Genomic DNA, 54,490 nt, shown 5'->3' on the forward strand with positions numbered 1-54,490 from the left:
TCGGAAAAAGGGAACAAATGACAGGGGTATTGATATTATCTTTTGCCGAAAAGGTAACGTGTGCTGGGTGAGACCTAGTTGGTGGCTGACTTTTCCACAGTGTAACCCATTTCAAGACCATATCGATTAGTGTGAGCTTGTCAGAGATAAAATGTTAAAACTGAGGTCTCAACCAAACCAGTTTAAGGTTCTAGTGGCACATACCCAGAGTGGTTTGCCGGTCTTCTTTTTTTGTTTGGCAAAAAGCTAGAAAGAGGTAATACACAAGTTTTCAGCTATACACAACTCTTTTTTCTTGGAATAAATCGATACCCATAAGGATCATATTCATCCGATGGCATATTTATTTCATTTAGGGATCCAAGAAAAATTCAATAATGTTGAAATTTCCACCAAGAATAACAAGGTAAAAAAAGAGACAAAGTTATTTTACTCCAGGAATTTTATTAAGAAATTGCTTACATAGCATAAAAATTCATGGGTCTTCTTTCACTACAAGACGAAAAACCAACATAAAATGAAATAACGCGCTGGATATGAAAACTGTTCATTTCTTTTGATTCAGCTTTGCTAGAAAAAGTATCAATATGAATTCCTCTGTTCTCTCACAATCGTCTTTCAAACGCCTCATTCCCTGTGTTCAACTTACTTTTATTTGTTGCTTATTTTAACGGGCAATAATTTTTCGCATATTTATGAGACGTAGCAATCATTTCAAGTCATTTTGTTAACTTTTTATCCTCCAGTCAATTGCTTTCCCTAGTGAAGGAAAAAGATTGATAATGTTTGACTGTCGAGTTGGTTGACTTTCTTAATACGTTTAATCTTATAGCAGCCGATCGATATCAAAGCAAGGAAACAACATCTTAAAGTTCGAAAAATAACGAGGATCGAAAAGCACAGCGTGCCAAAACACACCAACGACGACAAACCAAGCTGCTATAAATAGTGATATGTAAACTTTCGACCTCGGCGCTTGACAAAGGCTATAGCTGTTCATTGTTTTGATCAATACACGATTGATTAGCCTGACTCTTACATCCTGATACAAACGATTAAACGTTTTTTTATCTATAAAACCACGATGAACAGCATTTTCCATACCGTTTCTGGAATAGTAGTATCCATTACATTCCCGACGATATAAGGTTGTAAGACTGCGAGCAACTGGGTGCTCATTGGAAAAGTTCAGCAACGATTTCTGGTGTTACCGATGAGAAAAAATTGTAACCGTGTCATTAGAAACAACTTAATAAACATACAATTCTGTTAGCTGAAATACAACATCAACATCCTGAACCCTCCTCAGACATTTCGCCAGCATGATGGTTTTAATACCACAAAATTTCCACATAATTTCACAATGCATCAATAGCCAATTCAGAAAATGCAAAACAAGTCTTCCTTTGGGCTACTCATTTCTTTCCGTTAAAAAAATTAATTAAAAACGAAATAACCTAACCAAGTCAAAAAGTAACCCATTCCCCCGCAACATGAGTTATGACAAATTTAAATTAGTGTCAGCCTGGGTTGGTGAGAGGCTACATGCCAGCTTTTATTCTGTGTGGGATGCCTTTAATTCTGTTACCAAACATTAGCATGAGATAATGCGACAGTGAAATTCAGGTAACGGAGAAAAATGTACTTATCTAATCATTCAATATCGCGTGAAACACACTGAAATAAACGAACTACTCGAACTTACTCGTAAGAACATTACCTCTTCAGCAATGTTGACGGACATTCAATAAATTGCGCCAGAGAATCAACCACTAATCTTGAAGCATTATTTTTCATTACGTGAAGGTGATTTATCGAAGCCAGTTTGTTTTAATAACCCTTAGAAATGTCGGCATAAGGTCAAAGTAACAATACTTTTAACATTATCTTTTGACGATAAGGTAATATATGTTTAATGTGACGAGTAAGACCAAATCCTACTCTTTTTGATCTGAACAGTTTCAGAGAAATAAAAAACCCGCCGAGTACCATGTCCAGTTATATAAGCACGCGGCATGTTTAAAGAACAAGTGTAAAGCACGAGTCTCAGGCAAATGGTTCTTGCACTTTTCGGGTGGAACAATTCTTCGTGCTCCTCGCTCTAAGGGCTAGTTAAGCTTGGGGCGCTAACATCAATTTTCTTTACTTTTTTTCTTCGCTGATATTTTTTGACTCGCGCGACATATTTCGCCGAAAAAAAGGGACTGCTCGAGGTCTATTGTCCATTTCCACTGTTCGCAAATTTTAGATTCTGATAAATGCGTTTTCATTTTCATGTACAGTGCAGTGATAATAGGGTGTCAACAAAGCCAGTGAAAAGAAAACTAAAGTACTTTTGAGCATACCTATTAAACTCCAATATTGAGTTACCACTCAATATCTGCAAGAAAAATGCTTTTTCTTACATAAGCAATAACAACATTAAGTTAAGTGCTTTCATAGTTTGTCGATTTCCAACCTTCTGCTTGTGATTGGTGCACAGAGAAGAAAACGTCATGAAACGTTATTCAATGTTTCTTCCAGCACTGTAAGTGCGATTTCTTCCAGTTTTCCTAACGATTTCGAAAGAAAATAGTATGTTGCGCCGTACGACAAAGGACTGGCTATAGCTATGCCAATAAACGGAATACAGCGAGAGAATTCCTCGACGACATTCTCGGTAGCGTAGGCTACAAGAAGCCCACCAATTTTCGTGGTACCGCCAAGGGCTGTACTCAATGCCATTATTTGAGTTTGGGTGTTGTTACTCAGCAATGAAAATCTCTGTGTCCCTTCTTGTGGCAGACCAAGCTGGACTTTGTAAAAGTCAATTTCTCTTTTTATCATCACGATATCGGCCGCCAAGGCCACCCCGGGAATCGGAACAGCTGCAGCCACAGCAGATGCGGTAGCAATATACTTGATGCGTTTTTTGAAAACTTCAACCTTCTCCTTCAGGGTATTTCTTGACAAAATGGAGGCATTGTCCATAGTGAGAATAAGACTCTCTCGTTGTCGTTGCGGCAATATGGATAAAATTGCTTGGAATGGGTCAGCTCACCGAATTGATACTTGGCGGGATAATGGTTGCTTATTAAAAAAATTTGTTGCTCATCATCGAGCAGGCCTCTTTCAATCAAATTTCGCGAAAGGTGCCCTCGTATCGTATCCAGTGTGGCATTTTCATCAAATAGATGCTTTCTGCTTCTTCTTGCACTGTCAACATCTTGATCAATTCTTGCGCGAATGAAAAAAAATCTCTTACCAGTTGATCGAATCCTCTCTGCAAGTCTCAAGTCGTTAACGGTGAATCGATCTTTGGAGAAGATCAGGTACGTATCGTACTTATCCAATGGTACATTTTTGCAGTACTTCTCCAGATCACCATCGAAACTTGGATGTGTTATCCCTGGTAAGTCCCAAAACTTAATTTTGGGGTTGCTGGGATGATCGTAGCATATCGGCTCATCAGTGCCTTCAGTAACATTGACCTCTGCTGCATCAAGATGAAAGTCTTCTATTCTATCATAAACAACGAAGGAAATCAAGTTGAAAGATTTTGTGAAACATTTCCCTGGCTTCCAAGGCCTACGGTGCTTGATCAGGCACTGTAGTTTACGCTTTATTCCAGGTAAAGTCCTGGTCTACAAGAACGCTTTTTTCTCACTTAGTTCAATATCGTGATAATCAAAACGTCGATGAAAAAGACATATTTATTTCGATAGCAAAATTACCATTAAATGTTATGAACGTATTAACCGACTGGGACGGCTAGACAGTCAAAATCCTTGCTTATTCAGGTTATTCATTAAGGAATGTAAAATAAAATGACTGAGGCGCCATAAAATGAACAGCTGTGGCAGCAATAGATAGGTCGAGGCACTCTTATTGTTGCATAAAAGTACTAAGGGGGACCTGAAAAAATATGTTTCAAATAGAACAAACTCTTTGAATTTGACAAAAGTGACTTATTCTTTACCGTCATGTGCTCACCAAGTCCTCAATCGTAGTGCATCTTTGTACTTACCCTCGTATGCAGTTAATAAAAGAAGACTTTCCAGCTCCTGAAACACCACATACTGCAAATTGTATTGTGATATTTCTCCAATTGTCAAGTCTGCTCGATACGAATTCGGCAATTCCAGAAACTCCATTTTCCCTCACGAAATCCTGAAGCTCTTCAGAGTTGATCATCTCCCAGCCGGTAAACTCAGCCATGTTTAAAACAAAGCGATATTATTTTGTGATCACAGCTGTCGACAGGAGGAACAAGTCTATGTGCCACTGATAACGTATTTGGTTGTTGTCCAAAGGTTCAAAGTCTGTTAAGGAGATCAAATTCATTTCATGTGGATTCCACACAATCGAGTTTCGTTTGGCTCGAGGACAACGAAAATGCTTAAAAATGTTTGTAATATGACTCATTTTCTTAGGGCCTGAAGAGATTTGATTACAGTAAAATACATTGAAAGATTGACATTCATATGAGAAAAGCGCTTTATATGTCTTTTCAAAACATAGCTTGTGAAGCAAGCGTAAATTCGGCGGCGAGTGCTCACATTTATCTCGGTGAAAATTATAGGTGCCACCTTCAACTTTTGTAGCAACGGAAAGGTGAGAAGAGAGACATATCTGTACCAAAAGGATTCAAAACGAGGGAATGGAGCAATGAATATCACAGCTTTAATAAACAGAAAGACAGCGACTAAAAGAAACGAGACCAAGTTCAACCTTAATGTTGTGGTTTCATCATCAACAAATCAGACGCCTTAGATACTAAAGATTGCGCAAGAGAATCAACCCCTAATCTTGAGCCATTGTTTTGCATTAAGTAAAGGTGATTTATCAAAGTCAGTTTGATTTAATAACCCTTAAAAATTTCGGCATAAGGTCAAAATAAAAATACTTTTAACATTATCCGTTGACGATAAGGTAATTTATTGTTTTTTCAGAGGGCACGGTAACGAATCTTGCAATCTGATTGGTTCTTTACCCGGTCAGTATTTTCCTATCTCTGCCCACGGGCCACGGTAACGCTTTCTTGAGTCGCCGAGTACATCACAACTTTCGTTGTCATTTTTCATAAATATACCTCGTTTTCCGGCTGGGCAGTATTTTTAAGCAAACACGTCGGTCACTACCTCAAGCCGATAAATAACTTATGAATCCTCTCTTTTCTCTCTATCAAATCACTTTGGTTGACAGAATAATATTGGTTTCAGAATGAATTTGTATAAACAATAGTGTCATTACGTTGGTTGACAAGCGGCTTAAAAACCGTCTGCAATTAATTTTAATCGTTCACAAAAAGTACCCAGAAAGTTGAAATGTGAGGTATTTGGTTACAGTTAAACTGAACACGATGGAACTTTCATTCATTTAATATCTGAATTTTCTCGAGCAATTTGTTCATAGTAAAAAAAAAGCGAGCGAAGTTTTAATTTAAGTTCTACAGCAAATATACGCTCCTGGTGAGTCTTTCCAATTCCGTTCAATTTGGACATTTGTACCTTAAATTGCACAACAGAAATTGAAGGAATTGAGAAAAGGCTGCATTAAATTCCCTTGTGTCTCGTTGGAGTGTGCCGTTCGAATTTAGTTTTTGTGAAGGAAAGATCAGAGTTAAACACGCCATTACAGCAAACAAACGAGCAAACTCCCACAACTTCAAAATAAAAAAATTGAATTTACTCACAATTACTTTCCTCGCCGTTTACTTAATGAACAGAGGTAAATCTTCGTACATGAATGAATGGTCGATGAGAGTAAATAATACTTTCCGTTAGATCATTAACTGATTTTTAAGAAAACATTGTCGTGACAGTCCTTGCCAAACTAGTTCTGTTGGTTTTCAAATGTTCCTACGATTTTTTTTTTCTTGTGCGCTCTCTAATTGACAGGTGTCAGATTGTGACAGATACTTGTAAAAATAATGTTTCAAAGTTTGTTTGGAAGCCTTTTAAATCACCTTTATCGTTACGGAAATGAAAATGTTTCGCTGAGGAATCTCTCTTAAATTTGCATCACCTCTATTTTAACTACCATTTACTCACTCAAAAATTGTTCAGTTTATGGAAGATCTTGCCGTATTTACGGCCATAAGTCATTCGGGTTCTATCGGAAAGAATTTCGTCAAGTTTAAAAACAATAAATATGTTATTTACCGGCTAAGGGTCGGTCCGTATGGTGAAAAACTGTGACCTCGGTCTTGAAAATGCTGCCCTCGGCCTACGGCCTCGGGCAGTATTTTCAAGACCTCGGTCACAGTTTTTCACCATACGGACCTCCCAGCCGGCAAATAACATATATATATGTTTAATGTGACGAGTAAGACAAAGTCGTACTCTTTTTGATCTGAACATAAGTGATTTTTTTAACTCGCGCGAGGGATTTCGTGGAAAAAAAGGGACTGCTCGTGGTCCATTGTCCATTTCCACTCCTCGAAATTTCAAATGCTGACAAATTCGTTTTCTATTCATGCACAGTACAGTGGCAAAAAGCGAGAAACAGGAATATGAACAAGGTGTCAGTGATAAAAACCTTTCTTTTTCTAGGAGCAAATCGATAGCTATATAGAATGAGTAAAAGATCAAATTCATTCAAGAGCAAATTTGTTTTCATTGAGAAGTCCAAGAAAATATGGTCACGTTAAAATTTTCACCGAGAATAACTAAGAAAATAAACAAACAAACAAATATTTGAAACATTTTCCCCGAAATATTGCTTGATTTCAATTTCTTTCACTCACAAAATTTCTTACATAACGTACTACTTCATAGGCTTCTATCACTGCTAGTAGCAAAACTAACATCATATGAAACCGATAAAGCACTTGTAACGAATAAATTCCTTTTAATTCTTCCTGAAAATTCTCAATGTGCACACTTACGTTGTCTTGTCATCTGGTTTTAACCGTCTCGTTCCTAACATTTATCGTAGTTTTTTCCTCTAATTTTGACGCGCATTAATTTTTTTAATTATTCGTGTGATGTACTAATCATTTCAAGCAACTTTTTGTTTAATCTTAATCCTTCAGTCAATTTATTTCCCAGTGAGAGGAAAGGAATGAAAATGATTGACTGCCACTTTCCTAAAACGTTTAAATTGTTTTTCAGAATAGAGGTATCCTTTATGATATTCCTACAGACGATTACAGATCCTATGACCGTGAGCCAATGTGAGAACTACTACAGTGACATAACCGTGTCATTTAATATAACCAAATGAACAAACTCTTCAATTTGTAAAAATACCACAATAAAACAGGCTATTTTCCGTTTTTTCCCGTTGAATCAATCCTTCTTAGACCAAGATATCTGAGGATACAAATGTTCGAAACATTATTTGCAAATTTCGTGTAAGCTCCAAAGAGCGTAAAATATTACAATGCTAAAATTTCAAACCATCCTTAGTCCCACTCTGTTTTCGAGCAATGACAGACCTCGTTGAACATTTAGGCGTAAAATTGTAGTTGCACCCTCTGAAACTATATATTTTGCGATGTAGCATTTCATTGTTGGATTTTATGAAACCCCAAAGTAGCCATTGAGAGTAGCTTTGTGGCCTGCTTCCGGGCCAGTTAAAAAAGAATGAAGTACTTCTAAGCATACCTATTTAACTCTCATATTGAGTTACTACTGAATATCTGTCAGAAAAATGTTTTTTCTCTTACATAAGAAAAAACAACAATAAGGTAAGTGCACTCAAAATTAGTCGATTTCCACTGAGCCTTCGGCTTGTGATTGCGGTGTATGGGCGGCCGTCACCACCAAATTACAAGGATGTCAAATAGATCAGCAAATACAAAGATGGTGTAAGGATCAGCTGCAGGATAGCATAGCTAATAAAGGAATGGCATAGCCAAATTATAGACAGTCTAGTTTTCCTTCGTGAAACAGAACACCCTAAACATGAATAGTTTAGCCAAACGAGAAACGGTCTAGTAGCCCATGTTGAGTTGGATCATGAGATTGTGAAATAGACTAGCTTAATTACGAATAGCTTAGCACTCATTTGCAATACAGTACTCAAACGGTGTAGCGTTGAGTTAAACGGCTCAGGGTGACGTCGAGTAGCACAGCGTACGCATAAACGGTGTAGCGTTGCGTCAAATGGCTCGGCTTAATGTAGAATGGTACAGCGTACACACATATGGTGTAGCGCTGCGGGAAATGGCTCAGCGTAATGTCGAATGGTACAGCGTACATAAAAACAGTGTAGCGTTGTGTGAAATGGCTCAGCGTAATGTCGAATGGTACAGCGTACATGCAAACAGTGTAGCGTTGTGTGAAATGGCTCAGCGTAATGTCGAATGGTACAGCGTACATACAAACAGTATTATCTCCCTGCTACTAAACTTAGCCTGTTTAAAACAAAGCGATATTATTTTGTGATCACAGCTGTCGACAGGAGGAACAAGTCTATGTGCCACTGATAACGTATTTGATTACTGTCCAAAGGTTCAAAGTCTGTGAAGGAGATCAAATTCATTTCATGTGACAATATGTAATATGACTCATTTCCTCAGGGCTTGAAGACATTTGATTACAGTGAAATACATTCAAAGATTAACATTCATATGTGAAAGACGCTTTATATGTCCATTCACAACATAGCCTGTGAAGCAGACGTAATTTCAGCGGCGAGCCACCGTCTGTTTTTATAGCAGTGGAAAGCAGGGTACAAGGAGAAATTTCTACCAAGGGGGTTCAAAGAGGAGGAGAGGAGAGGGGAAAGGGCAGTCAATGGAGAGATTTTCCCCACCCCCTCCCACACCGTCGAATCGATCTCCAAATTAAACATGGCCGGTTCAATCAAAGATCGCAAGCTTGTTGACGTAGACTCGTCCTAATGAGACGCCTAAACTGCAGGCTATTCCCAGCAAGACAACGACAAACGCAAAAAAGGAGCCAAGTTGTTGGATGTCGACCTTAACTTGATGATGTGGTTATGCCAGCAGCGAATTAGACGCCTTAGATAATAAAGATTTCCCCAAGAGAATTAACTTCTTAGCTCCAAGCATTGTTTTGCTTTACGCAAAGGTGATTTGTTAAAGCTAATTTGTTTAATCACCCTCGAAAATGTCGGCAAAAGGGAAAAGTGGCAGGGGTATTGATATTATCTTTTGCCGAAAAGGTAACGTGTGTTGGGTGAGACCTAGTTGGTGGCTGACTTTTTCGCAGTATAACCCATTTCAAGACCATATCGATTAGTGTGAGCTTGACAGAGATAAAATGTTGAAATTGAGGTCTCAACCAAACCAGGAAAACAAATTGAAGTTTAAGGTTCTAGTGGCACATACCCAGAGTGGTTTGCCGGTCTTCTCTTTTTATTTTGCAAAAAGCTAGAAAGAGGAAATATACAAGTTCTCAGCTATACACAACTCTTGTTTCTTGGAATAAATCGATACCCATAAGGATCATATTCATCCGATGGCATATTTATTTCATTCAGAGATCCAAGAAAATTCAATAATGTTGAAATTTCCACCAAGAATAACAAGGTAAAAAAAGAGACAAAGTTATTTTGCTCCAGGAATTTTATTAACAAATTTCTTACATAACATAAAAATTCATGGGTCTTCTTTCACTACAAGACGAAAAACCAACATTAAATGAAATAACGTGCTGGATATGAAAACTGTTCATTTCTTTTGATGCAGCTTTGCTAGAAAACAAATCAAGATGAACTCTTCTGTTCTCTCACAATCCTCTTACAAACGCCTCGTTCCCTGTGTTCAACTTACTTTTATTTGTTGCTTATTTTAACGGGCAATAATTTTTCGCATATTTATGAGACGTAGTAATCATTTCTGGTCATTTTGCTGACTTTTTATCCTCCAGTCAATTGCTTTCCCTGGTGAAGGAAAAAGATTGATAATGTTTGACTGTCGAGTCGGTTGACTTTCTTAATACGTTTAATCTTATAGCAGCCGATCGATATCAAAGCAAGGAAACAACATCTTATGATTCGAAAAATAACGAGGATCGAAATGCACAGCGTGCCAAAACACACCAACGTTAACGACAACAAACCAAGCTACTATAAATAGCGACACGTAAACTTTCGACCTCAGCGTTCGACCTCGGCGCTAGCAGTATAGCTGACTGACTCTTACATTGTGATACAAACGATTAAACGTTACTTTATCTATAAAACCACGATGAACAACATTTTGCCATACCGGTTCTGGAATAGTAGTATGCACCACATTCCCGACGATATAAGGCTGTAAGATTGCGAGCAACTGGGTGCTCATTGGAAAAGTTCAGCAACGATTTCTGGTGTTACCGATGGGAAACAATTGTAACCGTGTCATTAGCAACATCTTGATAAACATACAATTCTGTTAGCTGAAATACAACATCAACACCCTTAACCCTCCTCAGACATATCGCCAGCATGATGCTTTTAATACCACATAATTTTCAAATAATTTCACAATGCATCAATAGCCAATGGGTCTGCCTAATGTGCGAGCCAGCGAGTCATGCGAGTCACTGTGCGAGCCATGCGAGTCATGCGAGCCAGGTTGCGAGTCATGCGAGCCAGGGTGCGAGCCATGCGAGCCAGGGTGCGAGCCATGCGAGCCAGGGTGCGAGCCATGAAAAATGAAAAATAAAAATATATCAAAAAACAACAACAACAAAAACATCTCTGTCTCTAAAGACTACAAAGAATGCGTGACTTCGATAGTGTTATGTAATCTATACAGTACTGATGTTATCTGAACATTGATAAATCGTTTTACTACCAAGACGCTTCTTCGAAGGTATTTTTCTTCGACATTTTCTCTCCTTTCAAAACATAATATAACAGATCTTAAAATAAATACTTAAACAAATAAATAGCACGAGATAAATACAGTTACATCACGTTTTAGAATCATCTATGAAATTAAAACCGTCGCTACATGTCGCTAGTGTCACTCGCGTCATGTATCATTTAATATACAGCGTTATGTAATTTTTTCTTACGTTTAAATTGTGGCTCGCATGACTCGCATGGTTTTTCTTACGTAAAAACCGTGGCTCGCACCTCGGCTCGCATGGCTCGCATGTTTTTTCTTACGTTAAAACCGTGGCTCGCATGACTCGCATGGCTCGCATCGTGACTCGCATGACTCGCTGGCTCGCATATTAGTAAGACTCATAGCCAATTCAGAAATTGCAAAACAACAAGTCTTCCTTTGTGCTACTAAAATTAATTAAATAATGTTTGATTCATGTATGCTAGAAAATGTGCTTTTTTTCCACGTACAACCTAGACAGCTTACGATTTGCGTCATTTAGAACTCTCATGGAGAAAAAAGTCTTTGTTTATTGAATCACAATGATTAGAACGAAATACACCTAACCAAGTCAAAAAGTAACCCATTCCCTCAATGATTACAATTTATGTTATCTACTGGCCCGCAAAGTTAGGACACATTTAAATTAGAGTCAGACTGGGTTGGTGAGAGGCTACATGCCGGCTTTTATTCGGTCTGGGATGCCTTTAATTCTGTTACCAAACATTAGCATGAGATAATGCGACAGTGAAATTCAGGTAACGGAGAAAAATGTACTTATCTAATCATTCAATATCACGTGAAACACAAACATACCTCTTCAGCAATGTTGACGGACATTCAACAAATAGCGCCAGAAAATCAACCACTAATCTTGAAGCATTGTTTTTCATTACGCGAAGGTAATTGTTCAAAGCCAGTTTGTTTTAATAACCCTTAGAAATGTCGGCATAAGGTCAAAGTAACAATACTTTTAACATTATCTTTTGACGATAAGGTAATATATGTTTAATGTGACGAGTAAGATTAAATCCTACTCTATTTGATCTAAACAGTTTCAGAGAAATAAAAAACCCGCCGAGTACCATGTCCAGTTATATAAGCACGCGGCATGTTTAAAGAACAAGAGTAAAGCACGAGTCTCAGGCAAATGGTTCTTGCACTTTTCGGGTGGAACAATTCTTCGTGCTCCTCGCTCTAAGGGCTAGTTAAGCTTGGGGCGCTAACATCAATTTTCTTTACTTTTTTTCTTCGCTGATATTTTTTGACTCGCGCGACATATTTCGCCGAAAAAAAGGGACTGCTCGAGGTCTATTGTCCATTTCCACTGTTCGCAAATTTTAGATGCTGATAAATGCGTTTTCATTTTCATGTACAGTACAGTGGCAACAGAGGTGTCAACAAGGCCAGTGAAAAGAAAACTGAAGTACTTTTAAGCATACCTATTAAACTCCAATATTGAGTTACCACTCAATATCTGCGAGAAAAATGCTTTTTCTTACATAAGCAATAACAACATTAAGTTAAGTGCTCTCGTAGTTTGTCTATTTCCAGCCTTCTGCTTGTGATTGGTGCACAGAGAAGAAAACGTCATGCAACGTTATTCAATATTTCTTCTAGCGCTCTAAGTGCGATTTCTTCCAGATTTTCTAACGATTTCGAAAGAAAATAGTATGTTGCGCCGTACGACAAAGGACTGGCTATAGCTATGCCAATAAACGGAATACAGCGAGTGAATTCCTCGACGGCACTATCGGTAGCGCAGGCTGCAAGAAGCTAACAAATTTCCGCGTTACCGCCAAACGCTGGCAATAAATGCCATTATTTGAGTTTGGGTGTTGTTACTCAGCAATAAAAATCTCGGTGCCCCTGCTTGTGGCAGACCAAGCTGGATTATGTAAAAGTCAATTTCTTTTTTTATCATCACGATATCGGCCACCATGGCCACCCCGGGAATCGGAACGGCTGCAGCCACAGCAGATGCGGTAGCAACATACTTGATGCGGTTTTTGCAAGCTTCAACCTTCTCCCTCAGGGTATTTCTTGACAAAATGAAGGTATTGTCAATAGTGAGAATAAGACTCTCTCGTTGTCGTTGCGGAAATATGAATACAATTGCTTGGGTCAGCTCACCAAATTGATACTTGGCGGGATAATGGTTGCTTATTAAAAAAATTTGTTGCTCATCATCGAGCAGGCCTCTTTCAATCAAATTTTGCGAAAGGTACCTTCGTATTGCATCCAGTGTGGCATTTTCATCAAATAGATGCTTTCTGCTTCTTCTCGCACTGTCAACATCTTGATCAATTCTTGCGCGAATGAAAAAAAACCTCTTGCCAATTGATCGAATCCTCTCTGCAAGTCTCAAGTCGTTAACGGTGAATCGATCTTTGGAGAAGATCAGGTAGGTATGGTACTTATCCAATGGCACATTTTTGCAGTACTTCTCCAGATCACCATCGTAACTTGGATGTGTTATCCCTGGTAAGTCCCAAAACTTAATTTTGGGGTTGCCGGGATAATCGTAGCATATCGGCTCATCAGTGCCTTCAGTAACATCGACCTCTGCTGCATTACGATGAAAGTCCTCCATTCTATCATAAACAACGAAGGAAATCAAATTGAAAGATTTTATTAAATATTTCCCTGGTTTCCAAGGCCTTCGGTGCTTGATCAGGCACTGTAGTTTGTGTTTTATTCCAGGTAAAATCCTGGTCTACAAGAACGCTTTCTTCTCGCTTAGTTCAATATCGTGATAATCAAAACGTCGATGAAAAAGACATATTTATTTCGATAGCAAAATTATCATTAAATGTTATGAACGTATTAGCCGAGTGGGAGGCTAGACAGTCAAAATCCTTGCTTATTCAGGTTATTCATTAAGGAATGTAAAATAAAATGACTGAGGCGCCATAAAATGAACAGCTGTGGCAGCAATAGATAGGTCGAGGCACTCTTATTGTTGCATAAAAGTACTAAGAGGGACCTGTAAAAATATGTTTCAAATAGAACAAACTCTTTGAATTTGACAAAAGCGACTTATTCTTTACTGTTATGTGATCACCAGGTCCTCAATCGTAGTGCATCGTTGTACTTACCCTCGTATGCAGTTAATTAAAAGAAGACTTTCCAGCTCCTGAAACACCACATACTGCAAATTGTATTGTGATGTTTCTCCAATTGTCAAGTCTGCTCGATAGGTATTGGGCAAGTCCAGAAACTCCATTTTCCCTCACGTAATCCTGAAGCTCTTCTGAGTTGATCATCTCCAAGTTGTTAACGCCAGCCATCTTTAAAACAAAGCGATACTATTTTGCGATCACAGATGTCGACAGGAGGAACAAGTCTATGTGCCACTGATAACATATTTGGTTGCTGTTCAAAGGTTCAAAGTCTGTTAAGGAGATCAAATTCATTTCATGTGGATTCCACACGATCGAGTTTCGTTTGGCTCGAGGACAACAAATATGCTTTAAAATGTTTGTCATATCATATGACAAACATTTTAAAGCATATTTGTTGTCCTCGAGCCAAACGAAACTCGATTCATTTTCTTTTCTTAATTATTTCCTGAAGAGATTTGATTACAGTAAAATACATTGAAAGATTAACATTCGTATGAGAAAAGCGCTTTATATGTCTTATCAGAACATAGCTTGTGAAGCAGGCGTAATTTCGGCGGCGAGTGCTCACATTTATCTCGGTGAAAATTATAGCTGCCATCTTCAACTTTTATAGCAGCGGAAAGGTGAGGAGAGAGACATATCTGTACCAAGAGGATTCAAAAAGAGGGGATGGGGCAATGAATATCACAGCTTTAATAAACAGAAAGACAGCAACTAAAAGAAACGAGACCAAGTCCAACCTTGATGTTGTGGTTTCATCATCAACAAATCAGACGCCTTAGATACTAAAGATTGCGCAAGAGAATCAACCACTAATCTTGAAGCATTGTTTTGCCTTACGTGAAGGTGATTTATCGAGGGGTCAGTTTGTTTTAATAACCCTTAGAAATGTCGGCATAAGGTCAAAGTAACAATACTTTTAACATTATCTTTTGACGATAAGGTAATACATGTTTAATGTGACGAGTAAGACCAAATCCTACTCTTTTTGATCTAAACAGTTTTAGAGAAATAAAAAACCCGCCGAGTACCATGTCCATGCAGTTATATAAGCAAGCGGGATGTTAAAAGAACAAGAGTAAAGCACGAGTCTCAGGCAAATGGTTCTTGCACTTTTCGGGTGGAACAATTCTTCGTGCTCCTCGCTCCAAGGGCTATTTCCGCTAGATACGCTAACATCAATTTACCTTCTTTTTTTTTTTTTTTTTTCAGTGATTTTTTTTTACTCGCGCGAGGGATTTCGTCGAAAAGAAGGGACTGCTCGTGGTCCATCGTCCATTTCCACTCCTTGAAATTTCAAATGCTGACAAATTCGTATTCTATTCATGCACAGTACAGTGGCAAAAAGCGAGAAACAGGAATATCAACAAGGTGTCACTTTTAAAAAACCTTTCTTTTTCTAGGAACAAATCGATAGCTATATAGAATGAATGTTTTAAGAAGTCCAAGAAAATATGGTCACGTTGAAATTTTCACCGAGAATAACTAAGTAAATAAACAGACAAACAAATATTTGGAACATTTCCCCCGAAATATTACTTGATTTCAATTACTTACACTCGCAAAATTTCTTACATAATACTTCATAGGCTTCTATCACTGCTAAAAGCAAAACTAACATCATATAAAACCGATAACGCACTTGACATGAACAAATTCCTTTTAATTCTTCCTGAAAATTCTCAATATGCACACTACGTTGTCTTGTCATCTGGTTTTAACCGCTTCATTCCTTACATTTATCGTAGTTTTTTCCTCCAGAGAAATAAAAAAAACCCGCTGAGTACCATGTCGAGTTTTTTAAGCACGCAGGATGTTTAAAGAACAAGGGTAAAGCAAAAAAATTATTTTTCATTTTCATGTACAGTACAGTGGGAAAAGGCGAGGAACAGGAGTGTCAACAAGGTATCAGTTATAAAAAGCGTTCGTTTTCTATGAACAAGGAGAGAGCTAGGATAGCTCTATAGAATGAGTAAAGGATCAAACTCATTCAAAAGCAAATTTGGTTTATTCAGGAGTCCAAAAAAATATGGTCACGTTGAAATTTCCATCAAGAATAACTAAGTAAATAAACAGACAAACAAATATTTGGAACATTTCCCCCGAAATATTACTTGATTTCAATTTTTTACATTCACAAAATTTCTTACATAACATAATACTTCATAGGCTTCTATCACTGATAATAACAAAACTAAAATTACGTGAAACCGACAATGCACTATCCATGAACATATTCGTTTTAATTCTGCGTTGCTTGAAAATTTTCAATGTACACACTTACGTTGCCTTGTCATGCGGTTTTAACCGTCTTATACCTTTCAATTATCGCAGTTTTTTCCCCTAACTTTGACGTGCATTCATGTTTTAATTATTCATGTGATGTGCTAATCATTTCAAGCAACTGCTGGTTTAATTTTAATCCTTCAATCAATTTATTTCCCAGTGGGAGAAAAGGATTGGAAATAATTGACTGCCATGTCTATTGAATTTCCTAATACGTTAAATTGTCTGCGGAATAGGAGTATCCTTTATGATATACCTACAGAAGATAACTGCGTGTGGCAATTATTACATCCTCTAGTGACAAAACTGTGTCATTTAATATAACCCGATAAACTAACTCTTCTATTCGTTAAAATACAATGACAAATAAGACTATTTTCCTTTTTTCCCGTTGAATGAACCCTTCTCAGACTAAGATGTTAGGGTATGCGAATTAAATATTATTCGAAACATTATTCGCAAATTTCATGCAAGCCTCTGAAATTATATATTTTGCAGTTAAGTATTTCATTGTTGGATTTTATGAGACCCAAAAGTAGCCAATGAGAGCATGCACTGTTAGGGAAAAAAATTCAGCTTTGCAGCCATGTTCCAGGCCAGTAAAAAAAAAAAGACTGAGGTACTTCTAAGCATACCTATTTAACTCTAATACTGAGTTACTACTGAATCCGTAAGAAAATTTTGTTTTCATACATAAATAATAACAACACTAATGTACTTAAGGTTAGTCGATTTCCAGCCTTCGGCTTGTGATTGCGCTGCGCAGAAAAGAAAACCATGGTGCAGATCGTACATCAAAGTTAATAAAATCGAACGTCATGCAATTTTTCTTCCAACACTTTAAGTGCGACTTCTTCCAGTTTTCTTAACCATTTCGAAAGAAAATAGTATGTCGCGCCGTACGACAAGGGACTGGCTACAGCTATACCAATAAACGGTATGTAGCGAGAGACGGCGACACTCTCGGTAGAGTAGGCTGCCACAAGCCCGCCAATTCGCATGGCACTGCCCAGCGCTGTACTCAATGCCTTTACAACAGTTTGGGTGCTGAAACTCAGCAATGAAAGTCTATTTGATCCTTCTTGCGAGAGACCAAGCTGGCTTATGTAAAAGTTGATTTCACTTTTTATCGTCGCGATATCGGCCACAATGGATACCCCGGGAATTGGAACACTTGCAGCCACAGCAGATGCGGTAGCAGCATACTTGATGCGCTTTTTAAGAACTTCAACCTTCTCTTTCAGGGTATTTTCTGACAAAATCAAGGCTTTATTGATAGTCAGAATGAGACTTTCTCGTTGTCGTTGCGGTAATATAGCCAAAATTGCTTGGGTTAGCTCACCAAATTGATACTCGGCAGGATATCGGTTGCTTATTAAAAAAATTTCTTTGTCATCTTCGAGCAGGCCTCTTTCAATCAAATTTTGCGAAACGTTCTTTCGTATCCTATCAAGTGTGGCATCTTTATCAAATAATTGCTTCCTGCTTCTCCTCGTATTTTCAACATCTTGATCAATTTTTGTCCGAATGAAGAAAAACTTCTTACCATTTGATCGAATCCTCTTTGCAAGTTTTAAGTCGTCAGCAGTGAGTCGATCTTTGACGAAGATCAGGTAGGTATGGTACTTATGCAATGGCACATGTTTGCAGTACTTCTCTAGATCATCATCGTAGATTGGATTTGTTATCCCTGGTAAGTCCCAAAACTTAATGTTGGGGTTGCTGGGATGATCGTAGCATTTCGGCTCTTTAGTGCACGCATGAACACCGACCTCTGCTGCATCAGGATGAATGTCTTCTATTCTAACATAAAATACAAAGGAACTAAAGTTAAATATTGTTAAATATTTCCCTGGTTTCCAAGGCCTACAGTGCAGTTTGTGTTTTATTCCTGATCAAGTCGTGGTCTATAAGAAGGCTTTCTTCTCACTTAGCAGGTAATTTAGTGTTAACAATTGAGTTAGCCATTAAAGGGTAAAAAAGCTACCCTTTACGATGGCCAATTTACATTTTCAACTCGGTTGTTAACACTAAATTACCTGCTATGCTCTCCCACCGAAGAAGCACCACAGTTTCTCTAGAAACTTACCCCTTTATTCATTTCTTCTCACTTAGTTTGATATCCTGATAATAAAAACATCGATGAAAACGACATGTGATGCACGTATTGACTGAGTGGTATGGCCAGATGGTCAAAATCCTTGGTTATTCAGAAGGTTATTCATTATGGATTGTAAAATAAAATGACTGATGAGGCGCAATACAATGAACAGCTGTAGCAGCAGTAGGATAGGTCGAGGCACTCTAATTGTTGCATAAAAGTACTAAGGGGAACCTGTATAACAAGCTCTTTTAATCTAACAAAAGCACGTCCTCAATCGTAGTGCATCGTTGTACTTACCCTCGTATGCGGTTAATAAAAGAAGACTTTCCAGCTCCTGAAACACCACATACTGCAAAATGTATCACGACGTTTTTCCAATTGTGAAGTTTGCTCGATACGTATTCGTCAACTCCGGAAACTCCATTTTGCTTCACATAATCCTGAAGCTCTTCAGAGTTGATCATCTCCCAACCAGTAAACTCAGCCATGTATAAAACAAAGCGATATTATTTTGTGATCACAGATGTCGACAGGAGGAACAAGTCGATGTGCCACTGATAACGTATTTGGCTGCTGTCCAAAGGTTCAAAGTCAGTTAGGGAGATCAAATTAATTTGATATGAATTCCACACGATCGAGTATCGTTTGGCTCGAAGTCAACAGAAATGCTTTAAAATATTGGTAATATGACTCATTTCCTCAGGGCCTAAAGAGATTTTGTTACAGTGAAATACATTGAAAGATTAACATTCATATAACAAAGGCGCTCTATATGTCTATTCACAACATAGCCTGTGATGCAGGCGTAATTCGGCGGCGAGTGCTCAAATTTATCTTGGTGAAAATTATAGCTGCTATCTTCGATTTTTATAACAGAGGAAAGGTGGGGAGAGAGAGAGCGAGAGAGAGAAATTTTTAAAGAAGGTGAGTTGAGAGGGTAGGGAAGTCAATGTAAATGTTTTCCCCGCCCCCTCCCACACCGTCGACTCCATCTCTCGGTCGAATAAAAGATTGTTAGCTTCTTGAGGTTAACTCGCCCTTATGAGACGCCTGCACCGCAGGCTATTCCTCGCAAGACAGCGACTAACGAAAAAAGGTGCCAAGTTATTGGATGTCGACCTTGATGAAGTGTTTATGTCATCAACAAATCAGACGCCTTCGATACTAAAGATTGCACAAGAGAATCAACCCCTGATCTCTAGGCACCGTTTTGCATTACGTAAGGGTGATTTAGTAAAGCCCATTTGTTTGATCACCCTCGAAAATGTCGGCATAAGGAAAGAGTGCTGGGGTATTGACGATATCTTTTAACGGAAAGGTAACGTGTGCTGGGTGAGACCTAGTTGGAGGCTGACTTTTCCACAGCATTACTCATTTTAAGACCATATCAAGTAGCGTGAACTGGACAGAGATAAAATGTTGAATTTGAGGTCTCCACCAAACCAGGAAAACAAATTGCATCTTAAAGTTTCAGTGGCACATACTCAGAGTGGCTTGTCTTATCTTTTTGTTTTCCAAAATGCTAGAAACAGGAAATATACAAGTTCTCAGGTATACAAAACTCTTGTTTCGCGGAATAAATCGATACCCATAATGATAACGATCATATTCATCTAATGGCAAATTTATTTCATTCAGAGATCCAAGAAAATTCGGTAATGTTTGTAGGCGCAAGAATTTGTACTATCATTTTTTGTTAGTGTTGGTGTTTCATAGTTTCGTGTTAGGTGTTTATTTTCTCGTCTTCCATTAGTGTTCTTTGTCAGTTACCAGTTTTGTACTTGTTATATTTATTTGCATATCGTATATATATTGGTTGCGCGTAATTTATTTGGTTAGTTGTCTAGTTTGTGAAAATTACCGTTACATATCTAGCTCTGCGTTTCATGTTTTCGTCTTTGGGTTGGTCACATTCGTCTTGTAAGTATCCTTGTTTATCTCGCTTTGTCGTTTTCCAGTACTTTCACTCATACGATGTAAGTTATTTTATGCTCATTCGCGTGTTTGTAATTTTGTCATTTTCAGTTACCGTATTCAACAATGTGTCAAGTTTGTTCTGGTAAAGTTTGAAATACGTGTGATTAGCGTTTGCGGCTATAATGTTAAATTTCCACCAAGAATAATAAGGTAAAAAAAAAAAAAGAGACAAAATTATTTTGCTCCAGGAATTTTATTAACAAATTTCTTACATAAAATAAAGATTCATGGGTCTTCTTTCACTGCGAGTAGCAAAACGAACATGAAATGAAACAATGTACTGCCTATGAAAACTATACATTTCTCTTGATTCAGCTTTGCTAGAAAAATATCAATATGAATTCTTCTGTTCTCTTACAATCCTCTTTTAAACGCCTCATTCCCAGCATTCAACTTACTTTTATTTGTTGCTAATTCTAACGGACGTAATTTTTCGGATATTTGTGAGACGTAGTGATCATATCTAGTCATTTTGCTGACTTTTTATCCTTCAGTCAATTGCTTTCCCTGGTGAAGGAAAAAGATTGATAATGTTAGACTGTCGAGTCTGTAGACTTTCTTAATTCGTTTAATCTAATAACAACCGATCGATATCAAAGCGAGGAAACAATATCTTATGGTTCGAAAAATAACAAGGATCGAAATGCACAGCGTGCCAAAACACACCAACGACAACAAACTAAGCTGCTATAAATAGTGACACGTAAACTTTCGACCTCGACGCTTGACGAAGGCCAGTAGTATAGCTGTCCAACGTTTTGATCAATACACGATTGATTAACCTGACTCTTACATTGTGAGACAAACGATTAAACGTTCCTTTATGTATAAAACCACGATCAACAACATTTTTCTATAACGTTTCCGGAATAGTAGTGTCGAAATCGATACTAATGTAATCTTACATTCCCGACATATTAGGTTGTAAGATTGGGAGCAAATGGTGCTCACTGAAAAAGTGCAGTAACGATTTCTGATGTGAGAAAAAATTGTAACCGTGTCATCAAAAACAACTTGATAAACATACAATTCTGTTATTTGAAATACAACATCAACACTTAAAATGACCTTTTTCGCTCAATCGTTATTACAATAACACTTCTCAGACATTCCGCCAACATAATGGTTTCATTACCACGTAATTTCACAATGCATCAACAGCCAATTCCGTCTGTACCTAGCTTTTTTCTTGGGCCTTGTTTTCAAGAATTTGCAATGAAGTCAAATATTATAAGTCAAGTTAATAATGAAAACAAGAGAAAGTAAAAGGAACTTTATTTTCTCTTAATGAAAGTTGATTGGGTTTGGTTTTCAATGGTGTTATTCTCAGCACCTCAATAGCAAGTTTTTCTATATCTTCCAGTGTTTGCAGAAAGTAATATGTTGCTCCGAAAGAAAAAGGTGCTTGCGACAGCTACACCAATAAATGGGATGAAGTGTGTTCTTTTCTGACAGCGCCCAGTGGAGTATGGGCTGCACTGAAGCGCGCCGATTCCCGCTGCACAGCCAAAAATTGTGCTTAATGCCTTCACTTTATTTTGGGTGTTGATACCCAGTAATGAAAAGTTATCTAACCTTTCTTCTGGAAGACGAAGTGGCTTTTCTTCTAAAAGTAAATTTCTCTTCGTAACAGCACGATATCAGCGGCGATGGTTCCCCCGGCAACTTAGACACATGTAGCAAGAGCTGATGCACTAACACTGAACAGAAATAACGCAAAGTTTATTTCAGCATTCAATCTCTGAGTGAAGGCCAGAGCATGAACTTCTCGTTGACGCTTCGGCAAAACAGCTGTAATTGTTTGGGAGATTATACCAAAGTCATACTTCGAATGGTAGTGGCTGCTTATCAAAAATATTTCCTTCTCATCACCGAGGAGGCTTCCTCCTATTAAGTTTTTGCTCAGTTCTTTCGTATTTTCTCCAGAATGGCATCTTCATTAAATAAATGCTGTCTGCTTCTCCTCGCATTCTCAACATCTTTATCAATTCTTGCACGAATGAAGGAAAACTTCTTGCAATTTGATCGAATCATCTTGCAAGTTTTAAGTCGTCAGCGGTGAATCGATCTTTGGCAAAGATTATTGAGGTAGGTATGGAACGTATCCAGCTCCACATTTCAAGTTTGAAGTACTTCTCCAGATCACCCAACACCGCTGCTCTGTTATCCCTGGTAAGTTCCAAAACTTGACTTTGGGGTTGATGGGATGCACGTAACATTTCGGCTCTTAAGTGCTCTCTTCGACATCGACCTCTGCGGTATCTTCACGAATGTTATCAAGTCTAGCACAAACATCGCAGGAACAAACGTTAAAATACATGTATTTGCAAATTACAAGTCTACAAAATCTTATATTTGGCCTTCGCAAATTCAGTTAGGAATAAAAACACCACTGTTTGGGTGCCCGTTGCTATATATTAATTATGTTACATGCACTTGTATTTGACTTCTTCTAAACTGAAACCAGTGTTATCTTTGTAGGGAACTACAATAATAAAATATCGGACAGGCTGTTGTTACTGCGCAAAACTAATTTTTTTTTTTTACTATTGTACTGCTCAGTGCGCCCTTGGTCTGCATGGGTGTAATGATGTATTTACCTTCGTATGCTGTTAAGAAAACTAGACTTTCCAGCTCCGGACACACCACATACGGCAAAGTGTATGTATTACGCTGTTTTCCCAGTGGTCAAGTCTGCTTGCTACGTATTCATAACTCTGGCAACTCCATTCTGCTGAATGAAATGTGCATGCTCTTCAGCAGTGATCATCTCCCGCCCAGTACTACTAGATCCAAATGTTTAAAACAGATCAATATTATTTCGTGATCACAAATGTCTACAGAAGAAACAAGGTGATGTGCTACTGATACCGCAATTGATTGCAGTTCAAAGGTTCAAAGATTGTGAAAAAAGATCAGATCCTTTTCACGTGAATTACACACGATCGAGTTTCGTCTGGGTCATTGACAACAAACACGCTTGAAAATCTTTGAAACAGAATAAATTATTCTTAGGTGGCGCCGATAAGGTTAGCTTACACCTTAGGAGTGTACCTTTACGGCCAAAATGGTGTTAGGTTTTTCTAAAACCTCTCTTTGGTCTCCAGTAATCTTTATTAAATTTTTAGTTATTGGTTCTCAGCCATTTTACGCTTTTGAATTTTGGTCTCTGATTTTCAGTTCTATTAATGTGGTGTGACCTTTTCAAAATGTGTTTACAAAGCAGGATCACTTTTTGTTTTTCGCTCGGAGTTTCATGGTTCTTCCTAGATGTTACGACTTTCCGCTTTCTAGTAGGCCACATACTTTTGGAACTGTCGTTTAATGTCAGGCTCATTTGAAATAATTAGTCGCCAATGTCTATCAAAATTGAACAGGACTCATGGAGGTGGATAGTGGAAGCTGTGAAAGCATCTGTTAAACAATCATTAACCCTTTAAGTCCCATTAATGACCTAGACAGAATTTCTTCTTACGCTATCAATACAATATCAAGCAGACAAGTAATGAGAAAAAAGAAAAATAGCAATTAGGGGATGGATTGTTGATCCAATTCCAAACTCTCCAAACTAACATCACATAAATTGTATGACAGACAGTAATATGAATTTCTAATGAAATCTTGGGAGTTAAAGGGTTAATTGCAAAATTGAATAACAATCAAGGGTTCTTGTTCTCCAACTGAGCAACAAATAAGTTGTAAAAAACGTCAGTGGATACACATTTATCAATACATAAATGAGTAAACAAATGACTGAATTAAATAATTATTCAAAATAAATTGATATATATATATATATAAATTGATATGTATATATATATATATAAAGAGTAATTTGACTTACGTAAGACAGTGCTCAATACATAGGAGTAGAGCGATGTATATATTGTGGGAGAAGGAAACCTATTACTTATTATATATAGCATATGTGCCCAGAAATTTCACTCCCATGACCTAATGAGAAAATTGGGAGGGCAACATGATTCATTTTTTGTCAGGGACTCCATCGTTTATTTTGTGGATGTCACTTAAACTTAATGTCTTCCCTTTTCCTCCCTTTAAAGAACCAGGTTACACTAAATAATCTTCTAATTCTCTCATCAGAAGCCCACTTGCTTCTGTCAATTTTAACAAAAACTGTACATCCAATTCTAATTGGAAGTTCTCTTTTGAGGGCCTGAAACATTTCAGAATATGGTTCTGATGTTATCAAAAAGTTAAATTGTTCACAAACCTCAATCATTCTGTACAAAATGATAGTTGCAATACTTTATACACTTAAAAAAAAAATGAGAAGTGTACAACTGGTGTCTCTTTAAAAGCCCCAGTCATCTTCACCAGAGAAAACAATAAAATAAATCAGAATTGTTGCAAAGATGAAGACATTTCCAGATGACACCAATGCCATACCCCCCCCCCCCCAATTTATCTAGACATGGAAGAGAAACTCTAATAAGCAAAAAAACAGAACTTTGAATTGAAAGGGTCCTGCAGAACCCTGATCAGTGTAACTTTGTTTAGTTTTTGGGAAAAATAAACGTATTTCTAAAACCCTCAACTCTCTGCAAAAGGTAAATTAATTGGGTATTGGGACACTATTGTGGATCTAAAAAGAAATGGGGTAGGAGGGGAGGGGGGGCAAGGCTAAACTTAGCAAGGGGGGGTTGTGATGAACTAAAATCCCATCCAGGGGGAGTAGAAATACTCCATGTCTCTCCTGCTTTGGCAAGGGGAATAGGCTACCCAAAAGTAACAGCACATTACTTTGGAAATTCACAAGGGGTTAGACAACACAGTAAACCGAAGGTGAGTGAGCTTTAGGGATCTGACTGTTGGTAAAGCAGACTGGAAGAATTAAACTTAAGGTTATGAATTTCACTATTTTCAATTACTTTGGCAATGACTTGAATCAAGCCAAGAAGGACCATTGAAAATCAAATTAAATGAAGAAATCAGTTGCTGAATCTACTAACTGCAGACATTACCCAGCCTAAGAGCAATACAGCTGTTCACCTATAATTTGAATACAGTATTATGAAATTCTACTCACAATTTCACTATGTGCAAGAGCTATTGGAAGACCTGAAGCAAAATCAAAAGAAAATTATCATAAGCCTTTTAACTTGAATAACTAAATGAAACTGAATACATGTAAATGTTTTTTTTATTTTCAAGTCAAAAGTACGTCTCACTAAGTGAGGTTTTTACAAATTACTTACAATTATAGCAACAAAATGAACTCACCAAACCCTGAGACAACAATTCCAGCAGTGAAAAACATTGCAATTTCTTTAACAACACTGAAATAATGTAAAAAGACAGTTGATATGCAGTAGGAATCTTCTCAAACAACTACACCCATTCTCCGACTCTTCTCTGTGAGGGTCCCCTACAAGAGTCAAGAACAGATTGATAGGAGGACATGCCCAAATGAGCCGATCTATGCAAATAGGAGGGTGTCTTGGTACTTCAATGATTGTGAATGTATGAAGATCATATATGTGAACTGTGGATTAAGAAATAAATATGAAAGCAATCTTTGCAGTAATGAACACTACTTACGCAGTAGTGAGAAATAAGGCCTGAAAAAAATTCAGGCCTGTATGGGATTTGAACCTATACCATCTGCAGTACCCATGCAGTGCTCTAACAACTGAGCTGACAAGCCAACTGGAAGCTGGTCATGATGTAATGTTGGTTTGTACTAAACATGTAAACACTGCCTAAGTAGCACTTAGCTACTTTATTACTGCAAAGATTGCTTCATATTCATTTCTTAAATCTGCAGTTCACATATATGATTTTCATATATTCACAGTTGTTGATTTATCATTTCACAGGTTTCTTTTGAATTAACATAATGACCAGCTCCTAGTTGCTTGTTAGCTCTGTTGGTAGATCACTACACTAGTGATGCAGAGGTCATGGGTTTAAATTTCATAAAGGCCTGAATTTTTTCAGGCTTTATTTTCACTATTGCTTGTGGGTCTAGTTACATGGTTTCTGCAGATAACCAGGTTTTTTGTTACTGATCACCCTTAATTCATTTCTATCCTCAAATGCACCCAACCCTCTTAAGCTTGATAGTGTTCTGCTTCTCAAGGTGCAAGAAATCAACCCCTTCTTCTTGTAAAACACCTTTTCATCAATCTGATGGTTCAGTAGGTGGTTTATGCAAGTTTTCTGGGGCATTAGTTCCCAAAAGCACTTAAGTAGTGTTGTTGTTCGTATCTGTTCTTGTACTATTTTGACTTGCACTATTTTGACTGTGCAAGTTACATGTATTTTATTTAGTTACTCTTGTCTTGACCCATTTTTGTGAGTTAGAAACTTAAGCCATCTTTCCTGTCACAGAGCTTGAATGATATGACAAAATTTAACTATGAAACACTGAAAAAATTTCCAAACACAGTAAGAACCTGCTTTTAAAGACCTAAAATTTGAGAAGCATCCTCGACATAAAAAACCATTCTCTTGCAAAATGGCTTTTGGAATTCCTAGGAAGAAAAGTGTGAATTTTCACCGTCAATTCAGACTGGGAATTCCAAGGAATTCCTAGGAATTCCCAACCATAACAACTCTGGTTCTAAAAACCTAGAAATTCCTAGAAATTCCCAGAAATTCCCAGAAATTCCCAGAAATTTCAAGTTTATAGCCAACAGGACTTGGAATTCCAACTCAGAGAACCAATGACTTACCCTGAAAACCTGCAAATCTAAAAAATTCCTAGGAATTTCATCACTCGGATGTTTATTTGTACCCAATTCATTGACCAGCTCCCAGTTGGCTTGTTAGCTCAATTGGTAGAGTGCTGCACCGGTATCACAGAGGTCATGGGTTCAAATCCCATACGGGCCTGAAATTTTTTTCAGGTCCTACTTACAACTACTAGTTTCAGTAGTGTTCTTAGCTGCGAGGATCTTCTAATTTCATAACATCACATAAATTGTATGACAGACAGTAATATGAATTTCTAATGAAATCTTGTGAGTTAAAGGGTTAATTGCAAAATTGAATAACAATCAAGGGTTCATGTTCTCCAACTGAGCAACAAATAAGTTGTAAAAAACGTCAGTGGATACACATTTATCAATATATAAATGAGTAAACAAATGACTGAATTAAATAATTATTCAAAATAAATTTATATATATATATATATATATATATATTGAAAGTGGGAATGACAACAAATCAATCCATCTAAAAACAGGTAAACAACCAACCTGAAATGACGATTGAGAGGTAATGAAGAGAAATGTAGGAGGCAATGAAGAAGAAAAGGGAAAGCTAAAACAGGTACTCCTCTGGGTGCATGGCAAATGCATTAAAGGGAGGAGTTAGTTGTCATTCACATTTGGGAGTTCAGTTGTGGAAACGGCCATTTAACAACTGCATTGCTTGGTGGAGGCTGGGTGCCTGAGATATTCATGAGCTTCCCCCATTGGCAGCCAGCTCCTAGATGCAGACTGCTCCCATATCTGGCAAATCCTGGCAACCCAGTCATGAACCCCCACGCAGGAAAGGGAAACAGGCACATGTCACACTGAATAAACAGTAGAAAGAGGGAGGGAAGGGGTGGGGAAAACTGCCTGGACAAAGAGCTGCCACTCCAAACAATGATTAAAGTTCATGCTCAAAGCACACGCAAGAATGCCTCAAACGCAGAGTACATGGAATTCCAACATGCACATATGCAAAAACCCTTACCTTCTATGGAAAGCTGATATTGTTAACTCTGCTCAATTGCATTTGATTGCATATAAGGTTCATAATAAGTGCAAATAGTATTTTGTAGGGTTGAAATTGGCATTAAAAAACAAATTGAAACAGATTTGTCTTGAAAACTTTCATTTAATGGTACAGTATTATACAATCATTACAGTTAATCCCTTAAAAGTAAGCTTTTAAAATTTAGCATAATTTGAGCACTTTTTCCACTTCAAAGGAAACCTATTACTTATTATATATAGCATATGTGCCCAGAAATTTCACTCCCATGACCTAATGAGAAAATTGGGAGGGCAACATGATTCATTTTTTGTCAGGGACTCCATCGCTTATTTTGTGGATGTCACTTAAACTTAATGTCTTCCCTTTTCCTCCCTTTAAAGAACCAGGTTACACTAAATAATCTTCTAATTCTCTCATCAGAAGCCCACTTGCTTCTGTCAATTTTAACAAAAACTGTACATCCAATTCTAATTGGAAGTTCTCTTTTGAGGGCCTGAAACATTTCAGAATATGGTTCTGATGTTATCAAAAAGTTAAATTGTTCACAAACCTCAATCATTCTGTACAAAATGATAGTTGCAATACTTTATACACTTAAAAAAAAATGAGAAGTGTACAACTGGTGTCTCTTTAAAAGCCCCAGTCATCTTCACCAGAGAAAACAATAAAATAAATCAGAATTGTTGCAAAGATGAAGACATTTCCAGATGACACCAATGCCATAGCTCCCCATTTTATCTAGACATGGAAGAGAAACTCTAATAAGCAAAAAAAAAAAAGAACTTTGAATTGAAAGGGTCCTGCAGAACCCTGATCAGTGTAACTTTGTTTAGTTTTTGGGAAAAATAAACGTATTTCTAAAACCCTCAACTCTCTGCAAAAGGTAAATTAATTGGGTATTGGGACACTATTGTGGTTCTAAAAAGAAATGGGGTGGGAGGGGAGGGGGGGCAAGGCTAAACTTAGCAAGGGGGGGTTGTGATGAACTAAAATCCCATCCAGGGGGAGTAGAAATACTCCATGTCTCTCCTGCTTTGGCAAGGGAAATAGGCTACCCAAAAGTAACAGCACATTACTTTGGAAATTCACAAGGGGTTAGACAACACAGTAAACCAAAGGTGAGTGAGCTTTAGGGATCTGACTGTTGGTAAAGCAGACTGGAAGAATTAAACTTAAGGTTATGAATTTCACTATTTTCAATTACTTTGGCAATGACTTGAATCAAGCCAAGAAGGACCATTGAAAATCAAATTAAATGAAGAAATCAGTTGCTGAATCTACTAACTGCAGACATTACCCAGCCTAAGAGCAATACAGCTGTTCACCTATAATTAGAATACAGTATTATAAAATTCTACTCACAATTTCACTATGTGCAAGAGCTATTGGAAGACCTGAAGCAAAATCAAAAGAAAATTATCATAAGCCTTTTAACTTGAATAACTAAATGAAACTGAATACATGTAAATGTTTTTTTTTATTTTCAAGTCAAAAGTACGTCTCACTAAGTGAGGTTTTCACAAATTACTTACAATTATAGCAACAAAATGAACTCACCAAACCCTGAGACAACAATTCCAGCAGTGAAAAACATTGCAATTTCTTTAACAACACTGAAATAATATAAAAAGACAGTTGATATGCAGTAGGAATCTTCTCAAACAACTACACCCATTCTCCGACTCTTCTCTGTGAGGGTCCCCTACGAGAGTCAAGAACAGATTGATAGGAGGACATGCCCAAATGAGCCGATCTATGCAAATAGGAGGGTGTCTTGGTACTTCAATGATTGTGAATGTATGAAGATCATATATGTGAACTGTGGATTAAGAAATAAATATGAAAGCAATCTTTGCAGTAATGAACACTACTTACGCAGTAGTGAGAAATAAGGCCTGAAAAAAATTCAGGCCTGTATGGGATTTGAACCTATACCATCTGCAGTACCCATGCAGTGCTCTAACAACTGAGCTGACAAGCCAACTGGAAGCTGGTCATGATGTAATGTTGGTTTGTACTAAACATGTAAACACTGCCTAAGTAGCACTTAGCTACTTTATTACTGCAAAGATTGCTTCATATTCATTTCTTAAATCTGCAGTTCACATATATGATTTTCATATATTCACAGTTGTTGATTTATCATTTCACAGGTTTCTTTTGAATTAACATAATGACCAGCTCCTAGTTGCTTGTTAGCTCTGTTGGTAGATCACTACACTAGTGATGCAGAGGTCATGGGTTTAAATTTCATAAAGGCCTGAATTTTTTCAGGCTTTATTTTCACTATTGCTTGTGGGTCTAGTTACATGGTTTCTGCAGATAACCAGGTTTTTTGTTACTGATCACCCTTAATTCATTTCTATCCTCAAATGCACCCAACCCTCTTAAGCTTGATAGTGTTCTGCTTCTCAAGGTGCAAGAAATCAACCCCTTCTTCTTGTAAAACACCTTTTCATCAATCTGATGGTTCAGTAGTTGGTTTATGCACGTTTTCTGGGGCATTAGTTCCCAAAAGTACTTAAGTAGTGTTGTTGTTTGAGTCTGTTCTTGTACTATTTTGACTTGCACTATTTTGACTGTGCAAGTTACATGTATTTTATTTAGTTACTCTTGTCTTGACTCATTTTTGTGAGTTAGAAACTTAAGCCATCTTTCCTGTCACAGAGCTTGAATGATATGACAAAAGTTAACTATGAAACACTGAAATAATTTCCAAACACAGTAAGAACCTGCTTTTAAAGACCTAAAATTTGAGAACCTGTCGGGCTGAAACTTCCCAGTTAAGCATCCTCCACATAAAAACCATTCCCTTGCAAAATGGCTTTTGGAATTTCTAGGAATAAAGGTGTGAATTTTCACGGTAAATTCAGACTGGGAATTCCAAAAAAATTTTAGGAATTCCCAACCATAACAACTCTGGTTCTAAAAACCTAGAAATTCCCAGAAATTCCAAGTATATAGCCAACAGGACTTGGAATTCCTCTCTGGAATTTCTCTGAGTTGGAATTCCTAGGAATTCCTAGGAATTCCTAGGAATTCCAACTCAGAGAGCCAATGACTTTCCCTGAAAAGCTGCAAATCTAAAAAATTCCTAGGAATTTCTGGGAATTTTCATGAATTTTTAGGAATGTTTAAGAATTACTGGGAATTTTAAGCAAAAATTTGAGGCTAATGATATAAAATAAATACTTTAAATTTAAAAAAAAACCCAGCTAAAATTCAAGTATTCAATGAAATTTATTTAGAAGCTTAATTAAGGCTTACATGTAAAATATTTTTGATTAATTATTAACATCATTGTGTGGTAATATTAGGATGGAATTTGATTTATTTTTCTTTTCTTGAAAACTTCATATGGATTAATCCTCAATTACAGCTATTCATATAAAATAGTCCTAATCAATCATCAAATTTGGTTTGACACAAATTGTGAATAAAATCTGTTGATTCTTTTCCATAAAATACAATATCTTAAATTATATTTGAAAACCAAGCACTCTTGGGAGTGAAGGGGTTAATTACAGATAAATAAAATTGATTTTTTGATTTAAGTCTTGTTGTAAATGTAACAATAAATTAGAGTGAAGTTATCCTAAACTGCAAACTTAGCTGCTGTTTGTATTTTTTTCCCTGGGCTCACAATGAGTTGGCCTTGAATGAGGTTGTCTACAAGAAGCTTGACCATTTTGTATCTGGATTCCACAACATCTGAATTTGAAAAAAAATATATATTTAAATATATATATTTAAAGCTCAGACCAGGCCTTTAAGATGGCTATAAGGAAAAGGGCATTCATTGGATTCTCAAATTGAGAATTTAGTACATCTCTCTCATAGATTTTACTAAAAGAGGGCTGAATACATTATTTTGTTTTTACCATGGAGGGCTTCTTTATGTAATAAGGTTTGTTTAATAACAGTTCCTATTGTGAATCTTGAATGTTCCCAAACGTGACTGAAGGAATCTTGAAACCTTACTGATAGGTTTATTTCATTGTAAAGCACAAGCTTAAGAAACTGCGGCATGCAAGTGACCGATTCGATTCTCAGAGTTATTCTAGTTTCAGTTACGCCGAGGGTTATGTAAGCTTAATTCAACCCGCTACATCTATTCTTTTATAAGATTTTGATCACGTAACGAATATCGCAATTTTTACATACCACAAACTTTCAAAATCGTAGCTTTACAGATGGCCACTCGACCCTTGTTTGTACGACCCCTTGTTTCCATCGCTCTGACGAAGGGCTAACGCTCGAAACGTCAGCTTTTTTACCCTTTACGGTGGCTAATTTACGTTTTCAACCCAGTTGTTAACACTAAATTACCTGCTATACTCTCCCACCGATGCAGCACCACAGTTTCCTTAGAAACTTACCCCTTTATTCCCTTGTTTGTACCGGTCAATATGTCAACTGTTGTCCCTTCTTTTAACTCCACGGCGCCAACGACTTTCTTTTCTTTTAAAACACTCACGCTGTTCTCGTTTTCCCATTGAACCACAATAAAAGCTATCTTTAGAAATGTTATATTAAGCAAAACAGTTGAGAAAAGCGATCAACCGATGAGAAGTACATTCAAAGATGAGCGCCAAATGGAGTCTTCTTTGTTTCCGATCACGGGCATGATCACGTGGATCTTTTAGGACTTGTCATTGGCTAGCAAAGTGAATCCGCTGGCTTGCCGATTGCAGTGTTAAGAGAAGCGAAAAACTTTACTCTGACCTATCTGACCGGTTTTCTGCCTCTAGACGATGGATACCTTGGTGATATAAATAATGATGTGAGCTCACTCCATGTATAAATAATCGACAAGAATCGATCGTATTACAAATGCACGATTTGTGGCCGAAAGTTGTCGCGGAAACAAAGACTCGAAACTCACTCGAGTTGTGTTCATGGCAAAGGTGAGAAATAACACAAGGCAATCACAGTTTTGAATGCGACTACAAATCGTCTTTTACCCTCATATTTATAAAAGAAGGATACCACATTAGGAAGTATAAGAGATACATAGATGATCCCAGTGTACCAGTACCTAAATCTACAAAGCTTGACCATAGCAAGCGTTCAGCAACACGTTCCAACACCGCCATCTCGATTCCTCAGTCAGTCGTTTCCACTGAACTTAAAGCAGTGGTGACAACAGAGTAGAGTGCGTCTTACAAAGGAGAAACATTTGTACAAGAGACAGGAGTAGCTATATGCGATTACAGAGGTGCGTTGGAACTCTGGTCCACAAATAGTTATGCACTGTCTCAAGTATAAAACAATTTTGTTGATAGCTGACAGACAGAGAAGAACAACAAGTAAACTTTAGAGCTGTTATTATTGAAGTGTGACTTGCACTTTTCATTTTTATATAAAGTAGGACTTGTATTTTGCACCAAAAATAAAAAGATGTAGTATTTTTTGGGAGATCCAGTGATTGGGACATTTAAGAAATTAAGTTATGAAAGGAAACTTGGTTGGTACTTCTGACTACTAACAAGTCTTGTTAACAAATATTTTCAGATCAGAGTTTCAAATAAAGTAAATTGAAGATGTCATTTAAAAGGTGTTTTTTCTCAAAGGGACATTGACTACCCCTTGTCTGCATGCCAAATATTTGCAAAGTGTGTGGATGATCCACAAGTATTGGAACTCTTACAAAAATGTTTTGTAAGAATAAAAACAGCAAAACAAATTACAGCAATTAGTCATGAAAACAGAGCAAAAATCTGGAAAAAAAAGCAACAACAATCATGAAAAAAGAAAGATTAATTAGGTGTTGAATTTGTCTGTCTAAGGCATGAAATTTCTACTAAAAATGATGTCAACAAAAAGTCTCTGACAGTGTTTGAGGCAACTGAGCTTGACTGTTCCAAGGTTTTCTAACAAAGGCAACCAGTAATGTAGGCTAGGGAAGTAACTTATGTTCATAACTAACAAAGTTCTTTAAGTGTAGATAACAATGTAATTATTGTTAATTATTGTGGAAGTTGTGTACCAAGGAACAGCTAATGAATGTTTGATGATTTTGGCACATCAGTGAACATGAGACTTTAATTTGTATCACAATAAAAATATTTTTTGATCATGGAATCCAAGAGTCCTTTGAGGTTAGAAAGCAAATCTGTGATATGAGTACATGGGATTAATTGGCAATTTCCATTTAACATAACTGACTGCTGGTTCATTAGAAAATCCATATGAATGTAAAGATTTACTAAAACTTAGTTTGAATAATAAATTTCATGATCTTTAAGTTATAAACATATACATGTATGTATATCTCTTGGTAAGTTTTGTATAGCAGACCTTTTATTGAGCCAAAGTTTTAAGCCTCTGAAATGACTCCTTTTCTTAAAACCTTCACATTCAAGGTATTGAGAATTTCTTAGAATTTATGTGGACCTCAGGGTATTTAAATTGCCTCAAACTCAATTCCCAGAAATTCCCAAGAGTTCCACACTTCTTGAATTATAGGTAGTTTGTATAGCTGAGAATTCCTAGGAATTCCAAGTCGTCACAAAACTGGAGTCTTCCTTTCCCAGAAATTCCCAGTAATTCCAAGCTTTTTAAATCAGAGTTAATTTGCATAGTTGGGAATTTTTGAGAATTCCTAGGAATTCCCAGAAAACTGGGAATTCAGTTTGCAAGGGTTATTTGCATAATTGGGAATTTTTGAGAATTCAGTTCGCAAGGGTTGTAGGGTAAAATCTCAATACAGCTTGGTTCTCATTTTCTCAACAGTAAATCACATGCAATACAAAAACTGTAATAAAAACTACCCAGAACACCGGGTGAGTTAAAAGACTAACACTGTGCTGATAATAGCTCCATAGCCACACAACATACCCAACTGTGTGAATAAGTTAACCAGGCAAGGCACTATAGGGCTGGCATACAGCACTGTATTACACCCACATCCAAGAATACACTAGTTGTTTATTTTGTTTTTTTTGTAAACAAGAATTAAGACCCTGATTAAGAACACAAGTAGCCTAATTTCAAAGTAAACATTATTCATATCAAGAAATTATGGAGGCTAATTTGAAAAAATACCAACAAAGGTTCTAATCTGTTGGTTTCTGTTACATATTGCAAGACAAACAAATTCAATCTGAGTATTGAATACAATCTCCAATTAACTGCAGACAAGGTGACAAATTTAATTGACTGAAATGCAGTCATCCATTCTGCTGCTGAAATGATGTCTCCTAATTTATCTATTCATTTAAAATGAATCTATTTTTTGGTTCACGAGCAGCCGCTTTTCTTTCGCCATATGTTAATTTTTTTTATAGTGTAGTTGCTTACCTGGCAGCATTTGACGAAAAATCTTCTCAAAATCTTTTGGCAATGACAGTTGGTATTGGGTCTAAGGCATAAAAAAAAAAACACTGCAAGGAGAACAGCAGTATTCTCATTATGAATAAAATAAAATCAACTGTCTCATCTTTAATTGAAAAGAAATTTCAGTCTAAAAGGTTCAATTCTTTGAAATGAGGAGGCAGTATGGTTGAGTGGTTAGGGTGCTGCAATTGTGATCTGATAGTCCTGGGTTTAAGTCCTTGGTCTGCCTCCTACCAGTTGGAATTTTCAAGCTCTTCCTGTTAATTTGAGTATTTTTTTTCCCTATAATAAAGATCACATGACAACTAGGTGGACAATCAGACATGGTTTGATGCTACTCTGGTTTAAAAATTTAATGAATGTAACCAAGAACATTTTGACACTCCTGTCTAGTGCCTTCATCAGGGTGATCTAAATGCTGTAACAAGAGGTCCTTTTATACGCTCACTAATGAGCTGCCCTTTTCTCTGACGAGTAAATAGGTGTCAGGAAGGAAGCCACCATCATCATGATTAAAAGGAGCGTGAGCAGAGTTGATATACTAGGCTTCCAAACAAAGGCGTTGGGGTTACGTCGATTAGTGGTGATAATTTTAGAATTATCCCACCCAATTGTGTGACTGGATTAAGGCATGTGTGCTCCGACAAAGCTGAATTTTCTTTTTTGCAAAAGAAGACTGCTTTTTGATGCTCTTTCAAACGTGTACCAAACTGACACTTGGTCTGTCCAATATACTCATGATCACAGTCATTGCGCGGAATAGAATAAATAGCTTTGGTTCATTGTTCTTTTGTGACAGGATCCTTAGGTTTGGTTTGGAAAATCTTTAATCCACTGCTCATTCATCCAGAGATGGACGACAAACCCCGATGAGGGCAACACCCAGTAGTGATGGTAGCAGGTGAAGATGTAAATTGGTGTAATGAGCTGTTTTCTTCTCTCCACGAGCTTATGCTCTAAATGTAACACACACTTCCCGCCCAGGAGGAGACGACCTATTCCGACACGTTTATCTGTTCTAATGAGCCGTTGTGGCTGTTTGAGGAACATTTTGTAAGAAAGCTGGCTTTCATACTATTTACGGTGGCCAATTTACGATATCAACTCAGTTGATAATATTAAATTATCCGTCTATACTCTCCCACCGACGCAGCACCACAGTTTCTCTAGAAACGAACCCCCTCCTTTCATAGAGTTTGTCGCCGTCCTCTGCTTTTAAATTAACCTAGTTGGACTTTTCTGTTAGTTTTTTTTAAGTATTGCCTGATGGAGGAATCAGACTATAGAGGCCAGGCTACATCGCCGAATGGACCAGCGCCGTCTTTGAGAGGTAGAATAAGCTGAAAAGTACTTTGAATAAATAATCACACAGATAGAGTGTCGTACAACCAAAACCCAAAATGAGTTACACTAGGCCAATCAGAACACCAAGGAAAACATCACAAGCAGCCAATGGGAACTCAAAGCAAAACCAAGCAGTCGGCATTAACCGCGGGAAAACGCGGGTGTCCAAGTCATAAGATTGATTTTAGTTTTGCAACTGATCGGTTGAGAGGGTGACACTTGATTTCTTAAACAACCACTGAACGCAGTAAAGCAAAACCAATGCAAAACCAATGCAAATTTCACAAGTATCCACAAGTTTTTCATTCAATTTTCCTTTCAGTCATATTTTTTTAATTTTAATTACTGTGACTCATGTCAAACTACAGCAGTCATAAAAACCCTCACTTTTAACCACCGATATAGCTGGGTTAGGCGTTCTGTCCCACACGACTTTACTAATTTATTGCGTTTAAATCATGCCCAAATGCAGGGTTGTATGTTCTTTCGCAAGTGTTATTATTTTTGTTTTAGATTTGCTGGATTTGGGAACGAAACTTGGGAAGGAACTTCTCACCAACGTTTCAGCAGTTGCAAGGTAAGTAGTTCAAAATCTGATTTCTCCTTCTTCGTTTAAACACTTTACTAAAAGTGATGTGTTTCGGTATAATTTAAGTGTCAGAATAAAACCTCTATACAACCACCGTCAAAACCAACTCAGGTGGTTAAATAACTTTTTCCATCATCCTCCAGGCGTCGTTCATCCAGCGACAGCGATAGCGCACATTCTTCACGACGGGACAACTTTTGTCTAGTACAAAAGAATGTATTTCGCCATTTCCCGATGAACAGCTTTACCGTGCTGGTAAAGCACGGTAGAAGCACATTTCTATGAACATTTGTAATACAAATAAATGCCCCTGCAATAGTACACTATAGTGGCATCAACTAGAAGAATATTCAAGAAAGTTCCAAAGCGTTAAATCAGAATGCCACAGTACCCACATTTCATGGCAGAAATATCCAAAACTCCCTCTTAATGTCTCTCTCCGTAACAACACTGTAACTGCGTATCTGAGAGTCCCCGCTGGCTAAATTCCCTAAATGGACGACTAGAGACTAACACATCTTTAGCTAGGAAAGAACTGAAGGGAATGTTCCAGGTCTGTTCTGATTACCGTTGGTTAGTTTTCAATATTAAACCTGTTCATCAATGAAACAAGATAACTAGCATACAAGAGTCCTGAAATGTTTATTTTTAAGATGAGTTATTGGCCAACTTTGTTACGGAGGTCTCATTTTGACAACAAAGGTTGCACATGTAACCTGAGGATTTTAGGAACTGAAAAAACGTCAGCATCATCTCCAATAGTGGCCTGATAGGTTCAGTCATGACTACGTTTACGGGACGAAGTGGAATCGACTTCTGAAGTTTGAGCGACACCTTGGGGGCTTGATTTGGTTGGAATGTATGACTAATACAATACATACATGTAGAGTAACACATTGCTGAGCGTAGGTTTCTTTTGTCCAGTGGGGCATAAAATCCTATTTTCAGTTGGTTGTATTTAGGTTTTGTGGGGCTGTATTTTCAATAAAGAACACAGAAAAATTTATTTGATTGAGGTAGATAGATACAAGGTTGCAAATGGAAGAACCTAGGGGAAAAAGATAGGTGCATTACAAGATCAGAACACAAGCAATATTTTAATGAGTCATATGTTGAGTTGAGTACTCTGAAGTAACATTACGTTCACGTTGCTAATAATTTTTAAGCCAATACGATTTGCAATTTGACCTGGAAGTTTTAATTAACAGAAAGTTCAATAGAGATAGAGTGTCACCATCATAGATTTCAGGAACAGTAATCAGAGACAGAACTTAACTACAACAGAGTTCAATTTACAGGCAAATGCATGATGGTTTCATATGATTTAAAGTACCAGAATCTTTCAAGTTTTCTTATTACTGAAATTGTAATTCATGCAGCGCGTCTACCAAATTCAAGTTATGTGGAGACAGAAAATGAATAGGTGAACTTGACATCATCATGCAGTTGTCAACTTCACATATCATCATGCAAAGTGCTAATCTACCGTACAAAAAGGTCCGAAAAAAAACATGGTAAGCAACTGAACTTCATGTATCACTTTATGTTAGAGCACACAAGAGGACTTGTGAGACCTGCTTCACTCTCATTTGCCAGAACATCATTGAACTTCCAGTACCAATCAAAATTCAGAATGACTGTGACAGTTTGGAACTGATCTGTTAAGACTGTGCTTTTAGGGGATCTACAGACATGATTAGAACCCTGGGTCTCTGAGGATGCCTGATGGTTATCTAATCCACACCAAGTAGCTCTAGCTTCTAACTATAAACGTAAAAAATGTCAGTTCCATTGAACTGTCTTCATGAAAACTCAACAAAGTCTAAGCTTAAGTAATTAAAGTGTACTTTGGTATTCTAAATAAGCACAAGTAAATTTTTCACAAACAACAAATGTTATGAGCTCATAGGGTGTGTCCAGTTTGAAGTATGAGAAATCATGTTATTAATTATTTGTAAAGTATACATGAAAGATACACATTCACAGGAAATCAACAAACTGATAGCAGATAAATTTGACAGCATTGACTAAATAAAGTGTGTGCTATCAAAATTTGTCCTTCAGTTGAATTCTTATTAAGGAATGCAATTTTGTTAGTGTTTATCAATAAACATAAAAGTATCAAAGTTTTTGTTTATTTTGGTCAGCTACTGTGTATATCTATCAGCACAACCTACTTTGTGTAAATCTGATTGGTTTTTAATGAGATCAATTGTTGCTGAGCCAAGGTTACATTTGTACATGAGTTATTGCTTTTGAACTAGTGATACATGAAAAAGGCACCTAGCTGTTTTCAAATAATAAAAAGAGTGTAATTTTTCATGTATATCAGTACTGTGATAATTTCACCGAAACCAAACAAGTAACTGACAAGGAGTTGTAGTCTACCAAACAAGGCCTAATACACATGTATTGCTATCAAGTATAAATACCAATGTTTATCTGAACCATTATAAAGAGAATCTAGAAGACTTCCAAGCTTACAGGAAGTCATGAAATGTTAAGGTCTGAATAATTCAGGGTATTACTTGGAAAACATAACACTAATCACATTTCAGTTGTAACATTAAAGTACTAGGCTCCTATTCAAATTTTAATAAGAGCCAAATCACTTTGTTATTGAGTTTCAATGGATTACTTTCCCAAAGTTTGGAATCAATCACAATAGGCATTTAGCACCATGTTAACGACAAAGCACAGTTTCAAGTTAGGCGTTAGACGTTTGAGACTTTGATCGGTTTAGTTATGTAAACATGAAGGAAGAATTTCATTTGAAGAGGCCGTCAAATTGAATTTCCAGACACCAGAAGTGTTTGATTTTCTAATGGCAACAAAAAGTCATATTTTCACTCACTGGCTAAAAATTGTTTATTCAATTCTTATTCGATGACATGTAATGCCATGGGTGGCAGGGTATTCTGCGCGCAGTTTAACAAAAATTGTATCTTAGCATGTACTAAAAAGAGTGGTTAAATAATTTTCTTACTGAGCATGTGGTATGAACAGAAATTCAGGATAAAAAAGTTTCAATGTGGCGCAACCTGCACTAAAGGTCCAGACCGTGAAATGTTGGCCTTTTAGAGCACAACTCCTCGCTGAAATCCGCACTTAGAAGACAAACCGATTGTAGGAGAGCCGACAGTTTGAACTCTCCAGGAGAAATGAAGTCTTTGTTTATTAAATCACAATAATAAAAACGAAATACACCTAACTAAGCCAAAGGTGACCCATTTCCTTAATTATTACAATTCATGTTATCTACTGGCCTGTTAAGTTATGACAAATTCTAAGTGGTGTCAGATTAGGTTGGTGAGAGGCTAAATGCCGGCTTTTATTTGGTGTGGGATGCCTTTAATTTTTTACCAAACATTAGACTGAGACAATGCGACAATAAAATTCAGATTACGGGGAAAAATGTATTTATTTAATAATTCAACATCACGTGAAACACACTGAAGTAAACGAACTACTCGAACTTACTCGTAGAAACATTACATCTTTTGAAATGTCGACCTGCTATCGATAAATTTCGCCAGAGAATCAACCCCTGATCTTAAAGCATTGTCCTGCATTACGTAAAGGTGATATATCCAAGCCAATTTTTTTCAATAACTCTTAGAAATGTAGGCCCAAGGACAAAGAGGCAAGACTATTAACATTATCTTTTGACGAGAGGGTAATGCATGTTTAATGTGACGAGTAAGACCGAGTCATACTCTTTGATCTGAACAGTTTAAAGGAAACGAAAAACCCGCCGAGAATATTTTTGAGTTATTTGAGCAGGCGCTATGTTTAAAGAACATGAGTAAAGCACGAGCCACAGGCAAATGGTTCTTACACTTTTCGGGTGGAACGAGTTTTCTTGCGCCTCGCTCCAAGGGCTAGTTTCGTTTGGTTTGCTACCATCAATTTTCTTTTTTTGGTTTTTTTTTCTCCGATTTTTCGTTTCCGTCAACAAGGTGTCAGTTATAAAAAAAAACTTTCGTTTCCGTCAACAAGGTGTCAGTTACAAAAAAAAAAAAATTTTCTTCTCCGTCAACAAGTTTTCAGTTATAAAAAAAACTTTTCGTTTCCTCAACAAGGTGTCAGTTATAAAAAATACTTTTCGTCTCCGTCAACCAGGTGTCAGTTATAAAAAACTTTTCGTTTCCTCAACAAGGTGTCAGTTATAAAAAACTTTTCGTTTCCTCAACAAGGTGTCAGTTATAAAAAAAACGTTCGTTTCCTAGGAACAACTCGATAGCTATAAAGAATGAGTAAAGGATCAAATTCATTCAAGAGCAAATTTTTTTCATTAAGAAGTCCAAGAAAATTCAAGTTGAAATTTCCACCAAGAATAACTAGGTAAATAAAGAGACAAACAATTCTTTGGTTGTTGGTTTTAACTGTCTCATTCCTACCATTTATCGTTGTTTTTTCCCTAATTTTGACGTGCATTAATGTTTTAATCATTCGTGTGATGTACTAATCCTTTCAAACAACTTTTTGTTTAATTTTAATCCTTCAGTCAATTTATTTCCCAGAAAGAGAGAAAATAATTGAAAATAATTGACTGCCACTATTTAAAACTTTTATATTGTTTCCGGAATAGAAGCATCCTTTATGATATTCCTACAGACGATAACAGATCCTATGACTATAAGCCAATGTGAGAACTACTGCTACGACATGACCGTGTCATTTAACTCTAATACTGAGTTACTGCTGAATATCTGTGAAAAAAATGTTTGTTCGTACATAAGCAAAAACAACACTAAGTTAAGTTCACTCAAAATTAGTCGATTTCCTCTAATCCTTCGGCTTGTGATTGCGGTGCACAGAAAAGAAAATCGTGGTACAGATCATATATCAAAGTTAATGGGATCGAACGTTATCTAATGATCGCTCCAACACCCTAAGTGCAATTTCTTCTATTTTCCCTAACCATTTCGAAAGAAAGTAGTATGTTGCGCCGTACGACAAGGAACTGGCTATAACTATGCCAATAAACGGTATGTAGCGAGAGAATTCCTCGACGACATCCTCGGTAGCGTAGGCTGCAACAAGCCCGCCAATTCGCATGGCACTACCTAGCGCTGTACTCCATGACTTTATCTCAGTTTGGGTTTTGAAACTCAGCAATGAAAATTCATTTGATCCTTCTTGTGGGAGATTAAGCTGGCTTATGTATAAGTCGATTTCTCTTTTCATCAACACGATATCGGCCGTAATGGATACCCCGGGAATTGGAACAGCCGCAGTCACAGCAGATGCAGTAGCAGTATACTTGATGCGCTTTTTAAGAAATTCAACCTTCTCCTTCAGGATATTTTTCGACAAAATTAAGGCATTATCAACGGTCAGAATGAGAGTCTCTCGTTGTCGTTGCGGCAATATAGCTAAAATTGCTTGGGTCAGCTCATCAAATTGATACTTGGCAGTATAGTGGTTGCTTAGGCTCTTCAGTGTTGATCATCTCCCAACTGGTAGAGTCAGCCATGTTAAAAACAAAGCGATGTTATTTTGTGATCACAGATGTCGAAAGGAGGAACAAGTCGATGTGCCACTGATAACGTATTTGGTTGCTGTCAAAAGGTTCAAAGTCTGTAGAGGAAATCAAATTCACGTCATGTGAATTCCACGCGAGCGAGTGTTGTTTGGCTAGAAGACAGCAAAAATGCTTCAAAGTTTTTGTAATATGACTCATGTCCTCATGGCCTAATGAGATTTGGGTATGGCGAAATACATCCAAGGATTAACATTCATATGTGAAAGGCGCTTTTTATGTCCATTTACATAGCGTGTGGTGTAGGGGTAATTTTGGCGGCGAGTGGTCACATTTTTAAGTGCAAAATGAAGGAGTGGGGAGGGGTGGGGCAATGAATATCACCACTTTAATAAACAGAAAGACAGCGACCAAAAGAAACGAGACCAAGGCCAACCTTGATGTTGTGGTTTCATCATCAGGCAACATTCTTTTTGATCTGAACAGTTTTAAAGAAACAAAAAAACCCGTCGTGTACATTGTTGAGTTATTTAAGCACACGGAATTCTTAAAGAACAAGAGTACAGCACGAGCCACAGAAAAATGATTTTGCACTTTTCGGGTGGAACAAGTTTTCGTGTGCCTCGCTCCAAGGGTTAATTTCGCTTGGTGAGCTATCATCTATTTTCCTTTTTTTTTTTTTTCACTGATTTTTTTAACTCGCGCAACGGATTTCGCCGACAAGAAGGGACTGCTTGTGGTCTATTGTCCATTTGCACTCTTCGAGAATTTTAAATGCTGACAAATTCGTTTTCATTTTCATGCACAGTACAATGGCAAAAGGCGAGAAACAGGAGTGTCAACAATGTGTCAGTTATAAAAAATACTTTCGTTTTCTAGAAACAGATCGATCGTTATATCAAATAAGTACGGGATCAAATTCATTCAAGAGCGAAGTTGTTTCATTTTCGGGTCCAAGAAAATTTAATCAATGAAATTATTTACTCGTTGAAATTTCCACCAAGAATAACTAACTAAATAAACAGACAAACAAATATTAGGAAAATTTCCCCGAAATTTCTTACATAACATAATACTTCATGGGCTTCTATCACTGATTATAGCAAAACTAACATTACGTGAAAGCGACAATGCACTATCCATGAACAAATTCTACGTTGCTTGAAAATTCTCAATGTACACACTTACGTTGTCTTGTCATCCGGTTTAACCGTCTCATTCCTTACGTTTATCTTAGGTTTTTCCCTAATTTTGAGGTGCATTAATTTTTTTATTATTCGTGTACTGCACTAATCATTTCAAGCTACTTTACAAGCTCCAACTAGCTATTCTATTCATTAAAATATAACTACAAAACTGGCTATTTTTCCTTATTTTCCCGTTGAAATAATTCTTCTCAGACTAAGATATTAGAGGATGCAAATGGAATATTATTCGAAACATTATTTGATTTGCAAATTTCATGTAAGCCCCTAGGAACGTAAAATATTACATTGCTAAAATTTCACGCCATCCTTAGTTCCCCTTTGTTTACGAGCAACGGCGGTCGAGCGTCGTCGTTCAACATTTACGGGTAAAACTGAAGTTTCACTCTCTGTTATAATATATTTTGCAGTTTAGCACTTTTCATGTTAGATTTTGAGACCCCAATATAGCCAATGAGAGCATGCGCTGTTTGGGAAAAATTCAGCTTTGTAGCCAGCCTCCAGGCCAGTTAAAAAAAAGACTGAAGTACTCTTAAGTATGCCAATTGTTTCTACTATAGAGTTATTACTAAATATCTGTGAGAAATATGTTTTTTCTTACAAAAACAATAACAACACTTAGGTAAGTGCACTCAAAGTTAGTCAATTTCCAGCCATGGTACAGATCAGACATCAAAGTTTTTGGGATCGAACCTTTTGCAATGTTTGTGTCAACACCTCAAGTGCAACATCTTCCATTCGTCCTAACCATTCCGAAAGAAAGTAGTATGTTGCGCCGTACGACATGGAACCGGCTATAGCTATGCCAATAAACGGAATGTAGCGAGTGAACTCCTCGAAGACACTCTCGGTAGCGTAGGCTGCAACAAGCCCACCAATTTTCATGGCACTGTCCAGCGCCACAATAAATGCCTTTACTTTAGCCTGGGTGTCGAAACTCAGCAATGAAAATGCGTTTGACCCTTCTTTTGGGAGACCAAGCTGGCTTATGTAAAAATCGGTTTCACGTTTTATCAACAAAAGATCGACCAAAATGGATACCCCGGGAATTGGAACAGCAGCAGCAGCGAAAGCAGATGCGAAAGCAACACCCTTGATGCGCTTTTTAAGAACTTTAACCTTCTCCTTTAGGGTATTTTTTGACAAAATTTTGGCATTATTTAAAGTCAGAATGAGACTCTCTCGTTGCCGTTGCGGCAATTTGGCTAAAATTGCTTCGGTCAGCTCACCAAATTGATATTCCTCAGCAAAGTGGTTACTTATCAAAAAAATTTCTCTCTTATCTTCGAGCAAGCGTCTTTTAATCAAATTTTGCGAAAGGTCCTCTCGTATCTTTTCCAGTACGGCACCTTTATCGAATGAAGGCTTTCTACTTCCCTCCGCATTCTTATCCTTTTCGCTGGTTACGTTAGCTTTTTTTTTTTTTTTCCCTTCGCAGCTTCTCTTCGCATTTACAACATCTTGATCAATTTTTGCGCGAATGTAGAAAAAATTCTTACCAATTGACCGAATTTTCTCTGAAAGTTTCAAGTCGCCAGCATCGAATCGATCTGTGGCGAAGATCAGGTAGGTATGGTACTTATCCAATGGCACATTTTTGCAGTACTTCTCCAGATCATTATTGTACTTTGGACTTGATATCCCTGGTAAGTCCCAAAACTTAATATTTGGGTTGCTGGGATAATGATAGCATTTCGGCTCTTGAGTGCACTCAATAACATCGACATCTGCTGCATCTTCATCAAAGTCTTCCAGTCTATCATAAACAACGAAGGAACTAAAGTCGAAATATTGTTAAATAATTCCTTAGTTTCCAGGGCCTACGGATCTTGATCAGGCACCGCCGCCAGTTTGTGTTTTATTCCTGATCAAGTCCTAGTAGACGAGAAGGCTTTCTTCTCGTTCAATTTAATATCGTGATAATCAAAACATCAATGAAAACGACATATTTACTCCGACGGCAAAATTATCTCTAATTGTGTGCACCTATTGATCCTTGGTTATTTAGAAAGTCATTCATTATGGACAGTAAAAATATAATGACTGATGAGGCGCAATAAAATGAACAGCTGTGGTAGGAGTGGGATAGGTCGAGACACTCTAATTATTGCAAAAAAGTACTTAGGGGGACCTGTAAAAATATGTGATATAAAACAAGCTCTTTTAATTTAAGAAAAGTAACTTATTCTTTACTGTTATGTGCTCAGCACGTCCTCAATCCTTTTGCATCGATGTACTTACCCTCGTATGCGGTTAATGAAGGTAGATTTTCCAGCTCCCGAAGCACCGCATACTGCAAAGTGTACTACGACGTTTTGCCAATCGTTAAGTTTGCTCGATATGTATTCGCCAACTCTTGACACTCCATTTTTCTCCACGTAATCCTGAAGCTCTTTAGCGTTGATCATCTCACAACCAGCAAACTCAGCCATGTTAAAACAAAGCGATATTATTCTGCGCTCAAAGATGTCTACATGAGGAATAAGTCGATGTGCCACTAATAACGTATTTGTTTGCTGTCCAAAGGTTCAAAGTCTATGGGGAGATCAAATTCACATCACGTGATTTCCACGCGAGCGAGTGTTGTTAGGCTAGAAGACAGCAAAAATGCTTCAAACTTTTTATGATATGACTCATGTCTTCAGTCAAAAAGAAGGAGAGGGGAGGAGTGGGGCAATAAATATTACAGCTTTAATAAACAGAAAGACAGCGACTAAAAGAAACGAGACCGAGGCCAATCTTAAGCTTGATGTTGCGGTTTCATCATCAACAAATCAGACGTCTTAGATACTGAAGATTGCGCCGGAGAATCAACCCCTAATCTTGAAGCCATTGTTTTTCATTACGTGAAGTTGATTTTTCAAAGCCAACACATTTTAATAACCCTCAAAAATGCCGGCATAAGGATAAAATGGCAAGACTATCAACATTCTCTTTTGACGAGAAGGTAATATATGTTTAGTGTGACGAATAAGACAAAGTCATACTCACTTTGATCTGAACAATTTAATAAAATAAAAAACCCGCTGAGCACTTTGTTGAGTTATTTAGGCACGCGGCATATATAAAGAACAAGAGTAAAGCACAAGACACAGGCAAATGATATTCGCACTTTTCGGGTGGAACAAGTTTTCTTTCGCCTCGCTCCAAGGGCTAGTTTCGCTTGGCGTGCTAACATCAATTTTTCTCTTTTTTTTTTAAATTTTTTTTAACAATTAGTTTGACTCGCGCAACGGATTTCGCTGAAAAGAAGGGACTGCTTGTGGTCTATTCTCCATTTCTACTCTTTGAGAATTTTTAATGCCGTCAAATTCGTTTTCATTCTCATGCACAGTACAGTGACAAAAAGCGAGAAACAGGAGTGTTAACAAAGTGTCACTTATGAAAAAACTTTCGTTTTCTTGGAACAAATCAATAGCTATATAGAATGAGAAAAGGATCAAATTCATTCAAGAGGGAATTTGTTTCATTCAGAGATCCACGAAAATATGTTCACGTTGAAATTTCCACTAAGGGTAACTAAGTAAATAAAGGGACAAACAATTATTTGAAACATTTTCCCCGAAATATTACTTGATTTCAATTTGTAGGCTTCTTTCACTGCTAGTAGCAAAAGTAATATCATATGAAACGGACAATGCACTATCCATGAACAAATTCCTTTTAATTCTGTGTTGCTTGAAAATTCTGAATGACACACTTATGTTGTCTTGTTATCCAGTTTTAACTGTCTTATTCCTAAAATTTATCGTAGGTTTTTTCCTTATTTTGACATGCATTAATTTTTTAATTATTCGCGTGATGTTTTAATCTTTACAAGCAACTTTTTTGTTAATTTTAACCCTTCAGTCAATTTACTTTCCGGTGAAAGAAAAGGATTGACTTTCCTAGGACGTTTAAATTATTTCCGGAATAGAAGTATCCTCTTTGTTATTCCAACAAACTATAAGAGATCCTAGACTGTGAGCCAATGTGGGAGTTACTACATCCTCTAATAACATAACCGTGTCATTTAATATAACCCGATAGTTATAAACTAACTCTTCTATTCCTTCAAATACAGCAAAACAGGCTTCCTTTCTTGCTGAATTAATCCTTCTCAGACTAAGATATTAGGATATCTGTGAGAAAAATGTTTTTTCTTACATCAATAACATGAACGCTAGGGTAAGAGCACTTAAAGTTCGTCGATTTCCAGCCTTCGGCTTGTGATTGCGGTGCACAGTAAAGAAAACCATGGTACAGATCGTACATGAAAGCTAGTGGGATCGAACGTTGTGCCATGTTTCTTCCAATACTTTAAGTGCGATTTCTTCCAGTTGTTCTAACCATTTCGAAAGGAAATAATATGTTGCGCCGCACGACAAGGGACTGGCTATAGCTATGCCAATAAACGGAATGTAGCGAGAGAACTCCTCGACGACACTCTCGGTAGAGTAGGCTGCAACAAGCCCTCCAATTCCCATGGCACTGCCCAGTGCTGTACTCAATGCCTTTACTTCAGTTTGAGTGTTCAAACTCAGTAATGAAAATCTATTTGACCCTTCTTGTGGGAGACCAAGCTGGCTTATGTAAAAGTTGATTTCACTTTTTATCATCGCTATATCGGCTACAATGGATACCCCGGGAATTGGAACAGCTGCAGCCACAGCAGATGCGGTGGCAACATACTTGATGCGCTTCTGAAGAACTTCAACCTTCCCCTTCAGGGTATCTTTTGACAAAGTTAAGGCATCATTAATGGTCAGAATGAAATTCTCACGTTGTCGTTGCGGCAATATAGCCACAATTGCTTGGGTCAACTCACCAAATTCATACTCGGCAGGATGTTGGTTGCTTATTAAAAAAATTTCTTTCTCATCTTTGAGCAGGCCTCTTTCAAGCAAATTTTGCGAAATGTTCTTTCGTATCTTATCCAATATGGCATCTTTATCAAATAAATGCTGCATGGTTCTCCTTGCATTTTCAATATCTTGATCAATTTTTGCGCGAATGAAGAAAAAATTCTTACCAGTTGATCGAATCCTCTCTGCAAGTTTTAAGTCGTTAGCGGTTAATCGATGTTTGACGAAGATCAGGTAGGTATGGTACTTATCGAACGCCACATTTTCGCAGTACTTCTCCAGATCATCATCGTAGATTGGATTTGTCATCCCTGGTAAGTCCCAAAACTTAATATTGGGGTTGTTGGGATGATCGTAGCGTTTCGGCTCTTTAGTGCAACCTTCAACACCGACCTCTGCTGCATCAGGATGGATGTCTTCCTCTCTATCATAGGGTTAAAATATTGTTAAATATTTCCCTACTTTTCAGAGCCTACGGCGCTTGATCAGGCACCGCCGACAGTTTGTGTTTTATTCCTGATCAAGTATTGGTCTTCAAGATGCCTTTCTTCTCATTTAGTTTAATATCATTATAATTTAAACATCGATGAAAACGAGATCTTAATTTCGACTGGAAAGGTATCATTAGATGTTATGTGCGTATTGACTGAGTGGGAGGGACGACGGTCACAATCCCTGATTATTTAGAAGGTTATTCATATTGGACTGTAAAATAAAATGACTGATGCGTAATAAAATGAACAGCCGTGGCAGCAGTAGGATAGGTCGAGGCACTTTTATTGTTGAATAAAAGTACTCAGGGGGACCCGTAAAAAATATGAAATATATAACAAGCTCTTTTATATTTAACAAAAGTGACTTGTTCTTTACTGTACTGCACGTCATCAATCCTTGTGCATCGATGTACTTACCCTCGTATGCGGTTAATAAAAGAAGATTTTCCAGCTCCTGAAACACCACATACTGCAAATTGTATTACAACGTTTTTCCAATCGTCAAGTTTGCTCGATACGTATTCGGCAACTCTGGAAACTCCATTTTGCTCCACGCAATGCTTAAGCTCTTCAGCGTTGATCATCTCCCAGCTACCAAACTCAGCCATGTTTAAAACAAAGCGATATTATTTTGTGATCACAGATGTCGACAGGAGGAGTAAGTCGATGTGCTACTGATAACGAATTTGGTTGCAGTCCAAAGGTTCAAAGTCTGTGAGGGAGATCAAATTAATTTCATGTGAATTCCACGCGATCAAGTATCGTTTGGCTCGAAGTCAACAAAAATGTTTTAGAATTTTTGTAACATGACTCATTTCCTCAGGGCCTAAAGAGATTTGGTTGCAGTGAAATACATTCAAAGATTAACATTCATATAAGAAGGCGCTCTATATGTCCATTCACAACATAACCTATGGAGTAGGCGTAATTTTGGTGGCGAGTGCTCACATTTATCTTGGTGAAAATTATAGCTGCTATCTTCGATTTGTATAACAGAGGAAAGGTGGAGAGAGAGAGAGAGAGAGAGAGAGAGAGAGAGAGAGAGAGAGAGAGAGAGAGAGAGAGAGAGAGAGAAATTTTTAAAGAAGGAGAGTGGAGGGGGTAGGGAGATCAATGTAAAGGTTTTTCCCGCCCCCTCCCACACCGTTGACTCCATCTCCAAATTGAACATTGTCGTTTGAATGAAAGATTGCCCGCTTCTTAACGTAAACTCTTCCTAATGAGACGCCTGCACTGCGGGCTATTCCTAGCAAGACAGCGACTAGCGGAAAAAGGAGCCAAGTTGTTGCCGGGCTGTCGACCTTAACATAACTTGACATGTGGTTATGTCATCAACAAATCAGACGCCTTACTAAACTGACAACCCCTGATCTTGAAGCATTGTTTTGCATTACGTAAAGTTAATTTATTAAAGCCATTTTTTTTTTATCACGTCAATAAATGTCGGCATAAGAGAAAAGTGGCAGGGGTATTGAAATTATCTTTTGACGTAAAAGCAACTTGTGCTGGGTGAGACCTAGCTGGTTGATGACTTTTCCTCAGTATACCCATTTCAAGACCATATCTGGTAGTGTAAACTTGACAGAGATAAAATGTCGAAATTGAGGTCTCAACCAAACCAGGAAAACAAATTGCAGTTTAAGGTTCCCGTGGCACATACCCAGAGTGGTTTTTCTTCACTTTTTGTTTTGCAAAAAGCTAGAAACAAGAAATAACAGCAAATAACAAGTTCTCAGGTATACAAATCTCTTGTTTCTTGGAGATCCAAGAAAATTCGATAATGTTAAATTTCCACCGAGAATAACAAGGCAAAAAAAGAAAAAAATGAGACAAAATTATTTTGCTCCAGGAATTTTATTAACAAATTTCTTACATAAAATAGAAATTTATGGGTCTTCTTTCACTGCAAGTAGCAAAACGAACATAAAATGAAACAATGTGCTGCCTAAGAAAACTATACATTTCTCTTGATTCAGCTTTGCTAGAAAAATATCAATATGAATTCTTCTGTTCTCTTACAATCCTCTTTTAAACGCCTCATTCCCTGTATTCAACTTACTTTTATTTGTTACTAATTCTAACGGACAGTAATTTTTCGGATATTTGTGAGACGTAGTAATCATTTCTGGTCATTTTGCTGACTTTTTATCCTCCAGTCAATTGCTTTCCCTGGTTAAAGAAAAAGATTGATAACGTTAGACCGTCGAGTCTGTTGACTTTCTTAATAAGGTTAATCTAATAGAAGCCGATCGATATCCAAGCGAGGAAACAATATCTTATGGTTGGAAAAATAAAAAGGATCGAAATGCACAGCGTGCCAAAACACACCAACGACAACAAACTAAGCTGCTATAAATAGTGACACGTAAACTTTCGACCTCGGCGCTTGACGAAGGCCAGTAGTATAGCTGTCCAACGTTTTGATCAAAACACGATTGATTAACCTGACTCTTACATTGTGAGACAAACGATTAAACGTTCCTTCATCTATAAAACCACGATGAACAACATTTTGCTAAAACGTTTCCGGAATAGTAGTGTCGAAATCGATACTAATGTAATCTTACATTCCTGACGATATTAGGTCGCAGGATTGGGAGCAAATAATGCTCATTGAAAAAGTTCAGTAACGATTTCTGGTGTAAGAAAAAATTGTAACCGTGTCATCAAAAACAACTTGATAAACATAAAATTCTGTTATTTGAAATACAACATCAACACCCAAAATGACCTTTTTCGCTTAATAGTTATTACAATAACACTCCTCAGACATTCCGCCAACATAATGGTTTCATTACCACGTAATTTCACAATGCATCAACAGCCAATTCCGTCTGTACCTAGCTTTTTTCTTGGGCCTTGTTTTCAAGAATTTGCAGTGAAGTCAAATATTATAAGTCAGGTTAATAATGAAAACAAGAGAAAGTAAAAGGAGCTTTATTTTCTCTTAATGAAAGTTGATTGGGTTTGGTTTTCAATGGTGTTATTCTCAGCACCTCAATAGCAAGTTTTTCTATATCTTCCAGTGTTTGCAGAAAGTAATATGTTGCTCCGAAAGAAAAAGGTGCTTGCGACAGCTACACCAATAAACGGGATGAGGTGTGTTCTTTTCTGACAGCGCCCAGTGGAGTATGGGCTGTACTGAAGCGCGCCGATTCCCGCTGCACAGCCAAAAATTGTGCTTAATGCCTTCACTTTATTTTGGGTGTTGATACTCAGTAATGAAAAGTTATCTAACCTTTCTTCTGGAAGACGAAGTGGCTTTTCTTCTAAAAGTAAATTTCTCTTCGTAACAGCACGATATCAGCGGCGATGGTTCCCCCGGCAACTTAGACACATGTAGCAAGAGCTGATGCACTAACACTGAACAGAAATAACGCAAAGTTTATTTCAGCATTCAATCTCTGAGTGAAGGCCAGAGCATGAACTTCTCGTTGACGCTTCGGCAAAACAGCTGTAATTGTTTGGGAGATTATACCAAAGTCATACTTCGAATGGTAGTGGCTGCTCATCAAAAATATTTCCTTCTCATCACCGAGGAGGCTTCCTCCAATTAAGTTTTTGCACAGTTCTTTCGTATTTTCTCCAGAATGGCATCTTCATTAAATAAATGCTGTCTGCTTCTCCTCGCATTCTCAACATCTTGATCAATTCTTGCACGAATGAAGGAAAACTTCTTGCCATTTGATCGAATCATCTTTGCAAGTTTTAAGTCGTCAGCGGTGAATCGATCTTTGGCAAAGATTATTGAGGTAGGTATGGAACGTATCCAGCTCCACATTTCAAGTTTGAAGTACTTCTCAAGATCACCCTTAAACACCGCTGTTCTGTTATCCCTGGTAAGTTCCAAAACTTGACTTTGGGGTTGATGGGATGCACGTAACATTTCGGCTCTTAAGTGCTCTCTTCGACATCGACCTCTGCGGTATCTTCACGAATGTTATCAAGTCTAGCACAAACATCGCAGGAACAAACGTTAAAATATATGTATTTGCAAATTACAAGTCTACAAAATCTTATATTTGGCCTTCGCAAATTCAGTTAGGAATAAAAACACCACTGTTTGGGTGCCCGTTGCTATATATTAATTATGTTACATGCACTTGTATTTGACTTCTTCTAAACTGAAACCAGTGTTATCTTTTTAGGGAACTACAATAATAAAATATCGGACAGGCTGTTGTTACTGCGCAAAACCAATTTTTTTTTTTACTATTGTACTGCTCAGTGCGCCTTTGGTCTGCATGGGTGTAATGATGTATTTACCTTCGTATGCTGTTAAGAAAACTAGACTTTCCAGCTCCGGACACACCACATACGGCAAAGTGTATGTATTACGCTGTTTTCACAGTGGTCAAGTCTGCTTGCTACGTATTCATAACTCTGGCAACTCCATTCTGCTGAATGAAATGTGCATGCTCTTCAGCAGTGATCATCTCCCGCCCAGTACTACTAGATCCAAATGTTTAAAACAGATCAATATTATTTCGTGATCACAAATGTCTACAGAAGAAACAAGGTGATGTGCTACTGATACCGCAATTGATTGCAGTTCAAAGGTTCAAAGATTGTGAAAAAAGATCAGATCCTTTTCACGTGAATTACACACGATCGAGTTTCGTCTGGGTCATTGACAACAAACACGCTTGAAAATCTTTGAAACAGAATAAATTATTCTTAAGTGGCGCCGATAAGGTTAGCTTACACCTTAGGAGTGTACCTTTACGGCCAAAATGGTGTTAGGTTTTTCTAAAACCTCTCTTTGGTCTCCAGTAATCTTTATTAAATTTTTAGTTATTGGTTCTCAGCCATTTTACGCTTTTGAATTTTGGTCTCTGATTTTCAGTTCTATTAATGTGGCGTGACCTTTCCAAATGTGTTTACAAAGCAGGATCACTTTTTGTTTTTCGCTTGGAGTTTCATGGTTCTTCCTAAATGTTACAACTTTCCGCTTTCTAGTAGGCCACATGCTTTTTCCTGGCGTCCGTAGGTCGATCGCGTTTGGAACTGTCGTTTAATGTCAGGCTCATTTGAAATAATTAGTCGCCAATGTCTATCAAAATTGAACAGGACTCATGGAGGTGGATAGTGGAAGCTGTGAAAGCATCTGTTAAACAATTATAAACCCTCTAAGTCCCATTAATGACCTAGACAGAATTTCTCCTTACGCTATCAATACAATATCAAGCAGACAAGT

General features: G+C 37.4%; 6 protein-coding genes, 3 long non-coding RNA genes and 1 pseudogene across 14 annotated transcripts; 1 reads left to right on the forward strand and 9 right to left on the reverse strand.

The window, feature by feature from the left end:
• Nucleotides 1-1,530: 1,530 nt before the first annotated feature.
• LOC149037701 (interferon-inducible GTPase 5-like) lies at nucleotides 1,531-4,288 on the reverse strand. The gene is made up of 2 exons (XM_089187455.1): nucleotides 4,007-4,288; nucleotides 1,531-3,501 (listed from the first exon to the last, which is right to left on the reverse strand). Exons 1-2 carry the CDS (start codon nucleotides 4,195-4,197, stop codon nucleotides 2,934-2,936), a joined length of 759 nt encoding a protein of 252 aa, XP_089043581.1. The 5' UTR covers nucleotides 4,198-4,288; the 3' UTR covers nucleotides 1,531-2,933.
• Nucleotides 4,289-12,209: 7,921 nt separating this feature from the next.
• Nucleotides 12,210-14,112, reverse strand: LOC149037702 (interferon-inducible GTPase 5-like; annotated as a pseudogene). The gene is made up of 3 exons (XR_016180769.1): nucleotides 13,867-14,112; nucleotides 12,565-13,362; nucleotides 12,210-12,533 (listed from the first exon to the last, which is right to left on the reverse strand). The product of XR_016180769.1 is annotated as an interferon-inducible GTPase 5-like (transcript).
• Nucleotides 14,113-14,404: 292 nt separating this feature from the next.
• LOC149037703 (uncharacterized) lies at nucleotides 14,405-15,426 on the forward strand. The gene is made up of 2 exons (XR_016181248.1): nucleotides 14,405-14,739; nucleotides 15,106-15,426. It is a non-coding gene; the product is annotated as an uncharacterized LOC149037703 (long non-coding RNA).
• Nucleotides 15,427-15,980: 554 nt separating this feature from the next.
• LOC149037704 (interferon-inducible GTPase 5-like) lies at nucleotides 15,981-19,168 on the reverse strand. Its single transcript, XM_089187996.1, has 2 exons — nucleotides 18,581-19,168; nucleotides 15,981-17,982 (listed from the first exon to the last, which is right to left on the reverse strand). The coding sequence occupies exons 1-2, from the start codon at nucleotides 18,769-18,771 to the stop codon at nucleotides 16,980-16,982; spliced, it is 1,194 nt and encodes a 397-aa protein (XP_089044122.1). The 5' UTR covers nucleotides 18,772-19,168; the 3' UTR covers nucleotides 15,981-16,979.
• A 1,266-nt stretch (nucleotides 19,169-20,434) lies between these two features.
• On the reverse strand, nucleotides 20,435-24,013 carry LOC149037705 (uncharacterized). The gene is made up of 3 exons (XR_016181247.1): nucleotides 22,861-24,013; nucleotides 21,836-22,542; nucleotides 20,435-20,767 (listed from the first exon to the last, which is right to left on the reverse strand). It is a non-coding gene; the product is annotated as an uncharacterized LOC149037705 (long non-coding RNA).
• Nucleotides 24,014-28,094: 4,081 nt separating this feature from the next.
• LOC149037706 (leptin receptor overlapping transcript-like 1) lies at nucleotides 28,095-35,378 on the reverse strand. The gene is made up of 4 exons (XM_089187997.1): nucleotides 35,297-35,378; nucleotides 29,552-29,607; nucleotides 29,357-29,388; nucleotides 28,095-28,732 (listed from the first exon to the last, which is right to left on the reverse strand). The coding sequence occupies exons 2-4, from the start codon at nucleotides 29,586-29,588 to the stop codon at nucleotides 28,625-28,627; spliced, it is 177 nt and encodes a 58-aa protein (XP_089044123.1). The 5' UTR covers nucleotides 29,589-29,607; nucleotides 35,297-35,378; the 3' UTR covers nucleotides 28,095-28,624.
• On the reverse strand, nucleotides 31,093-32,695 carry LOC149037707 (uncharacterized). Of its 2 annotated transcripts, none has more exons than XR_016180748.1 (2): nucleotides 32,374-32,695; nucleotides 31,093-31,705 (listed from the first exon to the last, which is right to left on the reverse strand). It is a non-coding gene; the product is annotated as an uncharacterized LOC149037707 (long non-coding RNA). The 2 variants fall into 2 exon arrangements; XR_016180747.1 differs by lacking the exon at nucleotides 32,374-32,695 and adding an exon at nucleotides 32,159-32,302 and having other exon boundaries at nucleotides 31,121-31,705.
• Nucleotides 35,379-41,976: 6,598 nt separating the features above from the next.
• On the reverse strand, nucleotides 41,977-46,596 carry LOC149037708 (interferon-inducible GTPase 5-like). 3 transcript variants are annotated; one of them, XM_089188001.1, is made up of 4 exons: nucleotides 46,197-46,440; nucleotides 45,204-45,711; nucleotides 43,617-43,625; nucleotides 41,977-42,677 (listed from the first exon to the last, which is right to left on the reverse strand). In XM_089188001.1, exons 1-4 carry the CDS (start codon nucleotides 46,385-46,387, stop codon nucleotides 42,120-42,122), a joined length of 1,266 nt encoding a protein of 421 aa, XP_089044127.1. In that variant the 5' UTR covers nucleotides 46,388-46,440; the 3' UTR covers nucleotides 41,977-42,119. The 3 variants fall into 3 exon arrangements, with proteins under 3 accessions (XP_089044127.1, XP_089044126.1, XP_089044124.1); XM_089188000.1 differs by lacking the exon at nucleotides 43,617-43,625 and having other exon boundaries at nucleotides 41,977-42,557; nucleotides 45,075-45,711; nucleotides 46,197-46,442; XM_089187998.1 differs by lacking the exons at nucleotides 41,977-42,677; nucleotides 43,617-43,625 and having other exon boundaries at nucleotides 43,807-45,711; nucleotides 46,197-46,596.
• A 1,004-nt stretch (nucleotides 46,597-47,600) lies between these two features.
• LOC149037709 (interferon-inducible GTPase 5-like) lies at nucleotides 47,601-50,053 on the reverse strand. 2 transcript variants are annotated; one of them, XM_089188003.1, is made up of 3 exons: nucleotides 49,711-50,002; nucleotides 48,967-49,223; nucleotides 47,601-48,669 (listed from the first exon to the last, which is right to left on the reverse strand). In XM_089188003.1, exons 1-3 carry the CDS (start codon nucleotides 49,899-49,901, stop codon nucleotides 48,215-48,217), a joined length of 903 nt encoding a protein of 300 aa, XP_089044129.1. In that variant the 5' UTR covers nucleotides 49,902-50,002; the 3' UTR covers nucleotides 47,601-48,214. The 2 variants fall into 2 exon arrangements, with proteins under 2 accessions (XP_089044129.1, XP_089044128.1); XM_089188002.1 differs by having other exon boundaries at nucleotides 47,601-49,223; nucleotides 49,711-50,053.
• A 1,075-nt stretch (nucleotides 50,054-51,128) lies between these two features.
• Nucleotides 51,129-53,924, reverse strand: LOC149037710 (uncharacterized). Its single transcript, XM_089188004.1, has 4 exons — nucleotides 53,560-53,924; nucleotides 52,975-53,242; nucleotides 52,532-52,656; nucleotides 51,129-51,462 (listed from the first exon to the last, which is right to left on the reverse strand). The coding sequence occupies exons 2-4, from the start codon at nucleotides 53,177-53,179 to the stop codon at nucleotides 51,439-51,441; spliced, it is 354 nt and encodes a 117-aa protein (XP_089044130.1). The 5' UTR covers nucleotides 53,180-53,242; nucleotides 53,560-53,924; the 3' UTR covers nucleotides 51,129-51,438.
• Nucleotides 53,925-54,490: the final 566 nt, after the last annotated feature.

Source organism: Pocillopora damicornis, chromosome 11, assembly GCF_964200805.1.
Source record: "Pocillopora damicornis chromosome 11, jaPocDami1.2, whole genome shotgun sequence".
In the NCBI taxonomy this organism is placed as follows: Eukaryota; Metazoa; Cnidaria; class Anthozoa; order Scleractinia; family Pocilloporidae; genus Pocillopora; species Pocillopora damicornis.

Coding starts and splice junctions, on each gene's coding strand:
- LOC149037701 (XM_089187455.1), bottom strand. CDS start 4,197: ATGGCTGAGTTTACCGGCTGGGAGATGATCAACTCTGAAGAGCTTCAG. Junction 3,502..4,006: donor TTTATTAACTGCATACGAGG/GTAAGTACAAAG, acceptor TGTTTATGATAG/AATAGAAGACTTTCATCTTG.
- LOC149037704 (XM_089187996.1), bottom strand. CDS start 18,771: ATGGCTGAGTTTACTGGTTGGGAGATGATCAACTCTGAAGAGCTTCAG. Junction 17,983..18,580: donor TTTATTAACCGCATACGAGG/GTAAGTACAACG, acceptor ATTTTATGTTAG/AATAGAAGACATTCATCCTG.
- LOC149037706 (XM_089187997.1), bottom strand. CDS start 29,588: ATGTTTTTCACTGCTGGAATTGTTGTCTCAGGGTTTG. Junction 29,389..29,551: donor AATTGTTGTCTCAGGGTTTG/GTGAGTTCATTT, acceptor ATTTTGCTTCAG/GTCTTCCAATAGCTCTTGCA. Junction 28,733..29,356: donor CTCTTGCACATAGTGAAATT/GTGAGTAGAATT, acceptor TTCCATGTCTAG/ATAAAATGGGGAGCTATGGC.
- LOC149037708 (XM_089187998.1), bottom strand. CDS start 46,387: ATGGCTGAGTTTGCTGGTTGTGAGATGATCAACGCTAAAGAGCTTCAG. Junction 45,712..46,196: donor TTCATTAACCGCATACGAGG/GTAAGTACATCG, acceptor TGTTTATGATAG/ACTGGAAGACTTTGATGAAG.
- LOC149037709 (XM_089188002.1), bottom strand. CDS start 49,901: ATGGCTGAGTTTGGTAGCTGGGAGATGATCAACGCTGAAGAGCTTAAG. Junction 49,224..49,710: donor TTTATTAACCGCATACGAGG/GTAAGTACATCG, acceptor ACCCTATGATAG/AGAGGAAGACATCCATCCTG.
- LOC149037710 (XM_089188004.1), bottom strand. CDS start 53,179: ATGTTACGTGCATCCCATCAACCCCAAAGTCAAGTTTTGGAACTTACC. Junction 52,657..52,974: donor AAAGATGATTCGATCAAATG/GCAAGAAGTTTT, acceptor ATTTCTGTTCAG/TGTTAGTGCATCAGCTCTTG. Junction 51,463..52,531: donor CTTCGTCTTCCAGAAGAAAG/GTTAGATAACTT, acceptor TTCTTTAACCAG/GGAAAGCAATTGACTGGAGG.